Below are 72089 nucleotides of genomic sequence, written 5' to 3' on the forward strand. Positions count from 1 at the left end.
GAAATCTTGAGAAAGAACAACAAAGCTGAAGGTATCACAATCCCAGATTTCAAACTATATTACAAAGCTATGGTAATCAAACAGTATGTTACTGGCACAAAAATAGACACAGAGATCAATGGAACAGGATAGAGAGCCCAGAAATAAACCTATGCCTATATGGTCAATTAACCTATGACAAAGGAGGCAGGGACATACAATGGGGAAAAGAATCTCTTCAATAGATAGTGTTGGGAAAACTGGGCAGCTACATACAAAAAATGAAATGAGACTACTTTCTTATACCATATGCAAAAATAAACTCAAAATGAATTAAAGACCTACATTAAGATCTGAAACCAAAAAAACTCCTAAAAGAAAACATAGGCAATAAGTTCTTGGACATTTGTCTTAGCAATATTTTTCTGGAGCAGTCTCCTCAGGTGAGAGAAACAAAAGCAAAAATAACCAATTAGGACTACATCAAACTAAAAAGCTTTTGCACAGCAAAAATAACCATCGACAAAATTAAAAGGCAACCATTGAATGAGAGAAGATATTTGCAAATGATATATTCACTAAGGGGTTAATATCCAAAATATATGAAGAACTCCTAGAACTCAATACAAAAAAAAAAGGAGGGGGGGAATCCAAAAGCAAATAGTCCAATTAAAAAATCAGCAGAGGACCTGAATAGACTTTTTTTTTTTTAAATTAGACATAGAGGTGGCCAACAGACACATGAAAAAATGTTCAACATCACTAATAAGGGAAATATAGATCAAAACCACAATGAGATACCACCTCACAGCCGTCAGAATGGGTAGTATCAAAAAGACAAAAATAACAAGTGTTGATGAGGATATGGAGGAAAGGGAACGGTCTTGCACTGTTGGTGGGAATGCAAACTGGTGCAGCCACTGTGAAAATCAGTACTGAGGTTCCTCAAAAAAATTAAAAATAGAACTCCCATATGAGAGGCACCTGGGTGGCTCAGTTGGTTAAGCATCTGACTCTTGATTTTGGCTCAGGTCATGATCTCAGGGTCATGAGATCAAGCTCCACATCTGGTTCCACACTCAGTATGGAGTCTACTTGAGATTCTCTCTCTCCTTCTTCCCGTGCCCCTCCCCTGCTTGTGCACGCTCTCTCTCTCTCTCTCAAAATAAATAAATAAATAAAATCTTAAAAAAAAAAAAAAAAAAAGAACTCCCACATGATCCAGGACTTCTACTTCTGGGTATTTACCTGGGGGGAAAAAAAAAACAAAACACACAACCAAAAAAACAAAAACACTGTTTTGAATAGATATATGCACCCCTGTCTTTATGGCAGCATTATTTACAATAGCCAAACTATGGAAGCCACTCAAGTGTCCATCAGTAAATAAATAGATAAAGATTTGGTACACACACACACACACACACACACACAGAGGAATATTACTCAGCCATAAAAAAATAAGATCTTGCTATTTGTGACAACATAGATAGACCTAAAGGGTATTATGCTAAATGCTACAAGTTAAACAGAAAAAGACAAATACCTTATGACTTCATTTATATGTGAAATCTAAAAAACAAAGCAAATGAGCAAACAAGCCCAGAAATGGACTAAAATACAGAGAAAAAACTGGTGGCTGCCAGAGGAGTGGAGGGGGTGGTGGCCAGGGGTCGGGAGGGGTAGGTGAAGGGGATTAAGAGGTACAGACTTCCAGTTATAAAACAAATCACAGAGATAAAAAGTACAGCATAGGGAATACGGTCAATATTTTAATGACTTTGTATGGAAACAGATGGTAACTACACTTATTGGGGTGAGTATTTTGTAATGTATATAATTGCTGAATCACTATGCTGTATACCTGAAACTAATATTGTATGTTAACTATACTGCAATTAAAAAAAAAAAATCTTCATGTGATGACATTATTCAATTGATTTTCAAAAGTGAAAGCTAAATGCTACTGGTTTCAATTAACATGGAACTCAATAAAACTTTATAAAGAAATAAAATATAAAGAAATATCTTGAGCGCCTGGGTGGCTCAGATGGTTAAGCGTCTGCCTTCGGTTCCAGTCACAATCCCAGGGTCCTGGGATCAAGCCCCGCATCACGCTCCGTGCTCAGTGGGGAGCCCTATTCTCCCTCTCCCACTCCCTCTGCTTGTGCTCTCTGGCTCTATCTCTCTGTCAAATAAATAAATAAAATCTTAAAAAAAAAAAAAGGAAATATCTTAAAGGCGTGTTAATTACACCATTTAATCTAGGAATTTGGATATGAAAAAGTATTATATATATTATGCAAAGCATATGTCACTTTCTTACTATAATTTTATCAAAACTTGAAAAAACAACTAAGATCAAAAATGCATGAGATAATCAGTAAAGATTTCTGCTAGTTTAGCTTCAAGCATAATCATATGCAACATAAATATGATACAAATCCTAAAGCTCCGGTTGACTGGAAACAGAATTAGAAGACCTGGATCCTCACCTTGCCTTTGCTCTTAATTCACTGTTGTCACCCTTACATCAATTTGTACCCTTAAGGACAAGTATTTTTTTCTCATCAGTAAGATAGTCAGGATCTCTAAAGCGGTTGCAAAACTTAGACTCAGGTTTTAGTTAAAAGTTTTAGATTAGAAATCCAACACATCCTGGGGGCGCCTGGGTGGTTCAGTTGGTTAAGCGACTGCCTTCGGCTCAGGTCATGATCCTGGAGTCCCGGGATCGAGTCCCGCATCGGGCTCCCTGCTCGGCAGGGGGTCTTCTTCTCCCTCTGCCCTCTTCCCTCTTGTGCTCTCTGTCTCTCATTCTCTCTCTCTCAAATAAATAAATAAAATCTTTAAAAAAAAAAAAAGAAATCCAACACATCCTTAAATTATTATCTGATTTCACTCCTCTGCATTTCCCACAAACTACTGACTAGTCTTGGTCATCTTAGCAGAGTGAGAAAATTATTCTTTCAAAATCTAATTGAAATCCAGTATCTCCTAAAATATTTTTTATAGTTTCCTTTGTGATGCTCTTATACTGGTACAGCTTTATAAAACTTAGGAGCATCCTCAGGAACATCATCTGTTCCCCACCTAGAGACTATCTGGAAAAAAAAACAAAAACCCCAAAACCCTTCTTCTTACCTTTTATGATAAGAGCTAGCCTTAACTAGTATAAATATTAAATCTGTAATACAGAACAAAGCATTAAAAAAAATATCAAGAAGGATACAGAAGTCAGGAATAGATCCCAGGAACAGATGCTCAGCAAAATTGATAGTACATGTCCCCATATTTAGCAGACTGTATTTTCAAAAAATGGCCACATGTGCTTCTTCAAATTGGATATCAGTGCTCCTCCCAGGAGAACGAGGTTCATGTTCCCTCCTCTTGAATTTGCCTAGCCTGAGAGTACAGTGTAAATGATAATGTTGTGATTTTCAAGGCAAGGTTATAAAAGGTGATTCAGCTTTAGCCTGGAGCTCTAGGGCTTTGATGTTGGAAGCCAGGCACCGAGCTGTGAAGAAGCAGAGGGGCCACATGGCAAGAGCACATGGCAGTGTTTGAGCTGGCAACCACAACCAAGGCTAGTCATCAACCTCCAGATCTGTGAGTCAGCATGCCTTCAAATGTCTGGTCTGCAACCACCAACTCACTTTCAGCCTTCGACTCTTCCCAACTGAGGTTCCAGACATCATGAAACATACTGTTTCCCATATTCTATCCAAACTCTAAGTCACAGAATCTATGCATATAATAAAATATTCATTGTTTTGTGCCAGTACATTTGGGGTGTTTTGTTATGCGGCAAAAGATAACTTGAGCACAATGCAGTAGTCAAATGATTTTTTTTTCCTCTCATATCAACCAAACTGGATATGAATTTGTTGGCATTCTTTTATAGAGGATTCATAATACACAGCTTTATTTCTCATGTTATAAAGGAAGTTCAAGTAATACTACTGACTTTACTACATGATCAATGCCTTTATGCCTATTAAAATACAAATTACATTCATTAAAACATCATTTTATATAAATTAGTAATTACTCATCAAAGCTCATTAATGTATTGATAATAGTAAATTGATTTGCTTTCTCAAACTTAATCCTGTCGCCTGCCAAAGGCTGTATCAGTAATAACCAGTCAAGATTCCTTCATTCTGGCTTTGCTTTTTCACTTTATCTCCAATCCATATAAAACACCACTGCCCCTTAAAACTCACAGGGAAATACTCTCTTCTAGGTTGCTATGTCAGGCCCTTAGTGCTTTTCTTTCTGTTTCATCTTGAAATTTCATTTTTTTTAAAGATTTTATTTATTTGTCAGAGAGACAGATGCAGGCAGAGGGAGAAGCAGGCTCAGCAAGGATCCTGCCGTGGGATTTGATCCCAGGACCCTGGGATCATGACCTGAGCCAAAGGCAGATGCTTAACCAACTGAGCCACCCAGGCATCCCTCATCTTGAAATTTCAGTCCCTAACCTCTCCCATGTCTATTTGACACAGTGGAACCAATTCCCTCTTCATCCTAGTGTTGGATCAAGGAAATCTCCTGTCTTCCATCTCACTGCTCTATTGTTCATGAATTCTTCTTTTTCTCCTTTGAGCTGAGAACTCACTGTTCATTGAGAAGAAGCTTCTACAGTTCATGAACATCAAAATATTTACAATGGGATCTCTGATATTGAAATGTAGAAATAAATCAGCACTATACAAATATGGGTTTTCTTTCTCAGTTGAAATATTAAAAAATGTGTAAATGAATTTGACTTTTAAGAGTTAACAGAATTTATTTTAGAAGTGGAATCCAACCTGCTAACATCATTAAGATAGGTTAGAAGAGCTAAACAGCAGCCTTTTCACTAATGAATTAAAATAGAGATTTCAGCTTTGGCATTTATATGTTTATGTCACTTCAGCCCATATCAGAAAAATGGTAGAATGCCATCAGCGACTATTAATTATTTAGGGCTTTCTACATTGTAGACATTTGATTAGGTATTATGTCTTTAATATTTTTAATGCTTTTAACAATGCTACAATGTAGATCTCAAAATTCTAGTTTTCCAGATAAGAAAACTGAGGCCTAAAAACATTAAGTAGCAATCTAAGATCAAAGACTATTACATTCATTTATATTTAACTCAGAGTTACTGCTTCTGCCACTTCGATTTCTTCCTCCCCAGCTAAATACAGTCACAGAAACAATCCCATTTCTTTTTTTTTTAAGATCATAGCATTTTTGGCATTTTTAAAGACACTGTTCTTCCAGTTTGTCAAGATATAATTTCTAAAAGGTTTATTGAGAAATATTATATACTTAACCAAAGATTTGACAATAACATCAGTCTGATGTTATTTTTATTAATAATATAGAATGATATGGTGTGGTATGATTCCTACTTCATTATTTTTTTAAACATTTTTATTTATTATTTATTTGAAAAAGACAGAGACAGAGAACACCAGCAGAGGGAGGGGAAGAATTAGACCCCCTGCTGAGCAGGGAGCCGACGATGTGGGGCTCAGTCCCAGGACTCTGGGATCATGACCAGAGCTGAAGGCAGACACCTAACTAACTGGGCCACCCAGCCACCCCCTAATTCATTATTTATTTAAGCATGCATGTGTGTGAGTTTTTAGTGCCTAGTATACATTTAGTCACTCACCTACAGAGCCTTTTACTTAAGCCTATACTTAGTATGTTGTCAGTAAAAGGTAATTCTAAACTACATTTTCAACTGAGGGTTGCTGGAGTGGGGGGTGGGGTGGGAGGGATGGGGTGACTGGGTGATAGACACTGGGGAGGGTATGTGCTCTGGTAAGTGCTGTGAATTGGGCAAGACTGTTGAATCTCAGATCTGTACCTATGAAACAAATAATGCAATATATGTTAAGAAAAAAAAAAAAAAAGAAGATAGCAGGAGGGGAAGAATGAAGGGGGGGAATTGGAGGGGTAGATGAACCATGAGAGACGATGGACTCTGAAAAACAAACTGAGGGTTCTAGAGGGGAGGGGGGTGGGAGGATGGGTTAGCCTGGTGATGGGTATTAAAGAGGGCACGTTCTGCATGGAGCACTGGGTGTTATGCACAAACAATGAATCATGGAACACTACATCTAAAACTAATGATGTAATATATGGGGATTAACATAACAATTAAAAAATTAAAAAAAACCCTTATTTAATATCTATATCTCAGTTCTTAAAAATCCTCAGAGAAAATCTTATAGCCACAGGACACATTTTTCAATCACGTTTTTCAAAGTTGCTCTCAATATCACTAGACAGAATGTCTACACATCTCTTTTATTTTCACACTTCAGTTTTCCAGGATATACATTTCATAATTTCACCTCTCTCCTCAAATCTATAACTGGCTGATCCTTGAGAACCTTATTCATGTGCAACTTGTTTTTGGAGACACATCACATGTTCATTACCGCCTGGAGGTAGGTGTCATTCTTTGCTGCTTCTAAACCATTTCTTTGCCCCTACTCTTCCCAAACTTCCTGCTCCCTTAAGAATACAAGGCATCAGGCAGGTCTTCCTTTGTGATAAAATCTCTTAACCTCTCATTCACTTATTTATAATTCACTTAAATTGTATCTAGTTTTCTTGTTTTATTCAACTCTATGCCTGTACTAACCATTGAAGACCTCAGCATTCATATAAAGAATCACCTAGCACCTTCATCTCTCAGTTCTTGACACCCTCACCTTCAACCATCTTTTCCTCCACTTCTCATCAGTCATGAACTGTCATCCCCAACGATGACTCTAGCTCTGCCATCATGATCTCAAGCATTCCACCTTGGGGTCAATATTTCCTATTTTCCATCTTATGTACTATACAATATTCCCATTCATTCAGGTCTCCTATCTCATCAGAGTTTCAATCCATTAATCTACCATCTGTTCTACTCTCAGTGTTAACCTTACCTCCCAATTCATAGAGACAATAGATGTGATCATATAGGATAGCCTCTTCTTTTGTCCATCAAATTCATCAATCTGGTTGTCTGTGTGTCCATATATCCTACCTTCTCCTCAGGTTATAGTGGAAAATGTGTCCTGATTTTCTTTTTTTTTTTAAAGATTTTATTTATTTATTTGTGAGAGAGAGAATGAGAGAGAGCACATGAGAGGGGGGAGGGTCAGAGGGAGAAGCTGACTCCCTGCTGAGCAGGGAGCCCGATGCGGGACTCGATCCAGGGACTCCGGGATCATGACCTGAGCCGAAGGCAGTCGCTTAACCAACTGAGCCACCCAGGCGCCCATGTGTCCTGATTTTCATCTCTGCCCTGAATCCCATGTCTTTTCACCTTTTCACTGTCTTTACTTTGGGGAATATTCTACTTTTTTCTCCTGCATGATACTTTCTTCTCATTCTGTGGTTCATTACCATCAGCACACAAACATGTCTTAATATTAACCATCTTAAAACTTACTTTGACTTATTCTCCCCCAGCTACATCTGATTTGACTATTAAAGCAAATTTCCCAAAGTAGCAGTTCTGGACATTTTCCCTACAATATCACGGCTTTAATAATCTTACCTGGTCCAAAATTTTACATCTCATCTTTCTATTAATAACTACCAAATATTTTTGTTTATCTGGAATATCCTAAGTCGTAGACTAAAACAACCAAATAAACCCTCTCTATTAACAACTTAGAGGTTGACATCTTATATTTAACCAAACTCTTGATGTTTCTTTGTATTAAACCCTGTCTTCTCCAAATCTTCTCTAACTTTGTAGAAGGTACCACAAGTTTCTCAGGCTAAAAATCTAGTGTACAAGTCAGCTAAGGCTACCAGAGAAAATATCCATGTACTCAATGACTTAAACAACAGTGTTTTTCTCATGGTTCTGGAGGCTCAAAATTCAAGCTCCTGGGGTTTGTAGACAGCCACCTTCTCACTATGTGCTAGAGAAAGAGAATTATGTGATATCTCTTCTTACAGGGTACTAATCACATCATGAGAACTCTATCCTCATGATCTCATCTAAACCCAATTAATTCTCAAAGGACCTTCGCCATATACTGTCACATTAGGCATTAGGGCTTCAACATGTGAATGTGGAAGGATGCAATTCCGTCAGTAACACCTAAGTATAAACCCTCACTTCCTCCTTTGTTGATCCTTTCTACAGTCAATTTACCCACAGATCCGATCACTTGTCACCATGTTGCTCTGACACAAGTTCAAGCCACATAGTTCATCTATGACATGGCAACAGCCTTCTAAATAGTCTTTCTGTTTTCTCACTGGGCTGTAAGTCCTTTGTAAACTCAGACGTCAGGGTCTTAGTTTGGGATGCTATAAGAAACTACCACAGATTGGGTGGCTTATTTCTCATAGTTCTGAGGCTGCAAGTCCAATATCAGGGTACCAGCATGGTCAGATTCTGCTGAGAGCCTTCCTCCAAGTTGCAGATTGCCAACTTCTTATTGTATCCGCACACAGCAGAGAGCTCTCTGGGGTTCCTTTTATAAGGACACTAATTCATTCATGAGGACTGCATTCTGAAGACTTAATTACCTCCCACAGGCTCCAGACCTCCTAATAGTAGAGCTTAGGATTTCAATATATGAATGGGGTGGGGGCACAAACATCAGTCCATTGCTGCCAGAGTAATCTTTTTAGATCCAGCCATGTTATTCCTCTGCTAAAATCCTCCCAATAGCTTCCCTGGCAGCTTTCCTTCCCATGGCCTCACTTTTCTTTGCTGATAATCTATTTTACCTTATCTCCATCTTCTCTACACTGGCCTTTTCCAAACCTTGGTTATATTAATCTCTTCGTATTTCAGAGCTTCTCCATTTGTTAATCTTCTAGAAGTGGTTCTCCTGCAGACCCTTGTATGGCTGCCTCATCATTTACGCCAAGTGTCTTCTCTTCACAGAAGCTTCTCTGATGGACAACTTAAGCTAATGAAGCTGTCTGTTAATGGCTCATGATTGATCATGTTCTATTTACCTATTGCAGTCATTATCTCAAATTTTCTTTTGTGTATGTTTATGTGTATGTTTGTGTTTGGCCATTAAAATGGAACCTCCTCGAGAGCAGGAATGCAGTCTTTCTCAACATTTCATAACTAACACTTAGAAATGTGGCTGCACATAGGAAGTCATTAATAAATATTTGCTGACTGGTTCATGCTTTGTGATAACACACACATTAGGATCCTCTAAAATGCATAGTCTCAGAGTATTTGTAGAGTTTAACTGGTTTGGGAGAGAGAGAAAAATAATCTAAATTATACATTTATCAGACACCTATTGCATAGTGCTGGTCAACAAACACCACTAATTGAGAAATATTTTATATAGTATCTCTGATGTTTTCCACCATTTCCTGTGAGAACTAATTTTTACATTCATATGTTTGAAAAAACAAATCCCAGGCCAAAGAGTTCACCTGAAATGATTTTTCTTTATAAAAAGATTTTTCTGTATATACTTAAGGCTGTCTATTGCTCATGACTCCTTTAAGTCTTATAACTTAAGACTGTCTCATGAAGTTTGTTATACCAATTAACCAGCCATTTTCAGCAGGCTTTAAAGAAACTCCTCTAAAAAGCTACCATTCTTACTATTTGGATTTTTCTGAATTTTGACTATCTTCCTAATTCAGTGATTCTCTTGTTGTAATGTGCGTTAAGAACCATATGGGTAGTCAAGAGAAAGGCACAAAAATGTGATTAAAATGTAGATTCTACCTCATCCCCACGTTTGCTCAGAAATCTACATTTTGAGTAAACATACCAGATGATTCCAATGCAGGTAATGCTACATTTAATTCTCAAATAAAATCAATGAGATTGATTCTTTGAAGAGTTATCCTTTCTTAGTGGATGGCTCAATGGGAACATTTTGTTGGTAGCTTGTATCTTTAAAAACATCCAATATAAGGAATATATGCTGTTTTAGAAAATTTGGAAAGTACTGAATAATATGCAGATGGTGAATATCACTTATAATCCTATGGTACAGGCAACCACTGTTAACTTGATAACACATTTCTTAATATAAATGCTTTTCTATTTTTTATAAGCACATACAATATACCAGGCACTGAATATACAATACATATGTAAGCAAGATGAAAATGTATCTGTTCTCATGAAGATATATCATGAAGATATATATAGACATATATATGTGTGTGTGTGTGTTATATAATTTCAATTGGTGCGGTCATCAACAATTCTTAATGGTTAAAAAAATATTTCATTGCATAGATGGACTACAACTTTTAAAACTATTCTAGTGTTCAATATTTAAGATGCATAAAAAACATCTTTCTGTATAATATTCACCTAGGTTTTAGATTATTTTTATATGGATACCTCTTAAAAGCACAATTTACAGAAATGGTGAATAAACAACACACAGCAGGGCGCCTGGGTGGCTCAGTTGGTTAAGCGACTGCCTTCGGCTCAGGTCATGATCCTGGAGTCCCTGGATCGAGTCCCGCATCGGGCTCCCTGCTCGGCAGGGAGTCTGCTTTGCCCTCTGACCCTATCCCCTCTCGTGTGTTCTCTCTCTCTCATTCTCTCTCTCTCAAATAAATAAAATCTTAAAAAAAAACAAAAACAAAAACAACAACACACAGCAAATGGTTTGTAAAAAAAAAAAAAAAAAAAAGGGCTGACAATTTTCCTTCCAGAGGCAATAATCTTTCAGGTCTCCTTTCCCTCTGGGGAAAAGTATTTTAATTTTCCAAAATCTATTATTATAAAATTTAGATTAAAAAATCTAATTCAATATATTAACAAGCATTTTTATTTCTTTAAAAAGTTCTTTTTAATTCATCATTTAAACATTAATTTTTAATACTTTATGTATTATTATTGCACCTGGTCAATGGTACCTCATGGAGTTGTGCCACATAGCAGCTCTGATGCACCCATTTTTCATTTGTGGGGAATCTTAATGATTTTCTTACTAACAAGAAAGTATTTCACACTTACTATTTTCTTTAATTTTGAATGGCTTCATGACAGATCTGTATATGAATTATTCTCTTAATCTTTCTTTTCATTTTAATCTTATCCCACTGATACTATAGACAGAAAGTGCTTTATTTTATAAACAGTATACTTTTGTTCTCTTTGGTCTTTAATTTTTCAACTCTTAGCTCTTAATTTGCAAAGAATGTATTTGTTTTAATGTATGAAGTTAGGATCTAAATTTGTTTATTCCCCAAAGCTAATCAATATTCCTTAAACCATTAATTGGCAATCCTAATTATTCTTTCCTCATCGATGTAGTATACAGTAATCTTAACATGTACAGGGAAATTGTTTCCAAAGATTTGTCAGACATTTTTTTCTAGCTAAAGATATATATTTTTTTGTTTGTTTAGAATTGTAATTTCACTTTCAAAAGCATGGATCAATAGGATCAATTACTAATGAGTAGCTATATAGGAGCATTCCTAAATTCTCCACTGGGGGTTGGAATGACTGACATCAATGTCAAGCCTTGTGTATGACATTTCCTACAGAAAATGTCAAGCCTTTAGGTAAACTTAGTATAAAATACAATGTGACCAGAGAGAACTCTAAGCTGTCACTATCAACTGATCATTGGAATATTTTGATGTTCCTTTTTATTCAAACTCATAGTTTCTGTGATATATTTGAGCCAACGATGATCAGACAGACATCTACTCCCTTAACTGAATATTTGCAGGAAGTAAACCAGTGAGAGTATTCACCCTTTTGTAATAGATCTGGGAAATAAAACCAATCAGAAGCCAGGGGGCATCAGGAGAGCCAGGAGTTGTGGGTGGATTCTGTAAAAGGGCCAAGGCTCTGGGACGAAGTAAGGATGGTTCAGGATATATCTTCCTTGTTCGAATAATGCTCTGAGAGTTGGTTCAATTAGAATTATTTTCCCTGTCAAACAAGACAAACAAATCAAAATGTGGCTCAACTCAGCCAAAATATGGTCCAAAACAGGAGCTCCTTATAATTAGAACAGCAAAAGCCATATCTGTTCTAATATATCATTCAGTTGGGCCAGGAATAAGAAAATGAGGAGATGATATTTGGAAGCAAGGCTACATATTATTAATTGTTATTATTATTATTTTACATTGGCAATAAGAAAATCTGTGTTTGTTGTTGACTAATAAAACCTATTGTTGACAATACTCAGTAAAACATGGAGGTGAGAAAAATTGATACAGACTATCTGTAAACACCTTGTTCATGCTCTCACTCGCTGTTCACTCAGTGCAGAGCCATTCGCTAATTTATGTCAGAGCTAAGTTCCAAAGAGTTTTCTCACCCTGAGGAATTTGTACATTTTCCTTTATTAAACAATAAGAATCACATAATGAATCGTGTATTGATTCATGTATCAAACCTGGTTCAGTTATCTGGAGTATCTCATATGTTATTTACCAGTCAACTGAAATACAGTAGAGACCTATCTGATACAGGAGTTAGGTTTTTAAGTTAGCACATCAGGCAAAATAATATATAGTCAAATTCATCCTTAAAAATCTCCTTTCTAGGTTCCACCTTAGAAACCAACCCACCGTGTTTCAAAACTCAAACCCAGCCCATCCCGTCTCTTTTCCAATATTGAAAATGATTGCTATTCTACAAATAGGTCAAGTATTTTTCATATACATTCAGATTCCAAATCCACACTGTGCAATAAGATGCTCTCACTGTGGGAAGCAACCAGAAGTGAGTGGGCCCAGGTGATGACCAGGACAGCAGACTCACATCTTTCGTCCAACCTCGTTAGGGGGATTAGTAGTCCAATTTCCCACATGGTTGAACTAGTTCTGTCTTGCGCTCTTCATTTTCATGGCTCTCCTATATTTTAATTCACTACAATCAGGTAGACAGATGAGTCAATAGCACTGTAACTTGTATATAACTATGGTCTGTATGTATATCCATATTCCAGTTTTCTAGTCTTTGATCTCTATCCAGCATTTACAGTTCCTGAATTTCTGATTTTCATTTATTTTCTGAATTGTATATATCATATGTGATCAATGCCTGGGTGAAAGTAGGTAGAGAAAAATGTACAGAGTATAGTTAAGCATGAAAATACATAAAAGTAACCAAGAAGAAAGGCAAAAAAGTCAAAGTTTCCTATATTTTCCCCAGTGAACACTGTGATAAAAAAAATTGTTTAAAAGTAAATAAAATTTTCCATTATAAAAATTATAAAAGACTTTTATCTGGTCTTCCATCTACAAGTAAATGGAACCAAAACAGAAATTGAAACAGATTGTCACTGCAAGAGAAATACTAAAAAAAAAAAAAAGAAATTCAATATGGAAGCAGATTGAAACATGAGAAAACAAGGCCACTGTGGCAGAAGTGGTAGCTGGTCTTTTTTGCAGGACATGCAAAGAACAAGCTCAGAGTTGGTGGTAGAGAAGGTAGGAATGACAATCGGGTTAACAGTATTCACTGAAGGTCTAATGCTGAGACTTTCAGCATCTGGCCCCACCTTTATTCACAGGACTGAAAGCCTGATGTATACTGTAGAGAGGAAGAGAGGGCAGGGAAGAGGCTCTTCACTAAGTAAACTGAAAAAATGGGAGAACTGAAGCTTCCACTCTAAGTCTGGAGTGCCTTAAAGAAAAACATTCCTAAATCTGGAATCACAGAAGTGTTCTGTATGCAGTGTTGGATTGTCTGTAATAGAAAAGTGCCTAAATATCCATCAATGAGGGACTGAGTGAATGAGTGTAGATACAAGGTAGCATAGAATTTTAGATAGCCAATAAAAATAATTATAAGTGTGCAGACATAATATTAGCAAGTTTTTTTAAGAGAAAACGGCATATCATAACACTGTATAATATGCTATTGTTTGAACTAAAACAACTTAAAATGAGAACTATAAAATATCTCCAAATATTTACATATTTGGAAGAGAGAAGCAGTGAAAGTGGGTTTAAGGAAAATGAACTGAACCCTTTTCTTTCCTAATGGAGAGCTAAAAGGCATTATCTAAAGTTGATTAAAAAATACAGGCATATCGGGGCACCTCAGTTGGTTAAGTGTCTGTGTCTGCCTTTGGCTCAGGTCATGATCAGGATCCTGGGATAGAGCCTGGCATCTGGTTCCCTGCTCAGTGGGGAGTATGTCTCTCTCTCTCTCTCTCTCAAATAAATAAATATTTCCTAAAAAAATACAGGCATATTGCTTAGAATTATGGGCTGAACTACAAAAAAAAAAAAAGCCAAATTTACAAAGACTACAGGAAATAAGTGGAAAAAAAAAAAGGTTCTGAAATCTGACCTCCTGGGTTTAAATTTGCATAGCCACACCTTAGTTATATGGCTTTAATCAAATCACCCATTTCCTCTCTTCTAAATGGGTGATAAAAATAGAATCTTTGACATGGATCTGATGTGTTAATTTTTTTTATGGAATATAAAGATCTTAGTCCAATACTTGACATACAGAAACCAACCAATAAGCTTTAGAAATACTAGCTAACATTATTATTTCTGAGAGGTAAGTCTATGAGTGGGTAGAAGTAAGAGATGGTAAAATATCACTATCCAGAGATACTATGTATTTATTTTACATGTTATCCTATCATGATTTACTGAAATAAAATTTTTAAATCTGTCTTTTATAAATAAGGATGTTTGGCAAACTGGGTGATCCTGATATGAAGTAATAGGGAACAGAACAAAGCAGCAATGGAGACTGATTGGAGGAGAATCATGAGGAGGACAGGGTCAGCAAATTAGCCCAAGACATGGAAACATGAAATAACCATGAACAGAACTAGAAAATGTTGGCTGGAGATCCAGTTTGGGAGATAACTTAATTTTAGGTATGTTGAGCCTGAAGGGATATCAGTCTATCCAGATAGAAATATCCAACCCTTCTTTTCAAAGCAGGGATTCTGTCTCATTCATCCTTAATACTCACAACCTAGTTCACTTGGTGAAATATAGTAGCACTCAATATATGTTGAATGAATGAATGTTTGGATGGATGGATAAATAGATGAATATTAAGTGTCACACATATGTTTCAGTAAAACCATCAGAATGTGTAAACAAAGTGAAAATATTGAGTATCTATATTTAAAGAAAAATAAGCAAGAAAGATCACTGAGGGACACCAGAAAATTAGAAATAAAACCAGTGATCATGGCATCAAGCCATGGAATAAGGATTTTAACTTATTAATAATAAGTGTTTCTGCTTGTTTTCTACTGTTAGGAAAAATGGATGATCCCTCCCTTTGGTCAGAAAAAATGCCTGTTAATTGAAAAATACATAGCATCTTATTTCTAGAATAAAGATGAGGATACTTAAATTTCTGTTTTATAGTTTAAAAATAACCAAAAAGGCCTATTGTATTGAGTGCTGATTTGTATGTATCTATTCAATATATATTTATTGGATTACATTAAATATCTTTGCTTGGGCGCCTGGGTGGCTCAGTTGGTTAAGCGACTGCCTTCGGCTCAGGTCATGATCCTGGAGTCCCGGGATCGGGTCCCACATCGGGCTCCCTGATCGGCAGGGAGCCTGCTTCTCCCTCTGACCCTCCCCCCTCTCATGTACTCTCTGTCTCTCTCATTCTCTCTGTCTCAAATAAATAAATAAAATATTTAAAAAAAAATCTTTGCTTGAAGGTAATATCATATCACTCAAAAAAACTATACATGCTAATTATAAGCAATTGAAAAACATACAGAAAATTGGAAGGAAGAATAAATCATTGGTTTAACTATAACACTTTGATGACTTAGAGTTTCTAAGTTGTTATATTGCATTGATTTTTGAAGAAGTTATTATGCTAAAGGAATTTTCATACCATCAAAGGTGTTTTTGTTTATTAAATGCATGATCAGATCAAGGTTATATTAGGAAATATTTATACATTTCTTTCAGAGCAGAGGCATTCTGTACATTCCAGTTTTCATCTTTTAAATTATCTGGACCTTACACAAAACTTCTTACTGACATGCATATTCATTACCCAAGAATGCATAGATATTAATTTGATATTTTGCAGCATACTGCCTGTGGAAGTGATTCCTTTAAATATTCTGACTTTATGGTGGGTAAATTTTTATGCTTTTAATGTGGCTTTATTATTTCATGTGCAGTAAATGGTCACTGTTTGAACAGGCTCATGGTAGCCAGTGATAGGTCTTCAGGACATATCATTAATTCTTCTCTGGCTATGCAATCAAACATGCAATTTTACTACAAATGGTGCTCCTTAGGCTATAGGGATGTGCAATGGGTATTTTCAAAGTGAAGTTGCTAAGAAACATTAAGAAAATTGCTATGAAAGCAAAGTTAATGATCTCAGTTGGTACCATTTAGTGAAGGCATTTAAGCTAATGGCAGCATCAGACTGAATTTACTGTGAATCGGCAGCTCCTTTTCTCTGCTTTGTTGGAGACATCTTCATTCTCCAAACAACAGTTAGTGCTTTTGGTCTTTCAATTGCTCAGCAAAATTAACAAATTAATATACCACACTCTGTGGAGTGGTTATTATTCCCATTTCACTATTAGCAAAATAATAAACAAGTAATGTGTTTTGATGGGAAAATAAACTAGATAAATTAAGAGAAAAACTCAAAACACTAAAATTTGTTGATATTAGCAAGACAACATCCTTAGATCGTCCTTAAATATTGTAAACTTATTTGATGCAAGTACCTAATACATGAGAAATTCTTAAAATATTTTGCTATTTTCCTGGATTTTATGTTTCATTTGGTGTTAACACAAAATACAAAATTCACAAATTACAAGTGGGTGGCTCAGGTTAGCTGACTAGATTAGTTAATGGATCTCTTGTACTGTTGCTACGTGAGAAATCAGAAAAAAAAAATCAAATGGCTTGTAGATACATCCTTGAGTGATGGAATTGTGAAAAATGGCCACATTCTTTGTCACAGAGTCTTCAGCAGCTGGAACCATCACCTGTCTGCTCTATTCACTATTGGTTAGTACCAACCTTATGAACAACCCACCCTCTTCTAATGTAAAAAGAAGAGAGGGATCAGAAGAAGTATGGGTGATGGGATATTGGGGTCATATAGGGTGCTTAAACGAATATCTCATGAAGTTTGGGGGTACAAGTTACTATGGAAAATTGACCTCTTGATTTGGGCTAGATGCTTACCAAGTCTTAGGACCACAGACTCACCATGGTGCAAAGTTCTTGGAAGAACATTCTGGGAACATCTGTCCAAACTGTGTTATCCTTGTTTAGGCCCTGTCTCCTATTAAGGTGGGGAACAGGGAGACACTTTACATGTACCCCCTGAAGTTTAAGTAGATCTTTTAAACAGAGATTAGAGCTCTCTTCAGTTCTAGAGAATTTTGAGGGCAGGAGTCTTTGGAGTTGTGTGTGGAAGCAGGGCTTGAAAATATGGTGGTAAGTTTTTGTCAGGAAGAATATGGAGCAACCTCTGGCCTATGTCCCATTTCTTCACAGCACTTGAAAAGGGCAAATAAAGCTTTCCTCATGTGGTTTTAAAGTTCTAGGGAATGATATGTTAAGAAGTATTGGTCAGGAGGGGGCAAAAGCTTTGAGTCTTCTAGTATGTCAAACCCTGAGAAGGGCCAAATTGAGACAGAGCCCCCTGCACTAGATGAAGGGAGGTATTTGGCAATCATATACTTGGAGTGAAGGGGATAGTCTCATCACCAGTATAAACCACCTCAGGAAAAACAGAACCCCACCAGGTGCAACAAAGAACTCCCACCACTGGCATAAGGAGCCTTATTCTTCCTCTCTCTCCTGCCTGATTCAAACACAGGGGGAGCTAGCTGCTGAGGGACATGGGACAGACAGCACCACCACTCAGGAAGAGCAAGACTTACTCTTTTAAATTAAGTTAACTTAGAAATCTGTAATGCTAACAAGGGTGGTGTCTTCTATGTAGTAAAGAAATTGTGCTCTAAACCCAAAGTCAAAGGGAAAGTTATGGAACTTGGCAAAGATGTCATTAAAGTACCTATTACAAAGAGTCAAGGGAGATATGACAGTGTTCAGATGAAAAGAATGGTTGGGGAGACTATCAAGCCATTTCATGTTCCTACCCTAGTATTTTGAGACTTCTCACAAAACTAGTTCCATTCTATTTGTGGCAAGTTACATACTTTATCAAAAAGGAAATGAAAACTCATGTCCATATATGAAAGGAAAATTTCCAAAAGAACAGCATTATGAGAATTTCCCTTAGAAGAATAATGGAAATAATACTATGTTTAGGTTAGATAATGAGTATATTGTGGCTTGAAATAATTTTTTCTTTACTAGAAAACAGTATTTTGATTTGTACTATCTTCTCTAGAATCTCTCTCTTAAAAAGGTCAAAGAGTTTAGCCAACAGAGATTCAACCTCTATATCTTTAACTGGACTGGAGGAATTATGTCAATAAAGGTTACAACTTTGAGGATTAAGGGTAAGTTGGAAACAGATCTTACACTGATAAGGATCTGTGTAGAGAAGGTGAACTGAAAAGAACTATAAAATGGTTTGAACTTTGAAGTAGGTCAAAGGTAGGATTTGGTCCTTATTCATACGTCCTATTCAGACAATGATGTAAGGCCCAGAATGCCTCAGAAGAGTCATGTACTTCTTGAAGGGGAGAATGTAAAGGCCATGCCAAGAGAGAAGAATGGGAGATGAGGGGTAATTGACTAGTGGGATCATTTAGTCTTTTGTGAAGAAACACAATAAATTAAACTTTCCCTTTGAGTTCTTGATGTAAACAATGTATGGTAGGACAGAATCTAACATTATATATCACCTGTGGGTCAAAAACTTAATATGTATGAACTTTCAAGACAAATGTGAGTTTGACAGTATGAAATTTACTCTTCATTGAGGAAACTGAGGTCCAGGGTTGGCATTTAGTAGTATTTCACACTGGCCATTTTACCTAGGTTATAAGATAGAATCAGGATTCTGAAATTCTTATTCTAATAATTCACCTTTTTGCAGTATACAATGGATTTTAGCAAGGAGGCACCATTTAAGAGAGAGTGATGTGTTATGAAAGGAAGGAAAAGTGACTTGTTACAGCCAAAATAAGCAATAACAATGCTTAACAGTTTCTCAGCTGGAAAAAAAAAAAATACAGCTTGGTCTTGGCTGTGGTCTAATGAAGGATGTGACTTCCGTCTCATTATTAGGAAAGCTCAGATTTGTTTTTCTGCAGTGACGATGGTTCCCCTGATGACCCAGGTGGCATTATGACTAAATGAGTTGCTGCAGCTTATATGCATAACTAGGCTTAAGTGCTTCCCTGAGTGAAATTGACAGTTCATTTTATCTGGTTTGCACAGAATTCTTGTCCTTTGCTTTACACATCTTATAAGCAACGTGAGAAGAAGTTGATTTTCTACTATTTACATTAGGCAGGCAATGTTTACTCTCCAGGGCTGGGAATTGGCCCTGGAGAAGGAGTGGGAGGGTGGGTTGGTATTTTCTTAGCAGAAATCTTATGCCTTCTTTAGTTGAGGGTGCCATAGGTATAATTCTCTCCCTCTCCTATAACTCCTCTATGTCTACCTATTTCTTTCAATATAATTTGCATTTCATCCAGTCCAATACACAAAGGCTGAACCTTGAAGCAAAATGGTTGAAAGACACAAAATAGTAACTGAGAAAGTCAGACTAAAGGATATTGGTTGCTCTTACCTACATTCTAGCATCATGCCATCAGACAAGATTTTAAGAATGAAAAGTGGTCATTATACATTTTAAGCCTGGCCTTGCCAAGTGTGTATTTTAATGATCTCAGAATCCTCAGTCTTTGCCCCCTCACTCACTTTAAGCTCACTATTAACATTATTTCCCTTCCTTCCCCAGGTGGCTTCTTTAAAATCAACCCCTTCTTTTCCCTAAACTATTCATTGCAAATCTTCTCTCCACTCTTCAGTCTTCTCATCTCCCATATCTGTGCTATCAGTAAGTCATCTTGTCTCAGTGTGATTATTGTTTTTTAATATAGCAGCTTTACAGAGATTGTAATTCATATATCATTCATCCATTTAAAATATCCAATTCAATAGTTTCTAGTGGACTCACCAGAATTGCGCAATATTACCATCATCAATTTTAGAACATTGCCATCACTGCAGAAAGAAACCCCATACCCATTACCAATCATTCCCCTCTTCCACCCATCCCCAGCTCCTGGTAATCCCTTATCTGTCGATTTGCCCATTCTGGATATTTCAAATAAATGGAATCATACATTTGAGTTTTTTGTGCCTGGCTTCCTTCACTTAATATAATGTTTTCAAGGTTCATCCACATTGTAGCATGTATCAGTACCTCATTCATTCTTCTGAGTAATATTCCATGGTATGTATATACTACATTTTGCTTATCCATTCATCATTTGATGGACAGTTGGGTTGTTTCCACTTTTTGGCTATTATGGGTAACGTTGCCATGCATGTTTCTTTCAAGTTTTTGTTTAAATCTATGTTTTCACTTATTTCAGGTATACATCTAGGAGTGGAATTGCTTCTAGATATGTTCTCATGACTCAGTTTCTTCTGAAGAGCCCACACTCATGCTTATAGTACCAGGCTTTGTTAGTACTTTTCAATTTCACCTTCACTTGGGACCTTCCATTGAGCATTGGACTTACACCTAATTAAATCCTTAACACCTTGACTTAGGTATCACACAGAAACTTTAAACTCAGTGTCACACAACCCAGCTCATGATGTTTTCCACAAAACCCTGGTCTGGGGCCAGGGCTCTTTCTCAGTAAATAGTACATTTGTTCTTCTGCTCATAGAAGCTAGAATCGTTCCTTAACTCCTTCCTTACTTCCTGGGTCCAATTAATAACCAGATACATATAATTCAATTTTCTAAGTTTATTCCACATGTATCTACCTTTTCCTGCCTCCATCACAGCTCCTCTCTTTTAGACTTCGCTTGGATCACGTTAATTATCTTCCAAACCGTCTTTCACATTTGCTCGAGACTTCATCCAAATTCACTCCACCCTCCTTTAAAATCAGGAACATGTTGTTAAAGTGTATGTATGACACTACCCTGCCCAACTCCTCAACTTTGTCTTCCTCCTCAACCCCTTCTGGGCAGCACAGATACCTTCCTCTCATTTTTTCCAGTTCTTTCAATAGGCTCATTCCTTTCCCAACTTGAGGACTTGTTCAAATATTCTTTCTTCTGCCACACTCTAGCCTCATTTAGAAACGCTACCCGTCTTTACTTTCTTAACCTAAAATTACATCTTCAAAAATCTAGCTCTGACTACATCAATTCTATCCTATAAGCTTTCAATGTGCCCAGTACTTTCCTTTGTAACATTTAAGACTTTTAACAAGATAATATGTAGTTTACTACCTGTCTCTGCAGTAAAATGTGCCCTTAAACAGGAAAAACACCAGGGTGGGCTGGATTACTACATTCTCAGGACTGGCATAGTATCTGACCTGATGAAGGGAACTCAAGAAATATTTTTGAATTAATGAGTCAGTGAACCTCCAACCCACTTCATTCATAATTTGATTTGGCTTATAAATCCAAATTATATAATAGGAGCAAATTAGAAATAACTAGGACCAGAAAAAGTTAAAAAATGAAAACCTTAGTAGATGATGATTATGTGTTAGAATACACCACAAGAGGAAACATATTTCATGCTTTCTAAGAAACAAGGAGCCCAAAGCCCTCTTCCTCCTATTTAAACTCTCAAATAAAGCTCACATCGGGCTCCCTTGTACTGCTGCCCCTGCTCAAGTAAACGCTGATGGTCCTTGGCAAGTTTACATCATATCTTTCTCCTTGGCACAGCCTGTTTATCTGAATTCTGTGTTTTCATCCAAGCCCACAGAGTGCTCGTGTTGATGGTATCAGTCCAGTTCCCTCCACTGCTGATCTTTACTCTTGATTTAATTTTACCTCTTATCTCTCCCACCTTTTCCTCTTCCATGACACCAACTCATGCAAAAATCTTGTTTTCAAAAATAAATACTAAATAATATCCCTTAAAAAAAAACTAAGATGGGATTTGGGCTGTATCAATTGTACATGCTGTTTCTGTGATAAAAGTGGAGTTGATATCATTAAGTAGGAAGCATGCCTGTTTACAGTGTCTGGCCAATAAACCTGATTTACTCACTTTATTCTAGATTTAGATGGCAATCCGAACTATTTCAACCCAAATTGCTGATAATACTTAAATTGCAGTGTTGCTTGATTGCTAAGTAGTGTTAAGGAGCTGTAAAGCCAGTACTCGGTATAATATAGGACTTTGAGCTAACTCTAGGTCATAGGGAACAACTAAATTTAGAGTCAAGAGATTAGGATTTAATCAAGGCTCAACCACCCACCGGGTCCAATCTGACTCCGGACAACTCACTCAAATTTTCTGGGTCTGAATTTTCTCTGTTTATAAGATGGGAAAAGAATTACCTATTTCATTTGGTAGCTTTGAGAACTTAATTTGATAATATAGCTAAAGCATTTGGCCCGTAATAAGTTCTCCACACTTGTTAGTTTAATGCAAATCATATTTTGAATTCTACATTTATCTGACAATAGTATATCCACTAATGGAGATACTCAGTAGACATAACAGGCTTTCCTTTTTTTTTTTTTTTTTTTTACCAGCAAATACACCAATGTTTGAATTTTAATTTAGAGAAGGTTTTAGTGGAATAGTGTATTAATAAGTTGAGATCTATATATCGATATGTATTTATCTGTAGACATTTACATTGATGTGTATTTATCTATACACATTAACTGTGAATTTTGGTAGGCAAGTGAAATATTACTAAGTTATTTAATGCAAGTGTTGTTAACAAACTTTTTCTGTAAAGGACCAGATAGTAAATACTTTAGGCTTTGCAGCTCATATGATCTCTCTTTCTCAACTACTTAACTCTTGGAGTGCAAAAGCAGCTATAAAAAATACTTAAACCAATAAGCATGGCTATGTTTCAGTAAAAGTTTACTTATACAGAGGAATTTTAAATTCACATGTGATGAAATCTTCTGAAGTTTTTCAACCATTTAAAAATGTTAAAACAAACAAACAAACAAAAATAACTTAGCTCACAGGCCTTCTAAACACAGGTGGCAGGCCTGATGTACCCCATAGGTGGTGGTTGCCCCCTGGGCACACCATATGACTTGTTGAATTATTATGTTCACTTTTCATTGATCCTCTAGTCTGCAAAATACATAAATTCAATAAGCACAGGGTTGTTTTATTTTCTGATGTATTCCAAATGCCTGAACAGTGACTAGCGTTAGTTAAATAATAAAGATTTGTTAAATAAATGATCTTTTTCCTCCCAAACTCTTTATGGTAGAAATCTCTAGCAACACGAGTTTGTACATGCTCTTTGACATGCTCCCACAGACAAAGAGGGTTGAAGATTTTTAAAAGGTGACTTTTGACTTAATGACTATTACTCTAAAGTAATAATTATCATTTAACCATGGTGTCAAAAGAAGTATATGTTAAAGGTTAATAACTTTTTCATGTATATGTATAGAAAGTGTGTAGTTATATACAGAAATATATATGTGTACACACACAACTATTTTCTAAACATATACAAGTTCTATCGTGACATCAATACTTCACAGAGCTAACTTACATATGGGTTTATATAAATTGTTATTCCAGTGTAAATTATTTCTTTGAGTATGGTACTTAAACAGATGCTTAATCAGGGCAGCTAAGTGGTAATGACACTAATTAATCACAAAATGAAAACACATTCACCTTAGAAAAACCAACACTATTAAACTCTAAGAGATTAATTGGCTTAAAAAAAAACACATTGTAACATAATTATCTTAGGACAAGTTCAAATGTTCTGTTGAATCTATGTTTGTATTCAGTAAGCATGAAGACCAAACCATTCACCATAAATCATAATCCACCTTGGTAACGAAAGGGAAAAGAAGCATGTTTTTACACAATATTTACATAGCATAATTTCTCAGAAAAAAAATTCTAAAATAAATCTGTGTAGTTAACCTTTAAACTTCTACATATAAAACTGTCTGTAAACATTTTAGAATGGATATTCTATACTGCAGATCAATTAATCATATATAATTCTATAGAAAATGTAGTAGTTTCCCTATCTCAAGTAATTTTTAGTAGGCCAAAGTGGACTATATTCAGTTATCAGATTTATATCACATCTTCAATAAAATGAGAACTAGAAAAAATAAAAGTAACTCTTAAAATCCTTATACAATGGAGTTACTGCTGTGAGATTTAAATTTAGCCAAAATCATAATTTAGGAGTTGCAAATTTATTGTCATAGTTGAATGCTTGAGGAGAACAATTTAATCCACTTGTAAACTCAAAGTTAATTAAAACAGGTTTTTTTTTTAATGTTTTATTTATTTATTCATAAGAGTCAGAGAGAGAGAGAGAGGGGTAGGGGCAGAGGGAGGAGCAGGCTCCCCGCCTAGCAGGGAGCCCGATGCGGGACTCGATCCCAGCACCCTGGGATCACGACCCGAGCCGAAGGCAGACGCCTAACCATCTGAACCGCCCAGGCGCCCCCCAATTAAAACAGTTTTTATGTTAGTTTCAACAAAAGTCTCGCTAGCATCTTGGCACTTCTGCATCAAAACCATTCTCAATCACCGTCTTTGTGTGTTCCCGTTACCGCTGCCAGAAAGTTTAGAAAATTCAGTACCAAGGGCATTAAGCTTAATGTGTTAAATAGCAAGGACCACTTTGCACAACATTTTGAACATACTGCAATGTGCCATCTAGTTTCCACTCCAGTAGTAAATGTCATCACCAAAGGAGTGAACAGTCACAGACAGCAAAGCTGTACCTGGCATAGTAAACAGCACCTGTGTAGCAGGTGAGGGACTAACACAACGTGTAGAGATTAATTATTCCAAGGCTCACACTTTGAATCATAGAATCAAAGTATAGCAACTATCATCCATTTTCTCAGATGCTGTACCCCTGGGGTCATTCATAGATTATCATCTAGCCCTCAATGTGACCATGTTAGGCGTCAACGATAGGCTACAAAAACCCTTCCACATGGTTACTCTGTAACTTTGATTCACTGGTGTTTAGTTTGGCCCCAGTGATCTACTAAAAAGTTCTGTAAAAACATCACGAAAAAAAATTGTATTTAATCAAGTAATACATGAACAAATATTTACTGCAACATCCTCAAATAATATGAAATATATTGAGTAAAATGGGAAAAAGCCTCTCCAAAATGCACACTCACATGCACACATACATCTTATTTCTATACGAATACGAGTGTAATTTATAGAGGGTAAGTGATCTACACCACTATTTATATCTCTATTCCGTTCCTTTTAAAGGCTGAGCATACATATACAATAATTTATTCAATTATAATCTTATTTATGGAACTTAGTTTTCCCTTTCCATTTCCAGTATGATATAGAATTCTGCAGTGAACATTCTGGGCATATATCCTGGTAGTAATGTATGACTATTACTCTTGGATAAATTTCTAGAGAAAAATCCTAGGTCAATGGGGATGCGGACATCAAATTTGAAAATAGAGCTAAATGCTCCCTCAAATGGGCTTTACCCATAGAGTCTATGATTTGTTCTGCTTTTTGTATCCTCATGTATAACAGATATTATCAGCCTTTCTGATAATGGTCAAGTATACAGATTAAAAGGACCATCATTGCTTAATTATATTTCTTAGACTGTGAGACCAAGCATCTTTTCTAACACTTTTTAGAAATACTTGTAATTCTTGCTATCTGATCTGTATGTTCTTACTCTTTGTTCATTTGTTCCTGGCTAACTTTCGCTCATTGTTATATAAGCAATGACCCTATGCCTACTATATTTGTTAAAAATATTTTTTCTAATTGTCATTTGTATCTTTAATGTCAAATTTTAACATTGAGAATATTTAATTTTCATTTGTCAAATATGTAAATTTTTGCATTATGGTGTTTGGGTTTTGATTCTGACTTGGGAAAGTCTTTCTCCATTATTATAAATCTTTTTCATTATTTATTATTTCTAAACATGTTAAATTTTAGCTCTTGGCTTCATCTAAAATGCAGATGTGAGTGTGTATGGTGTAACTGTGTATGGTATATGGAAGGTGTTTATTTACCAATGGATAGAGTGTAATCAAAGCATAATTTATTGAATACATAGGTTTTAAAATGACAACTCTATCATAAACTATATCTCTGGAGGCTGATTTGGAATCTAATATGTATTCCATAGATACACTTTTTTCTATTCATGTATATATTATACTGTCTCTTTTATTATAGATTAATAAACTTTTGGGGCATGTAGCAAAGGAAAACCAGGTCCCTGTACTTCTTTTTAAAAATTGTCATGGTTATACCTTCACATTTTCTTTTATTTTTTTTAAAAGATTTTATTTATTTATTTCACAGAGAGAGATGCAGCGAGAGAAGGAACACAAGCAAGGGGAATGAGAGAGGGGGAAGCAGGCTTCCCGCTGAGCAGGGAGCCCAATGCGGGGCTCGATCCCAGGACCCCAGGATCATGACCTGAGCCGAAGGCAGACGCTTAACGACTGAGCCACCCAGGCGCCCCCCCTTCACATTTTCTTATCCATACACATTATGAAATCAGGTTGTCATAGTTCATAAAAAGTCATTTGAGATGTTGATTTGCATTACATTTAAAATATATACATATATTTTTACATATATATTTTTTTATAGTGAGAAGATCTTACAGAGTGTCCAAGATGTCTCAAGGAAGTTGGAAAAGAGAAGCTGAGATACCTTACAAGACTCCAAAATTCTGCTCTCTAGGCCTGTGATGCTATCCTGTAATTGCAGTATGCACTGGACTAAGAGAGGCTTACGCATAGGCAACTCAAATAAAACATAATGCTAATATTTTAAACTTATAATGAAAAGGATCATTGCGTGAGTTAAGTCCTCATGTCTTCTACATATCATATTTTCTCAATGTAACAAGCTACAGGGTAACACAAATTATAATCAAAAAGTTGATTGAGCATGAAATAAGAACAAAGGAAGTCCATTATTTAATTCAAACATTTAATGATGCAATTGATCCAACTATTCAACAGAGATTCACAAACCACTTGACTTGGACACATAAATGCCCTGTGCCAGGCTGTACTTTCCCATGGGCATTCTTGAAGTCCTTTTGGCAATATTTACCTTTTTTACACTCACATTTCTATACTTGTGTTTTATAGCAATCCCCCTTCTGATGGAAACAGATTTTCTTATATTTTGCATCTGATAAGAATGTGATAAGATGTGCATAACTGAAATCTTGATAAACAGTGACTTGAATGACTCAATAGTAGTAAATGCAGCCAAGGGGGGGAAACGGTTGGGAATAGGTACAGTGCTGTTCATGTAGGGCCATGGTTCATCTAGGTACTAGCAAATCCCATCAGCTGGGCCACCATTTTGCTAAAAATACTCAATTTATCCATTCTATAGTGTTAGATATTATTTTTATAGTTTCAAGTGGGTATCTAATTCATATTGGTCCCACATTCCTGAGAAGCATTTTATTTATTCTCTCATGGTCTAGATGTACTTCTGTTTCTTCTTTTATATTTGATTTCTTTAGAATAAACACTCTTAAAATTTCTATAAAACCACAAAAACAACCCTGAATAGCCAAATCAATCTTGAGAAAGAAGAACAAAGCAGGAAGTATCATACTTCCTGATTTCAAACTATATTACAAAGCCACAGTAATCAAAACAGTATGGTATTGGCTTCAAAACAGACATATAGATGCGTAACAACATATATCCACCATTACAGTATCATATAGAATAATTTAATTGCCTTAAAAGTTCTCTGTGCTCCACATATTCAGAATGTGCAACACAGAGAAAACCCTAATGTAAACTTAGACTGTAGTTAATAATAATAGATCAACATCAGCTCATAGTTTTCTAAGAAATGCACCACACTAATATGAGATGTTATTAATAGGAGAAACCGGGGAGGGGAAGGTGTTGAGTGGGGACATTGGAACTCTGTGTGCTTTCTGCTCAATTTTTCTGTAAACATTTAACTGCTCCCCAAACTAAAGTCTATTAATTTTTAAAATGAGGCATATTTAATTATGGTCCTCTTAGAATATTTCCATTTTTTAGTGAGAGCAAAAATGTAGTATTAATAAATGGAACATCAAAAAAAAAAAACAGACACATAGATCAATGTAACAGAATAGAATGGCAAAAAATAAACCCATCTGTATTCAGTCAATTAATTTACAATGAAGGTGCCAAGAATATACAATGGGGAAAGGACAGTCTCTTCAACAAATGTTGTTGAGAAAACTGGACAGCCACATGTAAAAGAGTGAAACTAGACATCTTAGAGCATACACAACTATTAATCCAAAATGGATTAAAGCCTTAAAGGTAAGACTAAAAACAGTAAACTCCTAGAGGAAAACATAGGCAGCAAGCTCCTTGACATCACTCTTGGTGATGTTTTTTAACACCACCAAAAATTTTGATTAACACCAAAAGCAAAGGCAAGAAAAGCAAAAATAAACAAGTGGGAGACTAAAAAGCTTCTGCACAACAAAGGACACCCTCAGTAAAATGAAAAGGAAACCTACAGAATGGGAGAAGGTATTTGTAAACCATATATATAATAAGGGTTTAATATCAAAAATATACATGGAGTTCATACAACTCAACACCAAAAAAACAATTTCATTAAAAAACAGAGTATCCAAAGAGACATTTTTCCAAGGGGAAGATACAAGGGGCCAAAAGGCACACACAAAAAAGTTCAACATCACCAATTACCAGGGAAATGAAAATCAAAACTACAATGAGATATCACCTCACATTTTTCAGAATGGTTATTAACAAAAAGACAAGAAATAGCAAATGTTGATGAAGATGCACTGTTCATTTCTATGTGAATAGGTGCAGCCACAATGGAAAAGACTACAGAGTTCCCTCAAAAAATTTAGAAATAGGACTACCATATGACCCAGTAATTCCATTTCTGGCTATTTAGAGGAAGGAAAAGAAAACATATTAACTTGAAGATATACATGCACTCCCATATTTGTTGCAACATTACTGACAGTAGCCAAGACATGGAAAAACCTAAATGATCATCAATAGGTGAATAAAGAATATATATAGATGTAGATATATAAACACACACATACACACAATAGATTATTATTCAGCCATAAAAAAGAAGGGAATCCCACCATTTGTGACAACATAGATGGACCACCATTTGTGACAACATAGATGGACCCCTTCAGGGAATTTATGATAAGTGCAACGAGTCAGACAGAGAAAGACAAATACCATATGATCTCACTCACATGTGGACTCTAAGGAAAAGAAGAAAACTAATTCATGGATACAGAGAACAAACTGGTGCTTTCCAGAGGCAGAGAGTGGGGGATGGGTAAAATGGGTAAGGGTGGTTGTGGGTGCAAACTTTCAGTTATAAAGTAAATGTGTCATAAGGATGTTTTGTACAGCATGAGGACTGTAGTTAGTGTTGCTATGTTTCGTATTTGGGAGCTGCCAGAAGAGTGGATCTTGAAAGTTCCCATCATAAGAAAAAGAATTTCTGTGTGTGTTGATGGATATTAACTAGACACCATGGAGATCATTTCCCAATGTGCGCCATGTGTGAAATCATTATGGTGTTCGCCTAACTTTAATATTGTATGTCAATGGCATCTCAAAAGAATTACAGTTCTTCAACTAATTAAAAGTAGCTACCCTATCTCCCATGGTATGATTTTAATTTTTGTGCATTTCTACATTTTTCAAATTTTTTGCTACATGATGATGTCCAGATACCTCGCCATCCTACTCACTGTTCTGTTTGAATTTTAAGTACTTAGTGTGTATCAAAAACATGGAGGCTGTAACTAGACACAAGAGTACTGGTGTTGCTTAACCAGCATGCATTCTCAACCCCTTTTTTGTATTGTCAAGTGTATTTTATTAAACAATACCTGATCTCCACATTTCTATTATGGACCCATTTTTTACCAATACAAATATATTTTACGTGGAAACATCTTCCCAGTTCTCCTGCCTTAATATTTAAAATTTTCACTATTAGAGTCACAAGGATGAAAAAGTCACAATCCTTGTAGAGATACATGACAGCACAGCGGTGCACTACACCTCAGAAATACACCAAATGTCCAAAATTGTCCACATTGCCCATTGTATGTCTGGCCCATTCTCCTTTGTTGGAAATGTTTTCTCAACCAGAAGCTCTCCTGAAGGGGTGGGCCAAGATGGTCTCCTTGCTGCTAAATAACCCCATTTGCCTGTCACAGCTGTGTGCACACATGCATATCTGGCTCAGGGCACTTATTTTAGGGGAATTCAATTCATTAGTCTAAGCTTATCCAAATACACGCTTCCTTTCATAAATTTTGGATCGTAAAACTGAGAGATAATTCAGATTCGTATCAGTAGAAATGAAAGAGGTTATAAAACTAGTTCTAGACAATGTCACATACAATTCAAAGCTGTGAAATACAAGGAAGCCAAAGGAGGAGAGAAAGGTGCTCTGCAGAGAAAAGTTGGAGATGTGAGGTAAACAGAGCTATACACCGCTGAGGGCCCATGAACTAAAGAGAGAGTAGCCTTGACTCATGACTTTCCATTTGGCTGTGAATTAAAAAAATCTTCGTGGCTTGGGTGAAAAATGTCTTTTTGTCCATGGAAAGCTACCAGATTCCCCTGTGTCTCATCAATAATACCCTTTCATATTTGAGCTACTTTGATTGGACTTTTCTTCCTTATAACAATATTGTGAGTTTGTAAGTCAGGCATCATGGGACTAGAGAAATGCAGTCACCAGTTTTGCTCTGGAATGTCAGGGAATGCTCCATTGAGTAGGTGGCCTATGTGCTGGGTCTTGAGGAATGAACATAAATTGGTAAAGAAATGAACAGATGAATTCCATGCAGGGGTCAATGAGGACACAATCTGAACTATCTGGGTTTTTTAAGGAAATATTTGGTTACATTAATTTCCTTAGATAACTAAAACCAGTTGAGTTTTTACTAGTATAGTCAATAGACATGTGACTTTTGTCAAAGACCAGAAGGAAGTAAGGTAGCAAGGCATGTGGGTATCAGGGGAAGAACACTCCAGCCAGAGAGAATAATAAGAACAAGAGCCCTAAGGTAGGACCTGTCTGGTGTATTTTAGGGACTACCAGGGCAGTGTGACAAAGAGTGGTGTGAATAAGACATAATGTGTTGGGAAATGAGGTCAGGCAGCGATTGGGAGCAGAGCATATGAGGTTCGGCAATGCAACCTAGGAATTGGGGACTTTATGTTGATCAAGCTGGGAAACTGTGGAACATTTTTGAGCAGAAAAATGATTTTAAAGAATCATCATTAAATATACTTGAGTGAAACATAAATTCATGACTACTTTTAATTTACCAAAGACAACTTCCAGATTGTAATAATGTAATCATAATTAATAATTAGTTCATATATAAGCTACTGAAAAATTAGATCAATGGACATACTTGATATTCTTTAAGTAATCCATAACCCCCTCTCTGTGTAAAAGTTTTAGTAACAATTTTATAGAAAATCTGACACCATATTCTGTAATGAAAGCCTGGAACTGAGGAAATTTGTTTTCTCAAATTAAGTGCTATTAAAAAAAAAGTGAAACAAATATTCAAAGAACACAACAGACTATACAGCACACAAAATGTACTAAATAATTGCTAATTCTCACTATTATTAAAAATTGACATTTTTATAATCAACTTAGAAATAGAGGATAATACTGATATTCCACTTTGAAAGAGTGGGCAGCCTAATCACTACCTATAGAACATTCAATTCGAAGCAATGTAAATTTGTGATGAACACTCTCTTTATTAACTACACAGAGTAATCTGTGGAATGGGTATGTTAGTAAAAGCTAATTAAACATCAGATGATCTCTACCAAACTGTTTATTTCTATTTCTAACTAGTCGATCTTAAGCCATACTTTAAAAATGACAATCTTAAATAGCAATTATATAGGCTGAATTAGACAGGCTTCAGGTAAAATGGTCAATAAGATACAGGAAAATTATTTCCATTCATTTTGAATAAAAAGTAAGAATCTCTGAACCTAAGCTATTTCTTCCATTTCACTCTCATATTTTATTACTCGGTAATTCTAAAAAATTAAAAGTTCCCAGAACACACTGTTTAGCTCCTCTATAACTGTAAATGCTGTTCCCTCCACCTGGACAGGTCTTCCAACTTGTCTGCCTAGCGAATTTCATATAGGGTCCCTCCATCTGAAGCTTTCCCTCAACGGAGGCACAGTTCACTCCTCCTCCTCCTGCTTTCCTGAATTAGTTTTCTATTGCAGCTATAACAAAACATCTCTCTCTCTCTGACTATAGTCTGGAAAAGGTCTCCACTTTTCAGGACTCATGTGATTAGGTTGTAGACACTCATATCATCCAGGGTCATCTCCCTGTGTCAAGATCCCTAATTTAAACACATCTACAAACTCCTTTTTCTATATAAAGTAACATATTCACAAATTTCAGGAATTGGAATATGGACATCTTCAGAGGCCATTATTCAACCTACCACAGAACCTAAAAGCCTAAGTCATCCACTATAGTAACTACCATGGGTACTGTAATTATTGGTTTGTAGTCTTTCGATAACACTGCATTCTTGGACAGTAGGGTTTATATTTGTTATACCCACCATGTTTGACACAGTGCCTAATACAATACTAAGTAGCTCAAATAAATGAACAAATTTATAAATCAATAAATATACATTTAAATCTATATGGTGCTATTAAAATAAAGGACAATGAAAATTCAGAAGTAATGAGTGGATATTTTAGAGAAGTTACTGTCCATAGGACAGTCATACTGTAAAGATTTTATTCTTTAGTACATTTGGGATACTTTTACTCTATAAATCATTTTATATAATTTGGAGATAAATTTTGTATTTGTTATATCAATATCTTGATGACACGCACAATAACGTTTTTTATGGGTTTTCTCATTAAAATTGAAGTAATGATGGGATTTTATTTGTTTTTAGTTCATATTTGTTTATATTTTACTGTTTTGTGGAACAATGGCTATTCAATATTTAAATTAGGTCATTAATTGTCAACATCTAAGATCATTACATACCAGGAACTGATATTCCCTCAGAAATTAGCCAGAATAGACAGGCTACAATTTTTATTTTTCTAAAAAGAAATTAAAACTAAAATTCCTTCACTATTTTGTAATGATTTTCTTTTAGAGTTGGTCATATGGTTTAGTAATAGAAGCTCCATTTATAGTTTGAGATTTTGTTTGTTTTTCAGTTATTTAAATGATCATTAGGCAAATATTTAACACAGGTTTCTCTGAAAAGTCATATGCAGAATGGAATCAAAGACTGAGAGATCTTCTAGCCAAATCTAATTTCATTCATATACCAGGAATTGAAGACTTCTAGAATCAAATGAATTGTATAATTTTACACTAGAGAGGCTTCTGTACATTTTCTAAATAGTATAGAAGTCATGATGTAAAGAAAGATTTTTACATCTCAGACTGTCCATAAAGTAAGCATATTCATAATTTATTCTGTGTCAAAATTCTGATGAGAATTTAAATAATAGCATTTATAAAAAGAGCAGCTTTGAGCCTATTCTTCACCTTGGTGTGGTGTTATTTTAATCCTCCATCTGGTTTTCAAGTAGGCATAGTGCTAGTATTCAAGACAATAATTATATTAAATTAATTATGAGCATGATCCAGTGCTTTGTTAAAATCAATGCATATTACACCTGGACTTTCTCTTTATAGACCAATGTTTTACTTCCATAAAGTTTATTGACAAATTATTTTTTCCCTAAACTTCTATGACTTTTCGGTACTATCTTTATCTTGTTTGTTCATGGATTTTTCTTTAAATTGACTACATAATAAAATCAAACTAATCACACAATAATTATCTTCTTTTATGTCTTAATATTTTATCAGACTTCTTTCTATTTCACCTATTTCTCCATAAATTTTCAAAAGAGCTTTATCAATAATCTACTTTCCCCAAATGCAGGGCAGTGCTTTGCATTAATATGTGTAGCTACATATTAGAGAAAATAACACATTTAATTTTTTGAGCAGTAATACAGGAAAAAGAATCATTGCGACACATAGATCTCAAGTAGTACCAAGAGGTTGTAACAAGAGAATAAACTCAGTAATTCTTATTACAAACTTGATCTTAGTAGTAAAAAAGGAGTTAACTATATTTGGAAAAAATGGCCTCAATTTAATGAAGTAGTCAGCTTAATATCTCAAAATTCCATTTAAAAAAATAGAGACTGTTTCATGAAGGTTACCAACACACCATTTTATCAATTAGTGGTTAAAAACAACTTTCTTGGGCGCCTGGGTGGCTCAGTTGGTTAAGCGACTGCCTTCGGCTCAGGTCATGATCCTGGAGTCCCTGGATCGAGTCCCGCATCGGGCTCCCTGCTCGGCAGGGAGTCTGCTTCTCCCTCTCCCACTCCCCCTGCTTGTGTTCCCTCTCTCGCTGTGTCTTTCTCTGTCAAATAAATAAATAAAATCTTTAAAAAAAAAAAAAAACAACTTTCTTTTTCTTTTAAAGATGCATAGAACATTTAAATAATTAAACCATTAAAATTTGTTTTTGGATAGATATTCCTGTTTTTACACATAATTCAGATTGCGTATTCCTAGAAGTAATTTCTGTTTTTGTGCATCAGCTTAGAAATAGATGAACAAAATGTTGACAAATTCAATTTATGTCCTCCTGCTTCAAAGCAAATCAGTAAAATGCTAATTTCTTAATATCACACTCATAGAAAAATTTTAATTCAGCTATCATTGGATATTTACCCATAAACTAAAATTCTATCTAGTGGATAATCTCAAGAATATAATTTTGAGCTTCACATTCATATCCAAATCTTGACTAGAAGATCAGCAGTGGAGGTTAATACTAATCAGAAAAAAAATCTGCAAAAAGGTAAATACTATCACACCCAGCAAATGGCCATCAGTGTCTAGTAATTGAGAGTATATGCCATACTTTACTTCAAGAATATTATCAGAAGACAGGAACACACACTTTCCCTCTCCAACATGTGGTTGAATTTCAGGTTTACTTAAACAGTTCATCATATTGAGTACTTTGTATTTTGTATGACTTAATTTAGCAAGACATTTAGATCTCTAAGCAAATGAGATAAGAATACACATTTGAGTGGGGAAATATGATCTTGGTTTAGTGATACACTTCAGAGTAAACATTATCTGGGTTTACTTATACACTTCTATGCTGTGAAGGGGTCTCCATATTTTGAATTTCCCATCAGAATGACCTGTGGACGAACACAGAGTGCAGCTGACCACCTGCCTCATGGTAGGTACACAACATCTGTGAACCATAGGATTCTCTGTGCCTTGGTTTTCTTAACTGTAAAACAACCTCCAAATTCCTTCCTGGCTCCCAATCTATTATAGTAGAATAAAATCTTATTGTTTCTACAAATACAGAAAGTGTTAAAATCATGAAGTCAGGGGAATTAAGGGGTTATTAAGACATCGTTTTGAAACAATGAGATCCCAGGTTGGGGTTTCATGGAAAACAACATATACAATGAAAGTTTAACTACAAGGGTATCTCTCTTGGTTGCCTGGATTATAATGACCCTCCTCATCTTAATTATAAATAGTAAGAAAAGACATTCATGTTAAATAAATATTAATGGCAGAATAATTCATGATTGAGTTACCTCCCATTTGGGAAACAGGAGATGCATTTGGATGATGTACCAGAGCAGCACACAAAGAGTGAATGGAAGGTTAAATAGATATAATGAACCAGATGCTCAAAATTTCCTGGGTAAAGAGACCTGGTCTATTCCTTAGTCATACTTTGTATGACTTTATCTGGCATTAATATTTTTTGTGTGGATCCACTTTATACCACCTGTTCTGACACTTGGAAGAATACCCTAGGTAGAGTAGCAAAGGTGGATCAACTCTAAAAACACCAGATAGAATCATTTATCTTCTTTGTAATTGTACCACACTTTCCAATAAATGTAAGATGACAGAGGACATGTAATGCAGACTTTTTTTTTTTTAAGGTTGAATACCCTGGGGGCGCCTGTGTGGCTCAGTCCATTAAGCATCTGCCTTCAGCTCAGGTCATGAGCCCAGGGTCCTGGGATTGAGCCCCACATCAGGATTCCCGCTCAGTGGGGAGCCAGCTTCTCCCCCCCCCACACACTTGTGCTCTCTCTCTCGCTCTCTCTGTCAAATAAATAAATAAATAAAATCTTAAAAAAAAAAAAAGGTTGAATACACTGAACACTGGAGAGATGAGAGTCTAGAGATTTTAAACACTAGTTTCATATTCCTCATTTTCATTGCCCTAATCATTTGGCATAAACAGGATATCATGTATTATGAACTTCCAATATTTACACAAGGACAAAGTCGTCTTGAAAATAATTTACTCTTTTACTTAAATTTCACTCATCTGACTTTGCAAACCCAGTGCTCTTGTTGAAAAAAAATCTTGAAATTTTTAAATACATAAAATATATATACTGAATTGAATTTATAAACTATATATAAAATCTTAAAGAATTTTGAAAAATCTGATTATCAAAAAGGGATCCTAACTACACTGAAACGTACATGTAAAGAAAAGTATCAGTGATGTACCCTTAAAGTGACACCTGAATCAACAGTTTAAGATCACTGGGGAGCCTGGGTGGCTCAGTCTTTAAGTGTCTGCCTTCAGCTCAGGTCATGATCCCAGGGTCCTGGGATCCAGCCCTGCATCAGGCTCCCTGCTCCACGGGAAGCCTGCTTCTCCCTCTCCCCCTCCCCCTGCTTGTGTTCCCTCTCTCGCTGTGTCTCTGTCAAATAAATAAAATCTTAAAAAAAAAAAAAAACATTTTAAGATCATCATACCAGGGGTTATTTATCTCCATTAAGCATCTTCCGTGGAGCCATCTCAGGGAAATGGTGGCTTAGTAGAAAGGACCTGGGAGCCTGTCAGAAGACTGGGCTCATATTCTAATACCACCATAGTGACACTTTGGGAAGAAGACAGTGTAAGTCTAGTTCCTTTCTGTAAATCAGGAATAATAAAGTCACCAATCTTCTAGTCTCTGTGAGTGATTACTCATTCACTGAATACATATTTGTGTGAGGTCTAAACTTTTTACTGGAATTAATGAAATAAGAAAATAATGAATAAATAAAAGGAATATTAATTACCTGCTATTTGCCAGGCATTATGGTGAATGCAAAAAGATACAGGAGCTAAATCATTTTGCTTTAGTTTAATCTTATTTGTAAAAATGGGCTTTGAATTATTGGGAAGCTTGTCCTAATTTTTTTTCCCTTTGGTTATTTGTTCAACAAATTTTAATTCAGCATGTCCCAAATGCTTGGCACTATTTCTAGCATCTGATGACACAGGGGTGAACAGGAGTAACAATGCCCTTACTTTCAGAAATCCACTCACCTTCTAGGTTTTAAAATTAACACTGTAACAATCAGAAAACAATACTAATCATAAAGCAACAAAAATAACTAAACTATGTAGAGAAGGGAAAAGTTAGCTATTCTGAAAGCCTTTACTTTTCACCTCCCTTCTTAGTAATTTTATAGAATTAAAATCACTCACATTTCAAACACAAAGCAATTCAGGGAGTATTATGAATATTGAACAATTTAATAACAGTTAAATGAATAAAGTCTTTAGAAAAATCATATGTAAGAGAACACTGCTAATTTGATTCTGAAAAACACTGCAAACTAATTTGTTTTTGTCTTTTTTTAAAAGAGAATGGTAGATTTTTTTCAATAAATAAGTTTGTAATATACTTGTGTTATTTCTTTTGCAGAAATTATTAGTTCCATGAATGACTTCTTTACCATTTAGCAAAATAATGTAAAAATGCCGACAATGAAAAAGTTTGCAATTTCTCTGTTAGCGTGTGGATTATGACCTTGCAGTTTATTGACATGGATCTACATCCACTTTTCTACTCCCTCATTAAAAAGAAACTAATAAATATTGTATAATTACAGAACAGTATGTCCAAAATGTTACAACATGCTGGGGTCTGTTTCAACTTTTTTTTTTTTTGCTCCTTTTACTTTTATTTTTTATTATAGTTTTTTATTATTATGTTAATCACCATACATTACATCATTAGTTTTTGATGTAGTGTTCCATGATTCATTGTTTGCGTATAACACCCAGTGCTCCATGCAGTACGTTAAATTCTTAAATCTCACCCATTAACATTTCAGCAGGTCAATATAATTTTTTAGGCATCTTGCCTTCAACTTCGCAAAACCTAACGGACTAGAAATGTGTTGGACAAAATTGAGTATGAAAATATAGTATAGGGGCGCCTGGGTGGCTCAGTCGTTAAGCGTCTGCCTTCGGCTCAGGTCATGATCCCAGAATCCTGGGATCGAGCCCTGCATCGGGCTCCCTGCTCCACAGGAAGCCTGCTTCTCCCTCTCCCTCCTTCTCCCACTCCCCCTGCTTGTGTTCCCTCTCTCGCTGTGTCTCTGTCAAATAAATAAATAAAATCTTTAAAAAAAAAAAAGAAAGAAAATATAGTATAGTTCTATATTAAATTATGGATTTTGAGTTATATCTCCAGTTGTCCATTGTTTTGAATATAATGAATTAAAATTTGACTAAGAAACATTCACAGGTAATCATGAGGGAGGTTTTGGAGGAAGGCGTGACTCCATTCTTCTAGAGAAGAGTAAATAGAGCTATGCTGCTGGACCATGGGGGAAAAAATCTCAAAAGCTGAGTTTAAAGTTGGGTGGAAGAGAAGCATGAAGAGAATTTCTGTTCCCTTTATGAATCTTCTGTGACATGAGTAAAACACTCCATAGGAGCACAATTAACTTAAGGTTTGGGGGGGGCTTCTGATCGACTTTGAAATTCTTAGAGATTTGTCAAGAGCTTCCAACTGACTTTTAAGAGCTTTTTGGCTTCCACTTTGATTCAATTCACTAAGAACAAGATCAAGAAAAGCAGCTACAAGTTTAACCAAATAATAAAAAATAAACCACACAAACATGTTACATTTCAATATCCTTGGAAATGGCTACCGTCAAACTCAAGGTGCAATGGAAATCAAGACCATAAAGAAAAAAACATGCATTATCATTATGTTGTATAAAACTAATTTGGCCCCAAATATCTCAGAAACCTGCATACTATCAGTCTGAAGAATGCTGAGACTAAAATCTCAATAGCTATGCTGAAAGGAAGTTTACCTGGAACTGCCTATTTACAGTTTCCTTATTGTCATTAGTAAAATCAAAATCAAGTGCATACATGGTATTTAGTACTTCTCTTATTTGCCCCAACTTCCTGCCATTAATAAAGTGACGGCTGATCTTAATACTGAAGAGGTTAAATGCTAAAGGAGATAGTATTACTTAATCCTGATTAGTTCAAATTCTAGTTAAAGTCATACCTAGCACAATGATTATGCTCACCAATTTCTTTCCCACTCAACACATTACCAAGGAGAATACAGACTTTTTGAGAAAAGGGGATCAACTAGATCAACTGCTTTCAATAAGGGACTTTCTTATGTACAAACAGTGGGGCATAAGGTTGTTGGGTCAGTAGATCAGTAAATGCTATACATATATACACCTATATATTAAATTATTCTTTTTTCTTTCTAAAGACAATTAAATACAGTTAAGAACTTTTTTTCAAGCAAACAGGGAGCTTTCAGACAATTCTTTCTGCCAACCAAGGCAGCCTATCATAGAAAACTTAGCAAGGTACCATTTACTTCATGTTAATGAAAAGAGTATGCAATGAACCCACTGGAGGAAGAGTTCTGTGTTCTTTATAAGTAACAATGTAACGTCCTCTTCATGTACATGCTTTCTTGTTCAATTTCTGCTCAGATAATTAAAGGCAAAATGTTGGTATCTGCAATAGAATTCACCATAGTAACATTCACTTTCAATTCTTTTGGATTTCTTTAAGAATATTCTAATGAAATAAGTTCCCAAAACCCTGCAAATTCAATATGGGTTATACACAATTTTTTCCTTATGTATTTTTATCTTCTTGACTTCCTCTCTTTAATTTTAATTTTACTATTCAAAAACTGAATACAATCTTGGCAAGTCACCAGAATAATTTCTTATATTCCTCCACATCAGTTGAATTTAATCAGTGAAAGGAAGTTTAAACATAATATGGTGTTTTGACTTCTAATACAATGGTCTAGTCATTTTTATTAACTCCTTATTGTTTAATCTCTCTCTCCATATATATATACATATACATATATACACATATGTATGTATATACATATATGTACATACGTGTGTGTGTGTGTGTATATATATATATATTTCCCCCCCCCTCAACAGGACAGGTCATAATGCTAGATACCCCTTACTAGGTACCTAGAGTATAGAAAGACTTGTATCACATCTGTAAGGAGCTTACATATTGTAGAAGTTATATTATTTATCTTCCTTCAATTTTCTCAAAACCATACTTCTTTAGAAAATTAAGAAGAATTAAAAACCAAAACCAATAGTGGCAAGTATATCAATTATTGGCCAAGTGAAGAGTCTCCTGTGGAAGTCTGTTACAGGAAGTTCCTCCCATTTTGGGAACAGAAATGCTTCATGATTTCCCATTTTATTTTGTAAATCCCATTATAATGGCACTTTGAAATCAAAGTCAACAATGTCTGTCTGCCCCTGAATATGTCCTAGGAAAAAATTTAACCACCTTATGCCCTACCCCAAGAGCTGATATCCTTTTTTTTTTTTTATAAATCATATAAGAAAGTTCAGACAATATTTTATTTGTCAAGAATTCACAGGACTGAAATGGAGAAAGGAAATATGATTCAGGCTTAATCTCTATTTTGAAAATTATTTAATTAACCAAATTATATATTCTTACTAGTAGAATAAAAAAATTACTAAAAAACAAAGTGATAACTGCCATAGGAAATACAGACTTGAGTGCTTTGTAAAGTTCAAAAGGCAGGAGAGAGAAGTTCTCACTTCACAGAAAAATGAAGTTTTGTGGCATTTAGGTTAGATCTTTAAAAACACTAAAATTTGGGCATATGCAAAGACAAGGGGGAAATTCCAGGATAATGGAACAGCTTAAGCAAGAGAATAGAGTTCAGAAAGCAAATAGATTTGCATAATATGCCATGATTAGTGTTATGTGCTGTGAATTTGTACACATAGTGGGGCATACGGTTGTTGGGTCAGTAGATCATTAAATGCTGTACATATATATACACTTATATATTAAATTATTCATTTTACTTTATTATTTAGACACATTGGAACCTATCTTTTTATTTTTAACCAAATACATCTTGGACATATGATACTGACATTTGTGCTGCTTTATGCTTTATCTCATTTAGAGTTCAGAATCCCACCGATAATGCCAGAAAGATTGTTTCACCACTCCATTCCTTTTTCGAAATGGACTTTGTAGTGGGAGGCAATTCATGAAGAAAAATGGCAAGCTACAGCATATCCCAGAGGCCAGGACTGACTGCAAATTTGAATTTTTTTTTTCTAAACTCAACCAATACCTGACCACAAACTGAATTATAAAAGCCTAGAGTCAGCCAGTCACAAATAATCGTCTAGTAGGGGTGAGTTGCTGCATTAGATGCCCTTGGGGGGAAAAAAAAAGTACACAATATGATTGTTGCCCTGAAATAACTTAGTTTCCTGGTTGAAGGGATGAGACCCAGGCACACAAAGTGAAATAATAATGAACGATAAAGCATGGTTAGGCAAATACATGATAGATATGGATCTGTCTGAAGCGACAGTAGTTTCTATCCCAGGGCACCTTCATGCCCTAGGTCTCTGTGAGTAATAACTTGTTTCTGAGGGAACTACGTTCAGTATTACAAGAGTCCAAAGGAAAATGCATGGTTCTTTCCTTTTGGCCAGATTCACATGAACTCTGTGTGACAACACTGTTTATCACTAGTAGAAAAACAGGTTACTGCTGCAGGTTTCCAATTTGTACGTGTGTTGGAGGTTAAGCAGCTGGGGTGTTTAAGTATATGGTAGGAAAGGAAGCAATGTGCCTTAAGGAATGGTCTGAAATGAGTATGTAGTGTAAAATGATACCCAAGGTCCCTGATTAATGTGGTAGGCCTACCAGAGGATAACCTATTCAAGATTATACAGTTATAACTATATATAGACCACTCTTCAATCACATGATAACAAGAGTTTCTATTAATACACCCATCACAGTTTTTAATTATTTTTAAGGATCTATATTTTACCTCACTAGACTATGTGATTTTTAGAGTAGACATTCTAATTTATTCATCTCTGCAACCCAGTCTCTAGCATAACACTTGACAGATGTATGTAACAAAAAGTGTTTGTGAAAGAAATAAATAGAAATGTGGAATCAAATCATGAAGAATATTTAATGTCAATTGGCAGGCTCTTATCTGTAGAGGAGTTGTGGGTGGAGGTTTGGCCTGAGCAGAACTCTAGGAAGATAAATCCAGTAGTACTATAAACTACACGGCACTCGGTCTTACAACCCTGAGATCATGACTTGAGCCAAAATCAAGAGTCAGATGCTTAACCGACTGAGTCTCAGGCATCCCCTGATAATGAATTTTAGATCACTGCATTTTAGCATGTCAAGTTTTCCTTCAGAGTCCTACGAGTTGGTGTGATACAAAAATTATACCAAGCTATAGCCTAGAAATAATTTATTTTCTTTTTTTTTTAAGATTTTATTTATTTATTTGACAGAGAGAGACACAGCGAGAGAGGGAACACAGCAGGGGGAGTGGGAGAGGGAGAAGCAGGCTTCCCACTGAGCAGGGAGCCCGATGTGGGGCTCGATCCCAGGACCCTGGGACCATGACCCGAGCTGAAGGCAGACGCTTAATGACTGAGCCACCCAGGCGCCTCGAAATAATTTATTTTCTAAAATAATTCCACTCGATTTGTTTTAAATGGCAGTTATACAGTGACACTTTGAATATTTGCTCTTTGCTTCTTTTTCTCAAACTTTTCTTCTCATTTCCTCAGATGTTTAGAGTAAAACATCATATGGATAAAGAAATTAAATGACAATGTCGTAAGGGTCAAAAGGAGGAATTAGTAATATTCCATTATCTCTGTAGTGCGTGAAAAGTGGTACAGCATTATTTGAAGGCGGTTAAATTAGCTAAAATATATATTAGAAACTCTAAAACCACCACTAAAATAATTTTTAAAAGAAGAATAATTGACATGCTAAGAGAGGAGATAAAATGTTCAGTGAAAACCTGAGAAAACATTAAAGGAGAGGGACATGCAACAAATATAAAACAGGTTTAGGGGTGCCTGGGTGGCTGAGTCATTAAGCGTCTGCCTTCGGCTCAGGTCGTGATCCCAGGGTCCTGGGATCGAGCCCCACATCGGGCTCCCTGCTCGGCGGGAAGCCTGCTTCTCCCTCTCCCACTCCCCCTGCTTGTGTTCCCTCTCTCGCTGTGTGTCTCTCTGACAAATAAATAAAATCTTTAAAATAAAAATAGGTTTAAACATGTTAGATAGTAATTCAACCGTATCTATAATACCTTTAAATAATGCACTAATTAAAAGACAGATTGTCAAGTGAATAAAAATACAAGACTCAATTATGTATTCTCTACAAGAAACTCACTGTAAATATAAAGACACAGGTAGGTTAAAAGTAAATGGATAGAGACATATATACCATGCTAAGGGTAATCAAAAGAAAGATGGAGTAGCTACATTAATTTCAGACAAAGCAGCTTTCAGAACATGGAATAAATTAAAAGACAAGCAACAAACTGGGAGAAAATATTTGCAAAATCATATCTAATAAAGAACATATATTTTAAAAATACAAAGAACTCTTTAAACAGTAAGTAAATAAATAACCCATTACTTCCTGACTTTGACCATATTCCCAAAGTGAAATTTATACAAGGACTGAACTATCCTAATGTACAGATATTAGGCAGTTGAGTTTCTCATTACTAGAGTGGGAGATGACAGATAAGTGCAGGAGGCTAGAATGTGTCATGCTGTAATGGTATTCTATAGACTACCTTACTAGCGCTTACTCAAAACTATTAAAGTCGTCAAAAACAATGCAAGTTTTGGAAACTGTCAGACTCCAGAAGAGCCTAAGAAGACATGACTGCAAATACAATGTGTCACCTTGGATGGGTTCATTGGGGGGATAAAAAAAAAGGACATTAAGTAAAAATGAGGTAATACGAATAAACTATTGTGATGCTTAATTTTATATGTCAATAGGCTATAGTGCTCAATTTTTTGATCAAATACTAGTGTGATGTTGTTGTGAAGGTCTTCTTTAGTTAACGATTAACATTTAAGGCAGTACGGTATCTTGAGTAAAACATATTACCTTGCATAATGTGGGTGCTCTTCATCTAGTCAGTTGAAGGTCTTAAAAGCATAAGACTAAGGTCCTCCGAGGAGAAGGAATTCTCAAGACTGTTTTCTAGAGAACCCTAATGCAACTATGGACGCTGGTTAATAATAATGTTGGTTTATTAATTGAAACAAATGGACAATGTTAATGTAAGCTGTGGATGATGGTGGAAACTGCATCAGAGGTATATTGTAACTGTCTGTACTATCTTCACAATTTTTTTTGTAAATCCCAAACTATTCTAAAATAAAATGTTCATTTTTAAATAATGATAAGGACAGTTCTCAAATCAGGCTATGTTTTACATATAATTTTAGCCAAATACAGAACCCTAAAATATTAAAAATCCATACCAGGGAAAGAAAATCACGACAACGCGCACACCTGTCCTGCCTAAATATATGTGTGTGCGTACTCTACATATCAAAGAAAAAAAGAATAATTTGCAAATTGGATCAAGGAATTTCAAAATACTTTCTCAGTGGCAAACCAAAATTACAGATATGGTGGTTCATTTTATGCAGAACATAATTCAAAGAGTACTAAGTACTAAGAATAAGATTAGGGCCTAAGGAAGGCTAAGTATCTTTGGGCAGGGGGCGGGAGGGGGGGAAGTACTGAAGGACAAACAGGGATACTTCAATTTGAATTTTTTTATGAGTGAAAAGCCCTTCAAGAACACAGAGTATGTTATCCCTCAGTTATGCATCTTTACCTACCCCACTGAATATTAAACTTATCATAAAGATTCCTTAACAGTTTGTCTAGGCATGCAAATTTAAAAATCAACTCAATAAATGACATAGTTGTTATAAAATAATTCCTGAAGAAAAGTAATACTTGACTTAAAAAAAAAAAAGTACATTGGGGTGCCTGGGTGGCTCAGTCGGTTAAGCATCTGCCTTCAGCTCAGGTCATGATCCCAGGGTCCTGGGGTTGAGGGAGTCTGCTTCTCCCTGTCCTCCCTGTTCTTACTCTCTCTTGCTGTCTCTCTCAAACAAATAAATAAAATCTTCAAATTAGAAAATAAAAATGAAAAATAAATTTTAAAAAAGTATACAAGAAAAATCTTAGGTTAAAAAAGTTGAAATTCTGTCAACTAACACTTTAAATTTATAAAATGGATTTTATTGTAGAAACATCTAGTTAAATCAGAAAGACAAAATTTTCTTCTAAAGAACTATGTGCAGACGATCAACAAATCAAATATATTGTTCTTTTGTAGCTAATTAGTTGAAAATATGTGTCTTATTTTGATTAGAAAGTAACTTCCATGACATCAAATACTTTGAGAAAGGTATGTATAGATAGTACGTGTACATGTGTGTTGTATGTACACATAGAAACACACCAAGTACAGGAAATAGATAAGCACCTTTTTAGTTCATCTGCCTCTGTAAGAGCAATGGTCTATTTGACCACTGAATCCTTTGAGGTCCAAAATTCCACTTTGCATTCAATGTGGGAAACGTCTTCCCTTTGTCATTCAGCCTGTGCTTGAATACCTCCAGGGATGGAAAACTCACTTTATGAAATAACCCAATGATGTCTGGAAAATTCTGAACACTACAAAATTATTCCTGGAAGACATCTAGGAATTCGATTTGTACAAGTATAATAACTGCTAATCTAGAACATTCTTGGGTATTTTTTCCCCAATATGGGGGTAGTTCTAGCCTTTGAAATAGAGTAGGCCACATAGCTCTTTCTCACAGGAAAATTTTCCATGGATAAATACATTTGCTTTTTATTAAAATGTACATTTTTTCCCTCCAGAAAGTCACAGTACGAATGGTTTTTCTCTTTAGTTTTATCACATTAACTCTTTTGGGATTTTGCTTTAGCTAACTAATGCTGATCTTCTACAATTTCATATATCCTTAAATGGGTGGGTATCTCAATTACTCATGTAATTCATTCCTCTTATCAAATCATTAAGGTGGGTGAGATAAGATCACCTACAATCTCCTTGCCTCCAAAATCCATGCCCTCCTGCCATCATTATGCAGTTTAGCTGCAAGGACTCCAATCTGACCTACATCTTGCTAGATGTGAGCTTTCCTAAAGTCATAACCAATATGCCTTTGGTTCAGTATGACTGCCTAAAGGATTTAGTAGTGACCTCTCAAATAAGGAAGCCAGAAGAGAATTGGCCAATATTAGTAGGAAAAAGTCTTTACAAAAGATCATGAATAAATACAGTATCAGATATTAAGGTAAAAATTAGAATATATATTATTCATGTAAAGAGTAATAATCCAGAAGATGGATATCATAATTCTAGTAGCAAATGAATGGATCTATTGTATAACATTTCAACTACAAAATAGAGTCTTTGGAACATTCTGTTACACTTGGGGAGGATCATAACAATGTATAATAAGCCTTAAATAATAATATAAAATCTTTAATAATGTATACAAAATCTTATTCTGCATCGAAGATCCCAAGAAAATGAAATACACTGAGCTTCCAAATAAAAGATTGAATCCTCTGACATTTTAAACAAATTACTGTGAGAAATTTACTATTGTAGCTTATTACTCGCAATAGTACATTTTGTGTTCACAGTTGGACTGCATCTTAATGGACAATCACATCTCATTTCTGGTAAAAATTCAAAACTAACAGAAAGGTGATGCAGCCCTTGTACCTACTAAATTAGTATTTACAGTTGCAAAAGTAGCAACTAAAAATATGGATTGGAGAATTCACAGCATTACTATAAAAAAGTGATTTGTTTTCTGTGTTTAATACGTCAAGAATTCTATTAATGAGATTTTTCTAAATAAAAGGTGTTATGCCTCTCAAGCAATACAAGGCCACTAATCTTACTTATATAAATATAAAAGCCAGAAAAGTACTCTGAAGAATGTAAGTGGACATTAATTTCTTGTATGATTTCATAATTAGGTCTCTACACTTTAAAGCAAACAGTCATAATTCAAATCCAATTTTAACTCTAAGACTTATAAATAAAATTAATCTATACATTGATACCGTGACTAGTTGAATCAAAGCCCTATATATTTGCCAAGATTTTGCTAAAATAGCTATCATTAATATGCTAAATTTAAAATGGAAACTTCCTCATTAAAAATATATATATTTGATAAAACATACTCCGTTTCTGAAAAATTGCTTCTTTCCACCATAAAAGATAAGGTGTGCATAAAGTCATTGAGGACAAGAGAAACATACCAATGAAGACAAAGAATCACAGACCCAGAAGGAAACTGCGGTAAACATCCTGAATAGGATCGTGTATACACGTCTGCAGGAACCCTGTGTGTCAGGTGTGTGACTCTCTTGCCTATACTCCCACAAAAGGTAGCTGCTCTTTAGCGCCTACGTGATTGTGTCATGCAGAAATGCGGGGCACACAGATGTCTCCATCACACTCCCGCTGGCTGTTTATCTTGGTAGAGATTGGCTTATATTTTTTCTTCAAAAAAATCCCTGAGTAGATCAATACTCTTCAGACTAAACAAAACATGTTGGCAAACTACATTTTTTCACCGACTGATGGTCTGCCACCTCTCATCTAGACCATTCAGTAGTTCATATAACTCACTCTCCAGATATAAATCTTTTGGACTAATAGTTGCATTATCTTCTTTAGATATTTTAAGATCTAATATAAAATGATCTTTTTCAGTTTATACTAATTTTATCCTGTCTTAGAGTAAACTATTATATTTGACCTTTTGTTGACATTAGGTTTACATCGTAGATCATTTTTTAACTCTCTTTCATGAGCATATACATCATTTAAGCAAATGCCCTGAAGATAAAATTCTAACCAAGTTGTAAAAATGGTGATAAGATGATTATATTTCCTATCTTTAATAACATTACCATAAAGCCAGTTTTATCTGACAAAGTGGTAAGAATTATACATAGTAAATTTTCTAGATTATAGCATTTTACCCATCTAGTAACCAATTTGTTGTATTTCATACTTTTTATTTATTTATTTATTTATTTATTTTTAAAGATTTTATTTATTTATTCATGAGAGACAGAGAGAGAGAGAGAGAGAGGCAGAGGGAGAAGCAGGCTCCCAAGGAGCAGGGAGCCCGATGTGGGACTTGATCCCAGGACCCTGGGATCATGACCTGAGCCGAAGGCAGACGCTTAACCATCTGAGCCACCCAGGCGCCCTCATACTTTTTAATATACTTTCTTAAATGTATAGCCTCCATAAACTCAATAAAATGATTATTTTACATTTTTGTAAAATAGGATACATTTAGGGTATCATAATAACCAAAATAATATACAATGTTTTATTATGTACATACATTAATGGAGCCTCAGAGATTGATTGTACTATTTGTCTTTATAAGTCCCAAACTGATTTTGTCTTTGAGATCGTGTGTCTAGGGTTTTTTAATTCTCTACTGGTGTTGGCAGATAGTGTACAGAATGCCCCTCATTCTGTTTTGTGGTACACAATTTCTATTATTTGAGCATACAGATAGTAAGTTAGAAAAACAGGTGGTAAGTCAGAAAAACGCCTAGAGTAAGATTCTAAAGGAGAATTAGAATGGTTCTAATAGGAGTCCTTGTTTCCATGATAGATGGTGCAGTTTTAAGCAGAATCACCCAAGTTTTTTATTTATTTATTTATTTTAAAGATTTTATTTATCCCTTTTAGGGGTGCCTAGGTGGCTCAGTCAGTTAAACGTCTGCCTTTGGCTCAGGTCATGATCCCAGTGTCCTAGGATTGAGCCCCCTCTCCCCCCCACTAAGTGGGGAGCCTGCTTCTCTCTCTGACCCTCCCCCCCAACTCATGCCCTCTCCCACTCGCTCTCTCAAATAAATATTTAAAATAAATTTTTTTAAAGGTTTTATTTATTTATTTGAGAGAGAGAATGAGATAGAGAGAGCACGAGAGGGTGGAGGGTCAGAGGGAGAAGCAGACTCCCCACTGAGCAGGGAGCTCAATGCGGGACTCGATTCTGGGACTCCAGGATCATGACCTGAGCCGAAGGCAGTCGCTTAACCAACTGAGCCACCCAGGTGCCCCTAAAATAAAATTTTAAGATTTTATTTATTCTTTCTATTTTAGATTGTGAGAGAGAACAGGGGAAGGGGCAAAGGGAGAGGGAGAGAATCCCAAGCAAACTCCACACTGAGCACAGAGCCTGACCCGGGGCTCAATCCCATGGCCCTGAGATCATGACCTGAGCTGAAACTAAGAGTCAGAGGTTTAACCAACTGAGCCACCCAGCCACCCCTCACCCAAGTTCCTTTGTATGAAAGTTGTGTGCCCCACCCCTCCCTCTAGCATGCTAATTGAAACACTTGGAGGAAGTATGGCCTGGTAGAAAGAGAATGCATTTTGGAGAGAGATGGTTTTGAGATTTAACCCTTACTTTAAATGTGAACTTAGGTAAATCATGTCATCTCTCTGAGTCTTGTTTCCCAGGCTACAAATAATGCTAACATTCTTTATACAACTAAGACTCTTGTGCAGTATAAATACGGTCGTATATTTGAAGTATTGAGCACAGTCCCGGCACTTAGTTGCCTTTAAGTAAATATTGGCTTTATTTGCCAATAATTACCGATTGTTTATACTATGAACACAGTGAGAAAGAGAAAAGCAGTCCCTGGCCACTTTCTGTCACTTATACAGCTAGACTCTAAAATTTTCCTGTTGAAATGAACAGCTTCACAGAATATTAACATCAGCCAAGGTCACCCTGTGACCATAATGGATCGAGAGAAAAAGCAAGACTGCTCCATGACTATTTCTGAACACAGATGGAAGCATTGTCTTTTTCCAAATCAACAAAATTGACTTAAACAACTTATCCTGGCTAATACAAAACAAAACAAAACAAACAAACAAAACCCTGCTACTTCTAGATAAGGCTTATTAAAATACCTAGTCATAAAATTATTTCTGCTTCCTGACAGTATCCAATTCAGAGCAAAGAGCTGCTTCCGTAGCGATTTCCCCAAATGATGTAACGTGAACCCAAATCTTGGAAGTCTTTGTAACACCCTTTTACTGAGATGCCCCATGCCTCCTTATGGTGAGTGTCCTCTCAGCAATGAGCAAAAAAATCTAGCTTGTTCAATCCCAGGTGTATTCCTGATAGTCATTGGCTGGAGAGAATTCACAAAGGAATATCAAGGAAAGTTCCAAAATGGGGCAGTCTTTTTTGTCAGAGATGACATTTATAGTCATGCTGTTCTAGCCACCATATAGGCCCCAAATTCCTTCATCAGAGACTATGTATCTTGCAAGTTAAATGTCAAACTTAGTTAACAGAAGTTACAGTAAGTTAACAGCAAGTTTACTATTTTTCTTAAGCCAAACTATTGGAAATAGGTTTCCATCTCCATTCTTTATACGTACATAGAGAAGTTAAAGATCAAGATTATTGACTTCCCTTTTTATTTTTCACTAACTCAAGCAAAATGTTAATAGAAAGCAGTTACTTCAGACTCCTAAAATGGGAATTTTAAACTAAAAAATAAAGTTCAGAAGGAGTTTCAAAGCCATATTAAAGCTACATTTTAAAGTCTAACTTCAGAAGGAAAAGATACTTTAAGAAGGCAAGTGTTTCACATTGATTTTGATTTTAGAAGTATTTGATGCACTTCAGTCTTCAAGCAATATGGAAAATCTTGAGCAGTATCCTCACATCAATTATAAAATACAGGCTGTATTAGGCAAACAATTTAATCAGTGAAATGGTAATAATGCCACATCAGTTGCATGCTGATCACCTGCTAGGCACTCTGTTACATGCCTTACATGTGTAATCTGAATTAATCTTCAAAACTACCCTTTGAATTAGAAATTACAATTATCTCCACTTTACTGGTAAAGAAACTAGGGCTTCAATAGGATAAGAAACTTGTCTGAGCTTATATAGCTTGATGCTACTATAGCTGGAATGCAAACCCATAAAAGCCAGTTCCAGAAGCCACACACTTAACCTCTAAGAATAGCTTTGGCACTGCCCAAGGATTCAGATTTCTTCTAGGAACATCATACATTTCCACATACAGTGAACCCTGTATATGATAGGAGTATAAAAACTTCAGAGAAATGTCTCTGTTGAAGCAACTCTAGAACCTCTCCAGAAATCAGGAAATAACATTTTTTGAAGTCTAATGACTCAAAGGCTGGTGGCCCCACTTCTGCTTCATTAACAACAACTTCATTAAAAAATATTTGCAGTCCCTTCGGCTCAGGTCATGATCCTGGAGTCCCGGGATCGAGTCCCGCATCGGGCTCCCTGCTCGGCAGGGAGTCTGCTTCTCCCTCTGACCCTCCTCCCTCTCATTCTCTCTGTCTCAAATAAATAAATAAAATCTTTAAAAAAAAAAAAAAAAAAAAAAAAAAAATATTTGCAGTCAAGTTAACTATAGGCCATGTGTCACATTGTCAATAAAAAATCACTGGAATGAGGTGTCAGGACCTGCAAGTTCTAATCCTGACTCCAGTAAAGGCATTAAGTAACCCATCTTTTTAGAGGTGAACAAATTAGAGGTTAATTCCAAAATTATTAGCAAAAGCTTTAAGTTTAAATTTGAAGCTAGGAATTAATGTAATGCCCAATACCCTGAGACTTTATTATCATAATTATGTCACTACAATGGTAAGTACCTTCTTATAATACAGCAAGTTCCAGACCAGAACAACAAATTAGAAGTTAAAAAGGAAATTCACTAGAAAATAAGAAATTTTTTAAACATGTGGAATCCACTGTCTTTTGACATGGGGCCATGTTTACAGGAATGGCTGCTTGTTCCCATAATGTACCACAGGTATAATTCTAACAAATGTACCCTTCAAAAGCAGATGGAAAGTTATATTCCCATTTAGTGGTTAAAACACACTTATTGAAGGCCTTTTAGGAGCTTAACATGGTGCAAGACACAATGGGTATATTAAAAACAATTCAGCTGGAAAATAGTTTACTATCTATGAATTGGGAGTCATAGAAAGTGACTTATAGAACCTTCCTTTTTGATACATACCTCATGGTGTGATCATGTTCCAGTGTCATTCACACTAATCAGGTCCAAGCATTATTATCTCTGACCTTACAGAACCACTAAAAGTGATATTGTTAAGATCCCATTGGTTTTCTACCTATAGCTAACAAGTTTAGTTTTGCGGAAGGTTTGAGCCAAAATGGCAGAAAATAATACTGTGCTTAGGAACAGCAAATTGCCTGGAGCTCACATTAGCAAATTCTTCATCATGAGTTTAAAAATGTTTCTAGAACTCTACACCTTTACAGCTTTCCTAGATTTTTCACGGACCATGGCTTTTCTCATATGTTGAACTAAGGATTTAAAAGAAACTACGTCTTACTAGGTTTGTAAAGCTTTAAATAGGCTCAGTTTAATTTGATGAAGTAGGCAAAGGTAGTTACATCGACAGATATTCTACGGTTCATTACATCACCCTAGCTAGAAATAGGCTTGTTTTATGGGTTATAGCCTTGCCATTGGAAGGCCTTTGAATGCCTGCTAAAGAACAAGTGAGTCACTTAGGTATGATTTTCAGTCCCTAAATGAAATATTTTACTTTGTATTTCTTTTCATCTGTAATTTATATATATGTACACACACACACACACAAACACACACACCTACATACAGCCCTATAGTACATAGTATAAACAGTCCACGGGGTACAGGACAGCCAAATTCTCAACCTTTGCCATAATAGTTGGAATATAATGAAATGTATGTATATAGCCTTTTTATCCAGAATTAATTGGCTAGGAGTAGGCTACCACTGGGATGTTCCAGCACAGTGAAGTGAGAGACAGATGCTTTGCTCCCACAGTGAGAGCTGGAAAATTAAAGGCCATATTTGGGGAGTGTTTTCCTATCTGCTCTACAGATAAGATGTCTGTTCTAGGCATTCTGTAACCCAGGCAGTCACAGCAACATGAAATCACCAGGGCATCAGTCACGCCTTTACGATGCAGTCAGGTTGGCTCTGAACTCCCTGGAAGCTGGCCTCCGGCGTCCTTTCAGAGTGACGGGGGTGATGGGTGAGGGGATTTCGGCACTGCTGACTGCCCAGCTATCACCTTAGCAGACGTGTGTGATGAATACCTTCGCCTCACAAATGCCATTAGTTCACAATTCTGCTTGTCTCTCTGTCATTGTAGACAAGTGCCCAGGGGTGAAAGAAGACAGGAATTATTTGGGGTGACGTTTCTGCTCCCTTTTCAAACCCTCCACGTTTACCATGCTATTCTGTTGGCGCCGATTCTGCACAGATTCTCTCCGCCAGATAAAAATACTACTGTTTGTGCAGCTACCTTACTCGCCCCGCCAACCTCAAAGTTCACATGCTGGAATGGTCTGCTTTTAAGATCACTCTGTAGAAATTTTTAAGGAAGAGAAATGACACATTGCCTTGGTACCACGGAGATATTTATGTTTCAGAAATATATTACAAAACTGTGGGTTGATTACATCAATGATGGGATTGTAATTACATTTCCTTAAGTCATGCTGAGTCTTAATAGAGCTGACTAAAATAATTTGATGTTTTTTTCAAAGCAAGTTTTTGCTCAACATAGCAGGAAAACAACAACAACAACAACAAATACAAGAAAAAATGAGTTCTGCGGTTGTGATATCCCGTCTTGGGTCTCCAACTGGGCTTCAGAGTCCTATAGCAGGAAGACAGGATTGATTACAAACTGGGCACCAAATGATATCTTTGTGTAATCATCCATACCTGCAAAAACCTCTGCCCCATTTCCTCTGAGACTCAGCAAAGCTGCCAGTTCTAGTTACTTACAGATCAGGTGGCAACTGAAAGAACCTGAAGTGAAGAAGTAAAACATAAAAACAGTACATATATCTACCTTAATATGGCATTTTGTGAATTAATTAATTCATTAATTATGGGGGGTGGGGCAAGGGCAAGGCAAAGGCAGAGGGAGAGCGAATTTCAAGCGGACTCCCCACTGAGTGCGGAATCCACCAGGGACTCCATCTCACGATCCCGAGATCACGGCCTGAGCTGAAATCAAGAGTCCGTTGCTTAACTGACTGAGCCGCTCAGGCGTCCCTTGTGAATATATTTAACTGAACAGGTTGCTCTCTGCCATACTGAATCTTATTCTTCACGTTCAAACTTTGGAGAAACCACTGAACAAATGGCCTTCATTAATGAATTTGTCCTGCAGTGCAGCAGCTAAATACTTCTCACTTTTAAATTTCAAATGCTAAGTATCTAGTTTTGTTCTCTAGTGACAGGGTTTACATCCTAATGGCCACTATTGGTTTTTCTGAAGAATTATGCTCGTGATCTAAAATTTCATTTCTTAACTTTTTAACTGAAAAAAGAATTTTTAGAAGTTAAAATAGAACTTATTTATAGTCTGGCCTTGAGTGGTTAATTGACGTATCTTTAATGTGCCTAAAACAGGCTTTACTAAAGTAATTAAATTAAGGGGAGTAGAGAATGATGAGTAGAATAGGACCTGAAATACTTCACTAAAAACTGACAAGAATTGGTTTCACTGTTTCCTCCACAGGTATTTTCCCTTTTATGACTCATTCTATTTTCAAAGAATACAGTGAGAATATACCTGTGCACTAAACCAAAACAAGCATGGTGTAACCTAAGTCTTCTGATTTTTTATTCTTGCAAGAGTACAAAATTAAATAATATCACTGTTTCCTTTGCTTATAATATTGTACATTTATATGACAATCAGCCCTGGAGGCAAAACTTCCATACTGGAAACCATCTTTGTTGATTTTCAAGGGCTATTAAATATTATTCAATGACCAAAGGATTTACTACTTAGCTTAAAAACAAGTAGTTATTTTACAAGTATGTGTGAGACATTTCTGCTTTTACAAGTGAATTTTACTTCTCCAATATGCCATGGTAATGGTCTATATATGAAATGGGTTTAAACATGTTTTATATTTAAAAAAAAAAAAAAGAACTTTAATGTTTCCTTTGGGAAATAAAATGGCAGGTGACGAAGATGTGAGAGCAATGAGCATCATACATATTAAGATGAGATTGTCCTTTTTACGGCCAATGAACTGAATACTCTTGTCTACTATCTTGCAATTATGAAAGTATTCTCTCCATAATATGATTTCTTATAATTTGTTTTATAATGTGCATGTTCCATTAACTAATATGAGCTAACCAGGGACAAGATTTTCTTATATAAGAACTTTGCCAATATATTGACTTAAGGTGAACTAGTGTCCATATAATAGTGTCCAATGTATACAACGTCAGCCAGAGAAATAAGTTTATTTACACCTATCAGAAAATATGCTCTTCTCATTGTGTTCAATAGCACTATAATTAAAGTATAAAATTCAATATTCCTTGTAAGCATTCTTCAGAGTGGTGAGATAACCTAAATCCCCATTCACATCATAGAACAGATGTGAAGCCAGGCCTTCCTCATGTTCATTTATTCATTCAACATCATTGTAAGATAGGTAGGACAGATGTCATCAGTGATAATGCAGGAAACAAAGGACCAGAGCGTACAATTTACTTTGCAAAATTAGAAGCCACTCATTTTTGGCAGACCCCAGATGGTATGTAGCATTCTGTGTATAATGAGTAAGAAAAGACATACAGGCATTTTGAATGTCTCCTTACCAGCTCTACTTTGATTTACTCTGTTAATTCCATGTTTACTTTAAAATAGCCATTTTTTTCAGTAAGAATGGACAAATAGAAGCTAGTATTTTAAAAAGGTCATCATAGTCTGTAACAGAATGTCAAAAGGAAATTTTCCTGTGGTCTTTTAGAAGAGATAAAGTGTCAAAGGTGAATACCTTGATCATACCCATACTCTAAAGAACCTTAGGGAGCTTCCAGATCTATCTCCACAAAATCTGCTAAGTTGGCAAACCCAGCCCAGTTACCATCAGCAGACTACACTCCTCCAGTCTCCGTAAGCAGCACTATGAAAGGAAATTGGAAGCATTCTCAGGAGTGTAATGTTCTTGGTGGGAGATTATGTGGGGATGGAGAGGGTTACTTCTCTCCCAGAGGCCAAGCTAAGTGAGGAGGGCACATCAAGGGAATCATTCCTTGTGAAAGAGGCTGCCACAGAAACGCATACCAAGATTTCATTTACGCACTGGAAGCCGGCTTATGCGGTAGCCTTATCAAGCTGCGCAAGTTACCAAGTTAAGAAGAAGGAATTAAGTAGGCTGAGACAGCTGGGAGGTTTAACCACCAACCAGCCTGCAGAACAGTTTGACATGGGAAGGGTGAAGCTACCTAAACTACAAAGATCAGCAAAACCAGATATATCAAGCCAAAAGGCCCTTTGCTGTCAGAGATAAATGCCTAAAAGATACCCTCCTACATCTCCAAAACTTACATGTGTGAGTCAAGAGAAAGCCAGCAATTGATTACTCGCTACACAGAGGACAGATGGGAACAGACAGTGCTAATCAGAATTAATGGCTTTTGTCCCTTTTCTCTAAGAAAAGAGCACGCCTTCTCCACATTTCGGGTTTCTCAGCTGGGGCCTGGGTAGCATTAGGAAGAGGGGAGAACATGAGCATTGATTTAGAAGAAACACTGAGTAGACTAGAGTGAACTTGAGTAGAAAGACATAGGATAGACAGGATCTGCCTCAAATCGTATCAAGGGATGAGAAAGGGAGTTTCAATAGACTATGTTTGAAGCTAGTGATTGCAGAAATAATTGAGTAATGTCTGAATCCCACCAAAATAATAAACCAGTTTCACAGGTAATCTTTAGATAGTTACTTAATACTGCTAAATATTACTTAATATTTCTGGGCTTCAGTTACTTCATTTTAAAAAATGAGATGCTAGTATCCCACCTTTTTACATTTATGCCACTAACATCTATTAACTGCTTTTTGTATGCCTAAATTCTTTTCTTCCAGAAGAAGGCTAACATATACGATCAGAAGACTGGCACCTCTACATGTCAGATGGCATTGCAGAAAGTTAGACTTCTCAATCAAGTAACAACCTTTAAGAAGTCAAACAAGCTAAAAAATACCCATCATTTATTCCTCATGTCCTCCATGCCAGACTATATAATGTCCTTGGGGGGAAAAAAAATCCCAGCCCTCAAGATGCTTACAATCTAAAAGTAAAATATACACATAGAATAGCTTTGAATTGTAATAAATGTGATGACTTTGTTTTTCATTTCACATGTGCAAAACTCTGCAATGGGTCTCATTAAACCCAGTTTTACAAATGAGAAAATTAAGTCATCGTGCTAAGAAACAGTATATCATGGTTTTGAATAAAGGTTTCCTCGGCTCCCAAGTCTATATGTTTTGATATCACTGATCATAACCTCAAAGACAAAGCAATGCTTCGCATATACAATTTATAACCTCAAGTTGAGCCAAAGCCTGGAAATATGTTTAAAATTGTTTTGCATCAATAAATAGTTATCAAGGGAAGATAAGGACATTTGAAAGAGGAATTCCAACCTTCTTTTAGTGATGACATTATGAACCGCCATGGTTTTTGTAGCAAACATTTGTCTTTTTTTGTTGGGCTGTCTACAATCATCCCACTGCAATTAGTAATGTATCATGTTTACTTGATTTTAATTTAGCCTCGTCCCTTGATTCCACATATGTGACCAAGAATAATCCTAATCCTCTGGCATTTGTTTCAAGACAGGACAATCAAGCTCTCCCAGGGACTAAGGGGAACATAGCATTCTTTTAGTTGGATCCCTAGATGGATGATTTAAGCCAAGAGTTATTTATGGTGACCTGGTGGCCATATTTTCCACCTTTAAAGAGATATGCTTGAGAATAAAGGCATTAGAGAGAAAAGATACGGTAGGGAGAGAGAGAGGGAAACAGGGCAGGAAAGAGAGGGAAAGGAAGAGGGAGCTTCCCTAGCTCCCTTTAGTCCAACCCAGATGTGAGGCAAAAAAAAAAAAAAAAGGTTCTGCCGCCCTAGCTTTACAATTCACGAAGCAAGTAATTATGAGTATCTATGATGTGTCAGGCCTGCACACAAAGGGCTAAAATGTTTTAGCTTAAGACAAAGAACACACTAGTGTTTTATTCTAAGTTAATGATATGGACTATATCCTGTGATTAATGACTCTAGAAGTTCCAAGAAAAAATTTACTAAATGGCCCACCAGGACCCAGGTTTTGACAATTCCACCCTTTTTTTCCCCTCTATGAATCATTGTGCATTTTTAAAAATTTGACTGTTATTCAAAGATAATTTTAATGGGAATTTATTTTTCTGAACTCAATCCAGTGTTGGCAACCACATATGTGTGTATGTATATACACAGGTGTAAACATATATAAAACTTACCTGTGGAACTGAAGATTAAAATTTTTTACTATCTTGAGTCTTCTGTTTTATTTTTAATGATTTGGAGGTTCCGTCTCTGCCACACAACATTTATTATTCATTCTCCAACACATTCTTCCCCCACCCCACCCAACCCATGCTTCTTCCCTCTTTCCTTAGCTTCATGAATTCTTAAACTAAGCTGAATAGTTAAAAAATGAAATTCTTATTAATAAACTTTTCTAGTTGCAATTTCCATGCAATATTACAGAAACAATCTGTTCCTTTGCTCCCCCATCACTTGGTTTTTCAACTATTTTGCCTGATACATACTGTGAATCCAGGCATGGCAGATCTAGTGAGCAATCCTTACAATACTATACTAATTCAAATGTAATTCAGTAAACACTCATTGGACACTACTAACTTGTCCTTGTCCTCCAGGAGTTCACAGTATAGAAGGGAACACAGACATGCAGAATGTAATCAAACTTCTTAGTGAGAACTGCAGCAGTGCAAGCATGTGCCAAATACGGGAGGCAACACGGAGGAGTGATTCATCCCATTTGGAGGCATTTATAAAGGCTTCAGGGAGAGAATTGATTCAAGAAGTAAGATTGGAAGGATTAAAAAAAAAACAAAACAAAACTGCCCAGTAGGGTATCAGGAATAGAAGTCAAGAACAATTAGAGAATAGTTCTTTCTTGCCTTTATTTCAGAACATATTTCTGAGTTAAAAATTTACTTAATTACTGAAGAAAGTTGTAGTGAATTTTCTGTGAAGAGCCAGGTAGTAAATATTTTTTTATTTTGTGAGCTATGTTGTCTCTGTTACAACTACTCAACTCGAGTTGTAGCTTGAATGCAATTATAAGGTAATACTTAAATGAAGGGCTGTGACTGTGTTCCCATAAAACTTGACTTAAAAAATAAGTGGTGCATTGGACTTGACCCATGGGCCTTATTTTGCAGTTCCTTGGTTTGCAGTATTTATCAATAGCACAGAGAAAATGATCTTTAATTTTAGCCAGAGTTTTACAGACCAATGATATAATGTTGGGGAGGAGGCATGTGAAATTGAAGACACTTTATTCATGTCTTTATTTTTAAATAAATATCAGAATCCAAGTACATAGTTTATTTTCTTCCTACTTCAATCTATCTTTTGAGAGGGGACAGAACACTGAAAAGACTCTTAATTAGCTTTCCAAAAGTGTTTTAATTCCTTTCCAATGACAACAACTTTGGGAATTGAATAAATTTTGTCACAGAATAAGCTAAGAGCATGAGCTAATATTTAAGCACCACTAGGGACAATTCTTTGAACAGAGGACAAAAATTATTACTACAAGTGTATTTCTTCTAAAAAGCAACAATCCCAAGCTTCATTGAAATTATACTATTCCAAATAAATTAGAATTAGCAAATTCCTTCAACTACCACATAGAAGAATGAAACTAAACAAGAGATATAAAGACAAAAATGAAGGAAATAAAAATTTACTGTGTTACCTATTTCAAACAACAAGGGTAAAGAGACAAAGATTGAAACCTAAAACTTGCTGGAAAAGGAGTATACTTTATATGTACACAAGTATACACAAACACATTTTTCCACAAGATAACATAAATTAAATGATTTATGAGACCTTTCATTTTCATTAAGTAAACAATAAATTGTAATAATTCTATTTCAAAAGTAATCCCCCTGACTTATTTTAAGATTTTTTTCCACTAAGCTCTTCTAAATCATGGTATATTTTTTAACATTATAGTTATATTGTTACTTATGTCTGTTTTTAGATGTGTAAATATGCTACTAATTACAAAATGAACAAACAAACAAAACTACTTATCCTGTGAAACCTGGAATACGTTTTGGGCCAGTCATCTTATTTAAGCTTGAGGCTTTAAAGCTTTAAAATTTGGTTCATTAAAAGCTCCTACTTGTGGGCCTTAGAAATGTAGATTTTTGACAGCCTTCCCCCAAGGTTTTTCTGATGCAGAAAACCACACTTTGAAAGAAAATATTAAAACTTTCTTAGGAGGGGTGCCTGGGTGGCTCAGTCGTTAAGCGTCTGCCTTCGGCTCAGGTCATGATCCCAGGGTCCTGGGATCGGGCCCCGCATCGGGCTCCCTGCTCCGCGGGAAGCCTGCTTCTCCCTCTCCCACTCCCCCTGCTTGTGTTTCCTCTCTTGCTGTGTCTCTCTGTCAAATAAATTAAAAAAAAGAAAAAAAAAACTTTCTTAGGATACAAATGACTCTGAAAAAGACAAATCTTGCTCTTTCAACTCTGCTCACAGGATGCATTTGGTTTCTACTTGGTTTTGATGCTCTAAGAATGCTCCTGGACACATTTCCTGTGGGAGCTTTCTCCCAACTTCATACATAGTAGGCAGTGATGAGCTTGGATTAAAATTAGTATTCTGGGGCGCGTGGGTGGCTCAGTTGGTTAAGCGACTGCCTTCGGCTCAGGTCATGATCCTAGAGTCCCGGGATCGAGTCCCGCATTGGGCTCCCTGTTTGGCAGGGAGTCTGCTTCTCCCTCTGACCCTCCTCCCTCTCATGCTCTCTGTCTCTCATTCTCTCTCTCTAATAAATAAATAAAATCTTTAAAAAAAATTAGTATTCTGCTTTATTTTAATGTACATTACTAATATTTTCATCTTAGACATTACAATTTTATCATTAAACTCATGTAGCTTTTGTCACTTAATAAGTTATGTGGTTTAGGGTGAAAACGTAACAAACAAATGTAGTTTGTTATATATAAAAGCTAATACATACAGCTCTGAACAGAAAAGCGACCACTTTCTGGAAGGTAGGACGTGCGGAGAAGTGAATCCGAGGCGATACTAGGGAGGATAGATGGCGGGGGAGGGGCCTCCGTCCGCCGCTTCTGGCAAGTGACAGAGCTGTGGAGCACAAAATCAGAACTTCTAGAAGTCTGCTCCGCTGAGGGACGTCACTCCAGTGGCTAAGCAGGGGGTGGAAACCTCGCGGGACAGTGTGGTCTCAGGACCCTCGGGGTCACAGAAAGACTGGGGGTGCCTGAGTGCGGGAGAGCTCCCAGGTATTGGAGCAGGGAAGCCGGCTGCAGAGGCAGAGCCCAGACGCGGGCTCTCAGCTCAGGGTTGCTGTAAACCGTGATCCGCAGCACAGTCGAGCCACTGCTCCTCCAGGAGGGACCCAACAAGCGGCAGATCTGGGGAGACTCCCCTTCCTCCCCGGGGAGGAGAGGCGCGGGAGCGCACCATAGGGATCTGCTGGGTTTGGAGAATCCACACGGGGTCGGGTTCCAGAGATAGAAATGTTCAGTCATAGGCCAGGTGAGCACAGAGTGCGGCCAGAGACCGGGGAGACGGGAGTGACTGACTGCTTTTCTCTGGGGGCTCATTGAGGAGCGGGGCCCTGAGTTCTTGGCTCCTCTGGGGCGAAGATTGGGAGGCTGCCATTTTCACTCTCATCCTCCAAAGCTGTACCGAAAGCTTGCAGGGAACAAAAGCCCCCAAGAGCAAATCCGAGCAGATTACTTAGCCCAGACTGGGCAAGGGCAGGGCAATTCCGCCTCCGGCAAAGACATTTGGGAACCACGGCAACAGGTCCCTCCCCGAGAAGATCAGTGAGAACAGCCAGACAAGACCAAGTTTACCGATCAATGAGAATGGCAGAACTCCAGTGCTAGGGGAATATTGCACATAGAATCCATGGCTTTTTTACCATGATTCTGTTGTCTTTCAAAGTTAAAAAAAAAAAAAAGTTAAAAAAAAATTAATTTTTCTTTTTCCATTTTTCAACCAACATCTTATCAATCCCTTTTTTACAAAACATTTTTATTATTCATTTTTAGAGTCATATTCTATCCCTTCATAGTAGTTACCCGTATTTTTGGCATATATATAAGTTGTTCTCTCTTTAAAATTTTGAGATAGTTTCTTCTAACAGATCAAAATATACCCTAAATCTCTAGTGTATGGTTTTTTTCTACTCCCCTGCCTGATCACATTCTCTCCCTGTTTTTTTCTTTTTTTTTTTTAAATCCTCTTCTTTCTTTTTTCAAACTTATCAATTCCTTTTATAAAATTTTTTATAATTTCCATCTTTACAGTCATATTCCATCCCTTCATCATATCAACCCTTATTTTTGTACATATATAAGTTTTTCTTTCTTTAAAATTTTGGGAGGTACTTTCTTCTAACAGACCAAAATACACCCAAAATCTAGTGTGTGGCCCTGATCTATATACCAGCCTGATCATATTTGATCATATTCTGTTTTTTTGTTTTGTTTTGTTCTGTTTTTGTTTGTTTTTATCTTTTTCTTTTTCTTTTTTTCCTTTTCTTTTTTCTCTCTTTCCCTTTCTTTTCCCACTGCTTCAGGTCTTTTCTGATTTGTTTAGAGTATATTTTCTGGGGAGGTTGTTACCCTGTTAGCATTTTGTTCTCTCATTAATCTATTCTCCTCTGGACAAAATGACAAGATGGAAAAAATCACTGCAACAAAAAGAACAAGAGGTAGTACCGAACTGCCAGGGACCTACTCAGTATGGACATTAGTACGATGTCGGATCTAGAGTTCAGAATCATCACTTTAAAGATACTAGCTGGGCTTGGAAAAAGCATGGAAGTTATTAGAGAAACCCTTTCTGGAGAAGTAAAAGAACTAAAATCTAACCAAGTCGAAATCAAAAAGGCTATTAATGAGGTACAATCAAATATGGGGGTGCTAACTGCTAGGATAAATGAAGCAGAAGAGAGAATTAGTGATATAGAAGACCAAATGATGGAAAATAAAGAAGCTGAGAAAAAGAGAGATAAACAACTACTGGATCACAAGGGCAGAATTCGAGAGATAAGCGATACCATAAGAAAAAACAACATTAGAATAATTGGGATCCCAGAAGAAGAAGAAAGAGTGAGAGGGGCAGAAGGTATAATGGAGCAAATTATAGCAGAGGACTTCCCTAATTTGGGGAAGGAAACAGGCATCAAAATCCAGGAAGCACAGAGAACCCCTCTCAAAATCAATAAAAATAGGTCAACACCCTGACATCTAATAGTAAAACTTACGAGTCCAAACTCATTTTATGAGGCCACCATTACCTTGATCCCAAAATCAGACAAAGACCCCATCAAAAAGGAGAATTACAGACCAATATCCCTGATGAACATGGATGCAAAAATTCTCACCAAAATACTAGCCAATAGGATCCAACAGTACATTAAAAGGATTATTCACCACGACCAAGTGGGATTTATCCCTGGGCTGCAAGGTTGGTTCAACATCCGCAAATCAATCAACGTGATACAATACATTAATAAAAGAAAGAAAAAGAACCATATGATCCTCTCAATAGACGCAGAAAATGCATTTGACAAAGTACAGCATCCTTTCTTGATCAAAACTCTTCAGAGTATAGGGATAGAGGGTACATACCTCAATATCATAAAAGCCATCTATGAAAAACCTACAGCGAATATCATTCTCAATGGGGAAAAACTGAGAGCTTTCCCCCTAAGGTCAGGAAGGTGGCAGGGATTTCCGCTATCACCACTGCTATTCAACATAGTATTAGAAGCCCTAGCCACAGCAATCAGACAACAAAAAGAAATAAAAGGCATCCAAATCGGCAAAGAAGTAGTCAAACTCTCACTCTTTGCAGATGATATGATACTTTATGTGGAAAACTCCAAAGACACCACCCCAAAACTGCTAGAACTCATACAGGAATTCAGTAAAGTGGCAGGATATAAAATCACTGCACAGAAGTCAGTGGCATTCCTATACACCAACAACAAGACAGAAGAAAGAGAAATTAAGGAGTTGATCCCATTTACAATTGCACCCAAAACCATAAGATACCTAGGAATAAATCTAACCAAAGAGGCAAAGAATCTGTACTCCGAAAACTATAAAATACTCATGAAACAAATTGAGGAAGACACAAAGAAATGGAAAAACATTCCATGCTCATGGATTGGAAGAACAAATATTGTGAAGATGTCAATGCTACCTAGAGCAATCGACACATTCATTGATATCCCCATCAAAATACCATCCACTTTTTTCAAAGAAATGGAACAAATAATCCTAACATTTGTATGGAACCAGAAAAGACCCTGAATAGCTAGAGGAATATTGAAAAAGAAAAGCAAAGCTGGTGGTATCACAATTCCGGACTTCAAGCTCTATTACAAAGCTGTCATCATCAAGACAGTATGGTACTGGCACAAAAACAGGCACATAGATCAATGGAACAGAATAGAGCGCCCAGAAATGGACCCTCAACTCTATGGCCAACTAATCTTTGACAAAGCAGGAAAGAATGTCCAATGGAAAAAAGACAGTCTCTTCAACAAATGGTGTTGGGAAAATTGGACAGCCACATGCAGAAGAATGAAACTGGACCATTTCCTTACACCACACACAAAAATAGACTCCAAATGGTTGAAAGACCTCAATGTGAGGCAGGAGTCCATCAAAATCCTAGAGGAGAACACAGGCAGCAACCTCTTCGACCTCAGCTGCAACAACTTCTTCCTAGAAACATCGCCAAAGGCAAGGGAAGCAAGGGCAAAAATGAACTACTGGGACTTCATCAAGATAAAAAGCTTTTGCAAAGCAAAGGAAACAGTCAACAAAACCAAAAGACACCCAACAGAATAGGAGAAGATATTTGCAAATGACATATCAGATAAAGGGCTAGTATCCAAAATCTATAAAGAACTTATCAAACTCAACACCCAAAGAACAAAGAATCCAATCAAGAAATGGGCAGAAGACATGAACAGACATTTTTCCAAAGAAGACATCCAAATGGCCAACAGACACATGAAAAAGTGCTCAACATCGCTCGGCATCAGGGAAATCCAAATCAAAACCTCAATGAGATACCACCTCACACCAGTCAGAATGGCTAAAATTAACGAGTCAGGAAATGACAGATGTTGGCGGGGATGCGGAGAAAGGGGAACCCTCCTATACTGTTGGTGGGAATGCAAGCTGTTGCAGCCACTCTGGACAACAGTATGGAGGTTCCTCAAAAAGTTGAAGATAGAGCTACCATATGATCCAGCAATTGCACTACTGGGTATTTACCCCAAAGATACAAATGTAGGGATCCGAAAGGGTATGTGCACCCCGATGTTTATAGCAGCAATGTCCACGATAGCCAAACTGTGGAAAGAGCCAAGATGTCCATCGACAGATGAATGGATAAAGAAGAGGTGGTATATATATACAATGGAATATTATGCAGCCATCAAAAGGAATGAGATCTTGCCATTTGCAACGACGTGGATGGAACTGGAGGGTATTATGCTGAGCAAAATAAGTCAATCAGAGAAAGACATGTATCATATGACCTCACTGATATGAGGAATTCTTAATCTCAGGAAACAAACTGAGGGTTGCTGGAGTGGGGGGTGGGGTGGGAGGGATGGGTGACTGGGTGATAGACATTGGGGAGGGTATGTACTCTGGTAAGCGCTGTGAATTGTGCAAGACTGCTGAATCTCAGATCTGTACCTATGAAACAAATAATGCAATATATGTTAAGAAAAAAAAAAAAAGAAGATAGCAGGAGGGGAAGAATGAAGGGGGGGAAATTGGAAGGGGAGACGAACCAGGAGAGACGATGGACTCTGAAAAACAAACTGAGGGTTCTAGAGGGGAGGGGGGTGGGAGGATGGGTTAGCCTGGTGATGGGTATTAAAGAGGGCACGTTCTGCATGGAGCACTGGGTGTTATGCACGAAAAAAGAATCATGGAACACTACATCTAAAACTAATGATGGAATGTATGGGGATTAACATAACAATAAAATTTTTTTTTAAAAAGCTATTACATACATATACACACACACACATACACACACACACCTAAATGGTATATACCTATACATATGTGTGGTATAGTTTTATATTTGCCATAGAAGAGGCAGCCCCACTCATCTATATTTTAAAATCTTATGTTTTAAATTTCACTTTAATAATTTAGTGCAAGATTGAATATACAATGGGTAATGGCTTGACAATATATGACAAATGAATTCTGATTCACAATCTGTACAGCAACCAGCCTGGGAAGCAAAACCACAACCCCTGCAGCAATCACCTTAGAGTATTCATAACTTTGTTAATGTTTTCCAGCTTTCCTATTTTGGGTCCTTGACTCCAACTAGGACCAATTAGTGGAAGCCAAATACATACCCCAAACATTTTATTAGAATCTGGTACTTTTCTTCCTTGCAACACCTAATTCCTGCTATTCTTCTGCCCTTACCAGAAGAAGGGAAATAGTTAGTCCATACCTATCAATTATTAATTTAAATCCAAGTGGGACTAAATTCTCCAAAGAGACAAAGAGGCTGACTGGATTTAAAAAACAATACCCAATGATATGCTGCCCACACAAAATTCACTTAAGGTTTAAGGGACATACAGATTGAAAATGAAGAAATGGAAAGAGATATTCCAGGAAAATGGAAACCAAAACAAAGCATGGGTAGCTAAACTTATATTAGACAAAATAGTCTTTAAGCCAAAGACTATAATAAGAGACATAGAAGGTCATTAAAGAAAGAGGTAAAGTTTTTGAAAAGATAAACAAAATAGTCTTAAGCTAGACTTACCAAGAAAAACAAAGACACAAAATTATAAATGAAAGAGGAGACATTACAACTGATAGAAATACAAAGGATCCTAAGACACAGCTATGAACAATTATATTCCAACAAATGGGCAACCTAGAAAAAGTGGATCAATTCCTAGACACATACAGTGAATCATAAAAGGAAAATATGAACAGAGGGATTATTAGTAAGGATTTGAATGAGTAATCAAAAACCTTCCAACAAAGAAAAGTTCAGGATCAGATAGATTCACTGATGAATTCTACCAAAGATTTAAAGAAAACATTCCAATCCTTCTCCAACTTTTTCAAAAAAAAAACAAAACAAAAACAGAAACAAACAAACAAACAAAAAACCAAACAAACAGAAGAGGAGAGGCCACTTCCAAATTTATTTTGTGAAGCCAAGATTACTCGGATACCAATCCAGACCAGGACACTATAGCAAAAGATTACAGACAATATCTCTACACATGCAAAAATCCTTATATAATTAGCAAACCAAATTCAGTAGTGCATTAGAAGGATTATACACATGATCAAGGGGGATCTATTCCAGGGAAGGAAGAATGGTCCAACATCTGCAAAACATTAAGCGTCATACACCAGATTAACAAAATATAGGAAAAGTCATATGACCATTTCAGTGGATGCAGAGAAAGCATTTAACAAAATTTAGTAATTTTTCATGACACAAACTCCCAACAAACTGAGTATAGAGGAAACATATCTCGACATAATAAAAATCACATATGACAAACCCACAGAGCTAACATCATACACAAGAGCGAAAAGCTAAACACTGAGACAAGGATGCCATCTCTCACCACTTTTATTTGACATACTACTGAGAATCTCAACCAGAGAAATTAGGCAAGAAATAGAAATGAGACATCCATATCAGAAAGAAGTAAAATTGTCTCTATTTGCAGATGACATATTAAATATAGTAAACCCTAAAGACTTAAAACTGTTAAAAAAATGAATGAATTTAGTAAAGTTTCAGGATACAAAGTCAATATACAAAAATTAGTTGTGTTTCTGTATACCAACAAACTCCCAGAAAGGGAAATTAATAAAATCCCATTTTATAAAATCATCAAAAGGGAGGGAATACTTAGGAATAAATTTTACCAAGGAACTGAAAGATGAAGAGGACACAAATAAGTGGAAAGATAGCACACGTTGAAGAACTAGAAGAATATTGCTAAAAGGTCCATAATACCCAAAGCAATCTACAGATCAGTATAATTTCTTCAAAAGTTCCTATGACATTTTTCACAGTTACAGAAAAACTGATCCTAAACTTTTATGAAACCCCAAAAGCCTCTAGATAGCCTCCTGAGGAAGGACAGAACTGGAAGCATCACACTTCTGATTTCTAACTATACTACAAAGCTATCTAAACATTATGGTATCAGCATAAGAACAGAAACATAGATGAATGGAACAGAATAGAGAGCCCAAAAATAAGCTCATATGTATATGGTGCATTATTTTATAATAAAGTTGAGAATATACAATGGGGAAACACCAGCTAGTCAATAAATGATGTTGAGAAACCTGGATGGCCGTGTGCCAAAGGATAAAACTGAACCCCTTCTTACATCATAAGCAAACGTCAACTCAAAAGGGATTAAAGACTTGAATGTAAAACTGAAACTGTAAAACTCCTAGAAGAAAACAGAGGGAAAAGTATACTCCTTGATACCATTCTTAGCAGTTTTTTTTTCTTTTTTGATACCAAGAGCAAAAAATAAACAAGTAGGACTACATCAAACTAAAAAGCCTCTGCACAGCAAAGGAAACCATCAACAAAATGAAAAGGCAACCTAGGGAATGGAATAAAATATTTGCAAATCTGATAAAGGATTAATATCCCCAACATACAAGGAACTAATACAACTCAGTAGCAAAAAACCAACAACCCAATTTAAAAATGGCAAAGGATCTGAATATTTTTTCAAAGAGCTACAAATGACCCATGGTACAAGAAAATATGCTCAACATGACAAATCATTAAGAAAACGCAAATCAAAACCACAGTAAGAAAACACCTCAGACCTATCAGAATGGCCATTACCAAAAAAATTAGAGATAGTAAATGCTCGCAAGGACATGGAAAAAAGGAAATCCTTGTACACTTTTGGTGGAAATGTAAACTAGTAAAAGCCAATGTAGGCACCAGTATGGAGCTTTCTCAATAAATTAAAAATAAAACTACCATATGATCCAGCAGTCCCACTTCTGGGCATATACCTAAAGGAAATAAAATCATTACCTCAAAGAACTATCACTCCCATGTTTACTGCAACATTATTCACAATAGACATGGTATGGAAACAACCTAAGTGTCTGTCAACAAATGGGTAGATAAAGAAAATGTATATATGCACATTGGGATATTATTCAGCCTTTAAAAAAAAAATACTGACGTGACATACATGATGACATGGACGAAGCTGGGAAGCATTATGCTAAGTGAATTAAGTCAGAGCAAGACAAAATTGCATGCAATCACTTATATGTGGAATCTAAGTTGAACTCATACAGAGTAGAAAAGTGGTTGCCAGGGTCTCAGAGAGTGGAGGAAACACTGGTTGCCAAAAGAATACAACTTGCCTATTCAGGACCAATCAAAAAAAATTAGTATGTTCCCCAAACCAATCACATGCCCTGATTCTAGTTAGCCCACCTGCAGCTTCCAAATGTCAACAATCTCCTACCAGGGCACATCTGAAGCTTTTCCCCACTGCCACCAACAAAACTTTCTCATTGCCCTGTTTGACTTTGAGTCTCTGACAGTGACGGATTCCCCTGCTCTGAATGAATAGCCTGTTTGTTCTCATCTGGGTTATCTTCATTCATTTCCACATTAGTCATGTCCTCCTTTTACTAAGAAGAAAATCTGATACTTATATAATGAACAATTTTGATAGTTCTTAACATTAACTTAGACTAGAATAAGGTCTCACAATGCCTATCTTTTTCTCATCAAACAATATGCCTGCCATGGGTCTTTATGAACTTTAATGCAAAGGCATCTTCTGAAAAGTGTTTGAACTGCTAATAATGACTTCCCAGTTTTAAGCTGCTATCCTCACTGAAAATTTCTCCCACAACTTTTACGTCTTTCCTCTGGGACTTATTTTTATGACCTGTAGTTTCCACATCATGTTATTAGACATGTCTGGCTGATTTGAACCATATCTCTAGGTAACATAAATCAACACCTTTCTTTGTACTTAATCCTCATATCATCACACTGCAGTGTGGATAAAGTTCCTTATGCATCTTTAAATTGCTATCATTTTGTTTCTGGCTAGTATCTTATTATAAATTGCCAATTCCCAAAGGCAAAGACAATTTTTTTTTTTAAATTCCACTGTAGCTCTCCACAGAACATAGAACATAGCTCTAAACCCATGGATAGTCATTCCATGTTGGCAATGGAATGATGAGATAAAAGAACCAACAGATTTGAAACTGTAATTTGAAACTGTTCTCTTTCTATATACTCCTGAAGTGAACACAAAATTCTTCAGTGTTCTGATAGCTCTCTGGACCAGTAGAGATTCTCAAGATTGGGTCCCTGGACCCAAGTCAGCAGTATCACCTTGGAGTTTGCCAGAAATGCAAATTATTACCCAATCTCCCTCCTGCCACACATATACTGAATCAGAAACTCTGGAGCCAAGCATATTTATTTTAACACGATCACATGGTGATTCTCATCCATGCTTCAAGTGTTAGAACTAGTGTCGTATACTCTTACAACTCCATGTACGGCCCATGGAAGCAGAAGTTTGGGCCTCATCTGGGGACTTGTTAAAAAGGCAGAATCTTAGGCCCTATCCCAAGCTGAATAAGATTCTCTTTTTTAAATAAAAATCTACTTGCGTGATTTGTTTGCACATTAAAGTTTGAGAAACATTGGTCTAGAGAATTCCATCGTGCAGAACCTACCAGAATTTTAACCAGAAAATCAACAATCCATTTTATTTTTTGTCCAGGAGGAGGCTGTTATTGGCTCCATTCATAAGAATCAATTGTGCATATCTCCTATTAACTAAAAGAAGTTTAGTGCCATCATGCTGAGAGTTTAAAATATGCCATTATAGAAACATTTGCACCACAGAAATTAGCAAATACTACACTGTCACTCAGCTACTTTACCTTCATACCAAGGGTAAGAGGACTCATTTTATTAAATTTCACCCAATCTAAGGTGTGATATATTCAGTTAATAAGGAATCAGAACTTATTGCGAAAGGTGTTATTCCGTTTTTGACCTCTTCTACTGGGTTAGAACAGTGGGTTTTTTTTTAACTAAGGTTTGAATCTATCCCATGGTTTCCATTTGTTAAATTTTACCAAGTTGATTCTATAGTTATTGAGAGGGTTAATAAAACACCAGAGCTCAGGGTTTTGATTCATTTGTAGGAAAATTGCAACCCAAGGTCAAAGCAGTATGCTATAATATTAATAGAATTATTGAATAATTTCAAGAAAATATGAATGGCATTTTAGTAACTACATTCAGTAACATTACACCAATCATATTACTATGAATTATTTATCAGTTCCATGAAACTAACCATTA

This window comes from Neomonachus schauinslandi, chromosome 3 (assembly GCF_002201575.2).
Source record: "Neomonachus schauinslandi chromosome 3, ASM220157v2, whole genome shotgun sequence".
NCBI lineage: Eukaryota > Metazoa > Chordata > Mammalia > Carnivora > Phocidae > Neomonachus > Neomonachus schauinslandi.